This window comes from Eleutherodactylus coqui, chromosome 1 (assembly GCF_035609145.1).
Source record: "Eleutherodactylus coqui strain aEleCoq1 chromosome 1, aEleCoq1.hap1, whole genome shotgun sequence".
Taxonomy (NCBI): Eukaryota; Metazoa; Chordata; class Amphibia; order Anura; family Eleutherodactylidae; genus Eleutherodactylus; species Eleutherodactylus coqui.
In genome coordinates this window covers 453,360,257-453,431,647 of record NC_089837.1, presented here as the reverse complement: position 1 = coordinate 453,431,647, position 71,391 = coordinate 453,360,257, and the positions used below count along the sequence as shown (strand labels likewise).

Genomic DNA, 71,391 nt, shown 5'->3' with positions numbered 1-71,391 from the left:
ACGCGTCTGTTTGGACAATAAATTCTCTTTTGAAATTGGGTGTGACTAACACTGGACGTCTACAGAGGGCCCGTTTTAACTCTTGGAACGCCTTTTCTGCGTCAGGGTTCCACTTGACCATGACTGACTTACTGTTCTTGGTCAAGTCTGTTAGGGGCGCTGCTATGCTAGCAAAGTTTTTCACGAACCGCCTATAGTACCCTACAATGCCTAAAAAGGCTCTCACCTGCTTTTTAGTTGTGGGTTGTGGCCAGTCCTGAACGGCTTCAACTTTATTGACCTGGGGTTTTATAATACCCCTACCTATTATATACCCCATGTATCGTGCTTCTTCAAGACCCAGGGCGCACTTCTTTGGGTTTGCTGTGAGCCCTGCTTTTCTAAGGGAGTTCAGTACTGCCTGTACCTTGGGTAGATGGCTGTCTCAGTCTTCGCTAAAGATGATGATATCATCTAAATATGCTGACGCATATTGACGATGGGGTTTGAGTATGATATCCATCAATCTTTGGAAGGTTGCTGGGGCTCCATGCAAACCGAAGGGTAGGCAGATGTACTGAAACAACCCTTCTGGTGTGGCAAACGCGGTCTTTTCCTTCGCGCTCTCTGTAAGGGGGACCTGCCAGTAGCCTTTAGTAAGGTCGAGAGTGGAAAAGTACCTGGCATGACCCAGTCTCTCAATTAACTCGTCCACTCTCGGCATTGGGTATGCGTCGAATTTTGACACGTCATTTAGCTTCCGGAAGTCGTTACAGAAGCGCAGAGAGCCATCAGGTTTTGGTATCAGCACGATAGGGGTGGACCATTCGCTTTTCGACTCCTCAATTACTCCGAGGTCTAGCATTTTCTTGACCTCCTCTGAGATGGCTCGTCTGCGGGCTTCTGGAACCCTGTACGGTTTCAGCTGAACCTTTACCCCTGGTTCAGTTATAATGTCGTGTTTTATGACACCAGTACGCCCTGGTATATCAGAGAACACATCTGAATTACGTTGTATAAATTCCCTCGACTCTTGTTGTTGGGATTTGGACAGGGACCCTGATACACACACCTCTGGGACCCCACCATGGGGGGTGCTCACTGCAGTCAGGGCTTCTCTGTCCTTCCATGGCTTAATTAGGTTTACATGGTACAACTGTTCTGGTTTCCGCCTACCTGGCTGGTATACCTTATAATTTACCTCTCCGACTTTCTCAATTATTTCATAGGGCCCTTGCCATTTTGCTAGGAATTTACTTTCTAGGGTGGGCACCAACACTAGTACCCGATCCCCAGGGTTGAAGGTTCTCACCTTGGCGGACCGGTTATATACCCGGCTCTCCGGCTGCAGCCACTTTCTCACCAGGTGGAACAGGTCGTACATCTGGGAGCGAGCTGGAAGGTGGTCAGCAAAAGTCCAGGCATGTACGCGTCGGGCCCGCACATGGGTGTCCACGCCCAAGCGTGCCAGGATCTCACCTTTCAACTTATTATAGTCCTTGGCATCCTGCTCACCGAGGTCAAAGTAGGCCTTTTGGGGTTCTCCCGTCAGGAAAGGCGCTACTACCTCAGCCCACTGAGGCGCCGGTAACTTCTCCCTCTCGGCCACTCACTCAAAGACCGCGAGATAGGCCTCGATGTCATCGGTGGGTGTCATCTTTTGTAAGGCCGCCTGTACCGCGGTACGGGTGGTGGGGAGCGAACCAGACGACCTCTGCACACTTTGCGCCAGGAGAGCATTAGTCTCGGCCTGAGCTCTCATGGCCTCCTCATGGATCTTTTGCTGGGTCGCCAACGCTTGTTGCTGCTGCACGTTCATTTGTTGCTGCTGAGCAAACGTTTGTTGTTGCTGCATGTTCATTTGTTGCTGCTAAGCCAACATTTGTTGCTGCTGCACGTTCATTTGCACCAGCTGCTTTATCAGTTCTTCCATCTTGGCAGTGTCTGATTCCTGCGCCATTGCAGCTTTCACCCAGGACATGGTGGTCACAGCACTCTCCCGTCAATCTCTGTTGGGCGGTTGCCCTTAGCAACGGTTCTCCAGCTGCTACAGCGAAATGTCCGTTAATTGGTGTATGTCTCTTTAAGACCGCTGCCCGCATCCTCCACCATATGTGAGGGATTAGCGGTTAGGATCGGTAGCAACCTGGGCATAAGCAGTCAGAGACAGTGACACTTGCGATAAAGTCTTTAGTCCAGGCTTTGCCTGGGTTTATTTCCAAGCAAACAAAAGCAAAATACAGGCCTTAACATCAGGCAAACATAACGTAAATCCTGCTCGTCTGAGCACTTACTATACATGGAGCGTCCCTGTCTACACACTGGTAACAAATGGCTCCGGCACACCACCAGCCAGGACTCTCAGACCTGCAAAGGTCTCAGCTCTCTTCCTAGGCCCTGTAGGTCCAGGCTTTATATGGCCTGGTACCAGCCCCACCTGGTACGTGGGAGTGACCATTCCACCCTTCACTTTGGTCACTCCAGGAAAAGCCGGCCCGGATTATGTGGCTTGGAGCCACTTACATACTACAACGTGTTAGTAGCTTAATGCTACTAACACTATACTGCCAGCTTCCTCCACCGAGCCCAGGCTGCTCGGTGGCACGTATCTGCCCAAGCGCTCCCCAAAGCAGCATAGGAGAGCATCCTAGGCGAAATATACATGCCCTCCAGCACCTTGCCGGTCACCGTCTCACAGTGTATATATATTTATATACGCCTTCGGATTGATTCCTTTCAGCCTGAGGAATAGTAAAGATGGGATAGCACCATAGAGGAAAATGCTTCCAGATGTCAAAGCATGCAAATAAGAAGGACTTACCTGGTGTGGACACCCGGAACCCAAATGGTAGGGACCAGGCCTCCACACCTGCAGTCCTGGCTTAGCAGATAACCAGTCATAGAATCATCGAATGGTAGAGTTGGAAGGGACCTCTATTACTCTGCACTGTGACAGCCCTTCAAATATTTGTAGACAGCTATTAAGTCTCCTCTCAGTCTTCTTTTTTGCAAGCCAAACATTCCCAGATCCTGTAACCGTTCCTTATAGGACATTATTTGCAAACCGCTCACCATCTTGGTAACTCCTCTCTGAACTTGATTCAGTTTGTCTATGTCCATTTTAAAGTGGGGTGCCCAGAGCTGAACACAGTATTCCAGATGAGGTCTAACTAAGTAAGAGTAGAGGGGGATAATGACCTCACGTGATCTAGACTCTATGCTTCTCTTAATACATTGCAGAATTGTGTTTGCCTTTTTGGCTTCTGCATCACATTGTTGACTCATGTTCAGTCTATGATCTATTAGTATACCCAAGTCTTTTTCATATGTGCTGTTGCTTAGCCCAATTCTTCCCATTCTGTATGTGCTTTTTTCATTTTTCTTGCCCAGATGTAGGACTTTGCATTTCTCCTTGTTAAATACCATTCTGTTAGTGACCGTCCACTGTTCAAGCTTTTCTAGATCTTTTTGAATACTCTCTCTCTTCCCTAGTGTTAGCTATCCCTCCTAGCTTTGTGCTGTCGGGCAATTTGATCAGTTTCCCATAAATTCCCGCCTCCAGATCATTTATAAAAGTGTTAAACAACACTGGGCCTAGGACAGAGCCTTGTGGTACCCCACTTGATACATTCTTCCACTTGGATGTGCAGCCATTTATGATCACTCTTTGAGTACGATCACTCAGCCAGTTCTGAATCCACCTAACAGTTGCCTTGTCAATCCCATATTTGGTCATTTTTTCAATAAGTATGGTATGAGATACTTTGTCAAATGCTTTACCAAAGTCGAGATATACTATCCACTGCATTTCCATGATCAACCCAGTCGGTAATTCTGTCTTAGAAGGAAATTAGATTTGTCTGGCATCACTTGTTTGTTACAAACCTTTGCTGGCTCTGGTTAATTACTTGCATACATTACTGGTTAAGTACTTGCATACATGCTGTTTAATAATTTGTTCAAAGATCTTTTCCGGTATAGAAGTCAGGCTTACAGGCTTGTAGTTTCCTAGGTCCTTCTTCTTCCCCTTTTTGAAGATGGGGACAACATTTTCCCTTTTCCAATCTTCTGAGACTTATCCTGTTCTCCAGGAATTTTCAGAGATTATGTATGACGAGGGGTTCAGCAATTACCTCTGCTGCTTCCGTTAGTATCCTAGGATGTAATTCATCTGGACCTCGAGATTGGAATTCATTTAAAGGGGTTGTCTCGCGCCGAAACGTTTTTTGTTTTTTTTTGCATAGGCCCCCCGTTCGGCGCAGGACAAACCCAAGGGATGCGTTAAAATAAAATAAAAAAAATTACTTACCTGAATCCCCGCTCTGCGACTTCTTCCTTCTTCCTACTTCTTCCTTCTCCAAGATGGCCGCCGGGATCTTCACCCACGATGCACCGCGGGTCTTCTCCCATGGTGCACCGTGGGCTCTGTGCGGTCCATTGCCGATTCCAGCCTCCTGATTGGCTGGAATCGGCACACGTGATGGGGCGGAGCTACGCGATAATGCGTAGAAGGGGCGGAGTCAGAACGCCGCTCGTGCCTGGACCGACCAGAAGGAGAAGACCCTTCTGCGCAAGCGCATCTACAAAAGCAAGAAGACCCCGAAATTAGACGGAGCCATGGAGACGGGGACGCCAGCAACGGAGCAGGTAAGTGAATAACTTCTGTATGGCTCATATTTAATGCACGATGTATATTACAAAGTGCATCAATATGGCCATATAGAAGTGCTGAACCCCACTTGCTTTCGCGAGACAACCCCTTTAAGTTAGCTATGTGTTCCCTCACCATCTCTCTGCTTTTAGATGGCCTGCATTCTTTTATTCCCCCCAAAAGCACAGGGAAGATCAGTTGATGTTACATTTACTTTCTGAGAGAAAACAGATACAAAATAGGAATTTAAAAGTTCAGCCTTCTTAACATAATTCTTAACCAATTCACTATTTTCATCTTGTAAGCATCTAATAGCATCTTTGACTTTTCTTTTGCTGACATACCCCCAAAAATACTTTTTTATTGCTTTTGGCCTTTGTTGCAAGCCTCAATTCATTATTAGCTTTTCTGACACTTGCCCTACAGTTTCTGCAGACCGCATTATATTCTTCTTTAGATATTTCCCCCCTCTTTCCATTTGATAAACATCTTTTTCTTCGTTTTTAACATGTGTGCAAGTTCTGTGTTCATCCATCCTGGTCTCTTCAAATGCTTCCCATTCTTCCTTCTTTTGGGGATTGTTAACGATTGTGCTTTAAGAATCTCATTTTGCAATATTTCACAACCTTCTTGGACATTTCTATCCTTAAGAACATCCAGCCATTGGATTCTTCCTACCTTCTTTCTGAGTTCATTAAAACCTGCCTTTCTGAAATCCAACCTTGAGGTCGGAGCCTTCTCAGGTGTTCCTCCTCTTTTTATCCAAAATTTAAGGCTAGCATGATCACTGCCTCCTAAGGTCCCAGCCACCCTTACTTCCTCAACCATTCCCTCTCTGTTGGTAAGAATTAGGTCCAAGATAGCAGATCCCCTCGTTTTCTCTTTTACCTTTTGGAAGATAAAGTTGTCAGCAAGAGTGGATAAGAATTTGTTGGATCCATTACTTTTACCTGAGAGAGATTTCCAACAAATATCTGGATAGTTAAAATCTCCCATGATCACTATGTCGGGCTTTTTTGAAAACTTGGCCATCTGATCTAGAAAGAGTTCATCAATATCTTCTACTTGTCCAGGTGGCGATATTCCGCCGCCCCAGAGCAGGGGAAAGAACTGACAGTTCTCTGTGATGAGCCTGACAGATAGGCTCACCACGGAGAATTGCGGCAAATCACGGCATGCTGCGATTTGCCGCCCGCGAGCGGAGAAACGATATGATTCTTTGCTCGTGTACAGGGGGGCTGTACTTTCCATAGCAACGCTATGGAAAGCGTTCACTGCTACCCCGCGGCCGGATTATCGCCGCGGGGGAACACAGTGCACAATCGCCTGTGGACAGGAGCTTTAAATGCCTACAATGGTGTCCTTGCTGTTGTTCTCTCCTTGTATTCTTACCCAAACTGTTTCTACAGAACTCCCATGCTCTGAAGTTTGAATCTCGGTGGAGATGAATGTTTTCCTAACATACAACGTAACACCTCCTCCCTTTCTTTTAGGTCTGTTCTTTATAAATAAGTTATATCCTTCAAGCCTTGTATTCCAATCATGTATATCATCCCACCAAGTTTCCGTGATGCCTATGACATCATATTTCTCTTCCTGTGTTAGGAGCTCCAATTCTCCTTATTTGTTTCCCATGCTCTGGACATTTGTGTAGAAACATTTTAGTTTGTGATCAGTGTCTCTTGCTCCCCTACTTTCCTTCTGAATGTTTTCTTTTTGTTCTTTCTTTCCACTTCTAATAGCAAAGTTCTCAAATGAATTAATTAGCTGTATAGTTTTACCTGGCCTTTCACTTCTCTTCCCATATTGTTCTAGTTTAAAGCCCTCCTAATAAGTGAAGCAAGGCACCCACCAAATATATGCTTACCTGTTTTTGTAAGGTGCAACCCGTCTCTAGCAAGCAGTCCATCATATAGGTAATTCACTCCATGAAATCCATATCTAATCGCACCATCGACTAAAGGCCCATTTACATTGGGCGAGTGTCAGGCAAATGATGCCCGACACTCGTCCCTGTATCCCCGCGCTCCCGTGCTTCTGCACGGGAGCTAGCGCAGCTGGCTCGCACACGGAGCGGCCAGCAGGGGGGCGGGGCAGTGCAGGAGATTTCTCTTCTCTCGCTTCCTCGTGCCCTCTCCATTCACATAACACAGGCGCCGTTCGCTATTGAATGGCAGCTGTTTAAGCTGCACGATGAGAGATGATCTTCATCGCTCATCTTTTAGCAGCACAAAAGACCGGCAATGAAGATCATCGCTCATCGTGCAGTTTAAACAGCTGCCATTCAATAGCGAAAGGCGCCTGTGTTATGTGAATGGAGAGGGGCGGGGGAGCCAGAGGAGAGAAATCTCCTGCACTGCCCCGCCCCCCTGCTGGCCAATCCGTGTGCGAACCAGCTGTGCTAGCTCCACGGGAGCGCAGGGATATAGGGACGAGTGTCGGGCATCATTTGCCCGACACTCGTCCAGTGTAAATGGGCCTATAGCCAGTTGTTCACCTCTAGAATCCTGTTCCATCTTCTGGGAGGATGGATGAGAAGACCGCCTCTGCTCCTAGTTCCTTCACCTTCTTTCAAAGTCTCTGCAGATAGTTGCAAGGTCTTTTTTTGCAGCGTCATTTGTCCCTACATGTATTAGTAGGAATGGGTGGTGTTCTGTAGGACTAAAGAGTCTTGACAGCCTATCAGACACATCTTTGATTTGTGCACGTGGAGGACAGTATACCTTTCATGAGATGTCAGGTCCTCCTATGCCAACAGAGCTTCCAACCAAGAGAGATGCAGAGGGGTCCAAAAAAATTGCTCAAGGAGTTTTGGAACATAGAAAAGAAAATGTATATTGTAAAAAGCTCCGCGCTCATAGGTGGCAGTGGTACTTTTATAATATAATCAATTGACAAAGGCACAAAAAAAATCAATGTTACCACTTACTTTGAAGGAGGGGGTGTGTTACATAGAAGCCCCACTAGTGGTAGTAACCTAGGTAGGCTTGAAAAAGGTGCATTATTGCACAGAAATGTGTTGTCTGTAATTCCTGTTATCGTTGGTTTGCTTCTAAATAAATTACGTGGACCTGATGCCGAGTTTCTAACGTTTGTGGTTACTACCACTAGGAGGGGGCTTCTGTGTAACACACACACCTCCTTCAAAGTACGTGGTAACATATGTTATTTTTTTGCCTTTGTCAATTGACTATATTCTAAAAGGACCAGTGTCAACTATGAGCGCGGAGCTTTTTACAATATACATTTTCTTTATTAAGCCTGAGGAAGAACCCTTTGTAGGTTCGAAAACTGGCTATACCATCATATCTGGTTAGCCATTAAAAAATATCATCTATACAAGATTACTTGGTTTCTCTTAGTGAGTACAATCACATTTTGCTATACCGTACCAAACTAGTTTCTTTTTACCTAGTAGCAGCATAACTTCCATAGAAACTCGGATCTTTCGAAGATGCACCTTATACTTGGGTCACTGCTGGTAACTCAATCTGTAACGCCCTGTAGGGACCATGTCTTTAGACCAGGACACACAATGTCGTAAATATCCATACTATGGATCTCTTTTCTCTCTTTGCGTGTGGCGTCTTGCTACATCTTTACATATGTAATACATCATACTAATACTTCACACTGTTTCTTATTTTAAAAAATACCCTTCCGCTGCTTGCGGACTCTGGAACCTGGTTTGTATAAACTCTACCACCACAGTCCGTAAATATCGAGGCTCATTTCCGATTAATGTCCCAATGTACTACTAATAGTTCGAATGATTACTGTTTATATCTTCGCTACCTTCACAACTGTCCACTGCGCTATTTGTTCAGTTTAAGAAATGGAAACCAGACGGAACCGAAGCGAACCGAAAGCTTTCAGTTTGTTCAAAAACTATTGAAATTAGTTGTGAAAAAAACGGATCCATTTCCTTTTACTTTAGAGAAACGGAAAGCCATAACGGAGCCTAAACTCAGATGTGAATGGGGCCTTAAGGCTTATTTACATGAACATATTTGCGCAGCATATTACGCATGTGATAATAATAAATAATAATAATAATAATCTTTATTTGTATAGCGCCAACTTATTCCGCAGCGCTTTCAGGCATGGATAAATGCAAAACAATACAACAATTACAATATAAAGTACATTGGGTTAGACACAAATGGGTTGAGGGTGGTACAGGAGGTGCAGGGGGTGGGGAACACAGGCAATAGGAAATATTATGTACAGATCATTTATCAGAAGGCAAACAGGGTGGAGCACCATAGTGAGGGGCAGGGGACTAGGTCAGGAGATTTGGTATGCTTCCCTGAAGAGGTGCGTTTTTAAGGCACGTCTGAAATTTCGTGCATCGGGAATTGTCCGGATGCCTTGGGGTAGAGCGTTCCAGAGGATGGGTGCTGCTCTGGTGAAGTCCTGTAGGCGAGCATGTGAGGTTCGTATTACAGGGGTGTTTACTCTGAGTGTGTTGGCCGATCGGAGTGAGCGTGCTGGGTGGTATACCGACAGTAGGGAGGCGATGTATGGTGGCGCAGCGCCATGCAGAGCTTTGTGAGTGAGGTAGAGGAGTTTAAATTTAGTTCTGCAGTGGATGGGCAGCCAATGCAGCGACTGGCATAATGCAGAGGCGTCTGAATAACGACTGGATAGGAAAATGAGTCTAGCTGCTGCATTTAGTATGGATTGGAGCGGAGCGAGTCTAGTGCGGGGGAGGCCAATGAGTAGCGAGTTGCAGTAGTCAAGCCGGGAGTGGATGAGCGCAACCACGAGCGTCTTTAGCGTGTCCGTGGTTAGGAACGGACGTATTTTAGCAATATTTCTGAGGTGCATGTGGCATGTTTGGGCCAGAGATTGGATATGGGGGGCAAAGGAGAGGTCAGAGTCCAGTGTGACGCCAAGGCATCGGGCATGCCGTCGGGGGGTTATGATGGTGCCAGACACTGGAATGGAGATGTTGAGGGGAGGTCGGTTAGAAGGTGGAAAGACAAGGAGGTCAGTTTTAGAGAGGTTTAGTTTGAGAAAAAGGGAGGACATAGTGTTAGAGACAGCAGACAGACAGTCGGTGATATTTTGGAGGAATGGTCCAGAGATTTCACGAGAGGAGGTGTATAGTTGGGTGTCGTCAGCATAGAGATGGTATTGGAGGCCGAATCTGTGGATGGTTTGTCCAATTGGGGCAGTATAGATAGAGAAAAGAAGGGGACCAAGGACCGAGCCCTGGGGTACCCCGACAGCGAGAGGAAGTGGAGCAGAGATAGAACCAGCAAAGGAAACACTGAAAGAGCGGTCAGAGAGGTAGGAGGAGAACCAGGAGAGAGCAGTATCCTTTAGACCAATAGAGTGGAGCATAGTGAGAAGGAGATTATGGTCGACCGTGTCAAATGCAGCAGACAGGTCAAGGAGGATTAGTAGAGAGTAATATCCTCTCGACTTTGCAGTCATCAGGTCATTTGTTACTTTTGTAAGGGCAGTTTCGGTCGAGTGTAGAGAGCGGAAACCAGACTGGAGGGGGTCGAGGAGTGAGTTGTCAGAGAGAAAGCGAGTAAGCCGGGAGTAGACCAGGCGTTCCAGTAGTTTGGAGATAAAGGGGAGGTTTGAGACGGGTCGGTAGTTAGCAGCATTAGTCGGGTCCAGGGTTGGTTTTTTAAGCAGAGGGGATATAATGGAGTGTTTGAATGAGGAGGGAAAAGTGCCAGAGGTTAGGGAGAGGTTGCAGATTGTGGTAAGGTGAGTAATGAGAGCTGGGGAAAGGGAGCGGAGGAGGTGAGAGGGGAGAGGGTCGCTGGCGCAGGTGGTAGGGCGGGCAGTGGAAAGGAGCCTGGAGACTTCTTCCTCTGTCGTTGGTTCTAACGTAGATAGTGAGTAGGTGCTGGGTGCAGTGCTGATGAAGCTGGGATGAGGGCTAACCACGCAGCTTTCAGAGATTTCTTTTCGAATGTGGTCAATTTTTTCTTTGAAATAGGCAGCTAGCTCTCCAGCAGTCAGGTCTGTCGCAGGGGCCTGTTCCTTGGGGCTGAGGAGGGAGTGAAAGGTCTCAAAGAGTTGTTTGGGGTTGTGGGATAGTGAGGAGACAAGGGAGGTGAAATAAACTTGTTTGGCATGGTGAAGGGCTAGGTTATACATTTTAAGCATGAATTTGAAGTGGAGGAAGTCTGCTGGCAGCTTTGACTTTCTCCACAGCCGCTCGGCGCACCTAGAGCACCGCCGGATGAAGCGTGTTTGGGACGTGAGCCAGGGTTGCCGTGGTCTGCGTTTGACAGCTCGCGTCACGGGCGGTGCCACTTCATCCAAGGCACGGCTGAGGGTGGTGTGGTAGTATTCGGCTGCCAGGTTAGGGCAGGGGAGGCGAGAGATGGGCGATAGGGAGGACTGAATAGCTTCGGCAAACTGTTTAGTGCGGACAGACTGGAGGTTCCTAGAGGTGCGATAGATAGGAGGGTCAGGAGAGATGCTAGGGTGCCTGATGGAGAAAGAGAGAAGGTTGTGATCCGAGAGTGGAAGTGGGGAGTTAGTAAAGTGAGAAGCAGAGCAGAGACGGAGGAAAACTAAATCGAGAGTGTTACCATCTCTATGAGTGGGGGAGTCAGAGATTAGCGATAGGCCAAGGAAGGAGGTAAGTGTTAAGAGCCGGGAGGCAGATGAGGAGCTAGAGTCGTTAGTAGGAATGTTGAAATCACCAAGGATGAGGGTTGGCATTTCACAGGATAGGAAGTGGGGGAGCCAGGCAGCAAAGTGGTCTAGAAACAGGCGGGTAGGACCTGGGGGGCGGTAAATAACTGCGACACGCAGAGGCAGTGGGCGGAAGAGTCGCAGGGTGTGGACTTCGAAGGAGTGAAAAGTAAGCGAGGGAGCTGAAGGAATGACCTGGAAGGTACAGTTTGGGGAGAGGATGATGCCTACTCCTCCACCGCGTCTGTCATCCGATCTGGGGGTGTGGGAGAACTGCAGGCCATCATAGGACAATGCAGCGGGGGAGGTAGAATCGGACTGCTGTATCCAGGTTTCCGTGAGGGCGAGCAAGTTCAAGTGTTTACTGGTGAAAAGGTCATGGATAGTTGGGAGTTTGTTACACGCAGATTGGGAGTTCCATAGGGCGCATTTGAATGGGGCAGGGGGGGCATTTTGGTAGAGAACAGTACGGGGTGGGCCTGGGTTGGGGGAGATGTCCCCTGCAGCTAGAAGTAGCAGAGTAGCAAGGGTGAGCACATGGCTAGGGGATTTGTGTGGGTGGCTGAGGTGTTTCTTTGCAGTATTAGGGGGTTGAAGGCGTCTTAGGAAGTTGAACAGTGCATGGGAGCCATACATAGGTGAGGAGAGGAGGGAAGGGCTGATGTGGATGGAGTGTGTTGGGGCTGGACGTTGAAGGAAAGTGTGAAGGCTTGAAAAGAGGATAGTGAAGGAGATTAGTGCAAAGAGGAGAGTATTTCCCTCCAGGCTTTGGGCAGTTGTGCATGTTACCTGTCTCCTGCACTGTCCAACTGCGCTGTATAACTGCATCATTCAACAGCATCAACACTTGTTGCTGGACACTTAGTGCTGGACACATCAGGGGAGGCTGCCTCAGGGGAGGCATGTGATACACAGTGAATAGAATCCATGTGAATTTGAATAGAAATGCAAACCAGAAATCAGCTCCTCTGCAGTCGCTCCCACACAAAGACTGGCTGGAAACCACACATTCCGTTGCGCAAAATATTATACAGCTGTTACGGTATACTACCCTGGATCTTACCCGCAACCCCTGTCCCTGCCTACTTGCCTCCACTGGTGGCTATCCCCAGGTGGGGCAACTGGACGGTGGTCCCTACTCTATCTAGGGACCGAGGAAGGGATGCTGGCGTACCTGGGTGAAATGGGTAGAATACCAACACGAAACAACACTGATAATACTGAGGCAGATGGAAAAACCTGGCAGATAGAAACAAGAAGCAGACAAGCTGACAGAGTCAGGAGACCTACAGATGCAGACTAGCTAATTCTCTGAAGGAAACCAATACCTGGCAGTGATTGCAGTCCCTGCCAGACTTTTAAACCAAAGCCTCCGCCCAGAGGCAGAGAGAGGGAGGCAGCCAACTCCCCATAGTACATCAAAAGGGAGCTAGTGCACGGCAGCTGCACTCACCAATGTGTGTGCGCGCATGGTGCCGCGAGCCACCAGCGGCCAGGCACCCGTGCCCCTGGCAGCCGGACCACAAGCCGGGGGCACACGCCCCGACCGCTGGACACAGCACCCTGCCGCCCCGGGAGGAGCCGCATGCTAACAACAGCATGTGCAAGAAAAAGCATATTAAACTAATTACCCATTGCAACCAATGGGAACATGGTTGCATGCTTTTTTGTGTGCGCAAATATGCTCAACTTACGTGCTCTAAAATACAATAAAACATACTGAGGCACGCAAAAATGCAACGCCCATTGCACAAATACATGGCATAAATGCACTTATGCCTGTGTGCAGCTAGCCTTAGCGTAGGGGCTGTTGGAGTATGCCTTTAAATGTAGAATCGGCAATAAGGCTACCGGGGTCTGAGTTCTCTCATGTGTCCAAATAATTACCGATAGTCATCGGAGAAAGAACAAGAGGCATCAACTGTTGGAAGGTTATATCAAACTTGCCTGCAAGGCAACAGTTGCCCAAAGCATCTCATGGAGTTCTGATTTAGATTGACTGTTCATACACCATGGGTACCTCCCATGTCTGATTAATTATTGTGAATGACCGACTCGTGAGCATATAGGCCCTTTCCCCTGAAAATGCCATGTTTGTGGTGAAACATGTCAGGTGGGCTGTGTTGATATTTTAACTGCAGGAATTGCTAAGATTTGCATTATATACTATTTAGATCATCGTTCCCCAACTCCAGTCCTCAGGGACCTCCAACAGGTCAGGTTTTCTGGATTTCCTCAGTATTGCACAGGTTATATAATTATTGCCGGTGCCTCAGACATTGCCACAGGTGTTCTTACAATAGGATATACTGAAAACATGACCTGTTAGTGGTCCCTGAGGACTGGAGTTGGGGACCCCTGATTTAGATGACTCTTTTGCTGCAGACTACAGCCATGCTCTTATAACTTCGTTTGGGATACTAGTATCATACTGACCATACGTATTAAAACACTACAGAATCTAACCTTTCTATATGGAACTTGTTGGACACTTGAACTTCCAGCATCCTTGGCATTTTAAACCATATGTATGCCTGTTAGTTCCTTTTATAGTGCTTACAATAAAGATTTCATAGAATGGTAGGGTTGGAAGGGACCTCCAGGGTCATCTAGTCCAACTCCTTGCTCAGTGCAGGATTCACTCAGTCATTCTAGACAGATGTTTGTCCAGCCTCTGTTTGAAGACTTCCATTGAAGAACAACTCACCACCTGGGGCAACCTGTTCCACTTAATAATCACCCTCAGGGCTCATTCACATGGATGATTTTACGCAGCTAAGTCACACGTGCAAAAATAATTGCGACTAAAAGAACCAATGGTTTTCTTTGGAAACGTTCAGATAAACTATTTTAAGCTATGCAAAAAAAAAATGCGCAAGATAGCACATCAGCAACTGAACTCAGTGACTGAAATTCTTGACCTATCTTTTGATTGAAAAATGCAGTTAGCTGACAAAAAGTGCTAAAGAAGTGTATGTTAGCGGGGTGTGTGTGTGTGTGTGTGTGTGGGGGGGGGGCTGAGATTAACTAACACTGCTAGGCAATGGGAGGTGGAGGGAGTTTATGAAACAATGCCAGAGGTAGGGGGGAGTGAGATTAGCAGCAGGTAGTGCTGATAAAAAATGTCAGATGGGTGTATGTAGTGAGTTGAAGGTCTTGTATTGCCTGTACGACATAAAAATCTCCCTCAGCAGCGCATTTTCTTGGCAACATGCAGCTCCCCATCTTGTGAATGGGCGATTTTAATGCTAATAAGTCTAAGGACTTGATCATGGAAAATCATCCATACACACAATTTTTTTGTCAATTTTGCCACAATTGTTTTGCGCGGCTAACTTCTGTGCGATTTTGACGCCCATGTGAACGAGCCCTCACTGTCAGAAAGTTTTTTTCTGATATCAAATGTGTCTCCTCCCTTTCAGTTTCATCCCTGATGTCTCTGCACTGTGACTATGCTAGGGTAGGGTAGACATATCTTTGGGCATTTGTTGCCTTGCAGGCAAGTTTGATATAACTTTTTGGAGCCCTGTCTATCAATCAGTACTCTTTCTTTTTAATTGTGTGATCTATTGTGTGAAGTCACCTCTGTGCTTTTTCTAAGGCTTCTTTCCCACTAGCATATATCAGCCGTCCATTTTCCCAATGCATAAGATCACATGGCCGTATTCCCGAGACGTAAAAGTGCCCGGCCGAGCAATGTAGCACCGAACGTTTTTACGTCTGGCCCAAAAGATAGTCCTGGAACTATCTTTTGGGCCGGAGGTGGGAGGGAGTTTAGCACATGGCTGCTAAACACCCTCCCTCTACTCTCCTTCCCGCTGGCTCTCTGCAATGGGAGGGGGTGGGACAGGGGTGGAGCTAAGCACCGGACCGTCCTGCCTCCTCCAATTGCTGGCTTGGACAAGGGGTGGGAAGTGGGTGGAGCTAAGCTCGCACCCCTTGTCCATAGCCATCAATGGGAGGAGATGGGACAGGTCGGCGCTTAGCACAGCCCCCTCCCATTGCAAAGAACTAGCGGGGAGGAGAAGAGCGGTGAGCCTGCGATAGGGAGGAAGGGAAAAAGGGCGACGGCATGGTAGTCTCAGTGCATATGTGGCGTGACCCATTCTGTCTGAACGGGCGCACAAACGTTCGATTTGTGCACCAGTTCACCAATTTTTTCTCTCCCAACACAGCGTACATCGGCTGGCTGTGAAAACGGCCGGCTGATATACACTCATGGGAAAGAAGCCTAACAAGCATAGCCCATTGAGCTTTATTTATCATGCAAAGCAGGAGGAAAAAAAAAAAGAATAGTGTCCAGTCATGGTTGACCAATACCCTAAGTTATACCTTATTGCAATAAAAAATAACAAATCCTACAAAAGTCTAAGGCCTAGTGCCCACGGCCGTGACGGGCTCCGCAAGCGGAATTCCGCAGCAGAGTCCGTCACGGCGCCCCCCTCCAGAGACCCCATACTCACCTTGGGATCCGCTGCCCCGCATCCGGAGCTGATGCGCCGGTAGTGTCATATGACACGCCCACAGCGTCACATGACGCAGGCGTTGGTGAGCGGGGAAGCGTTTTCACACCATCTACCGCTGTGCTACAGTGGAAGATAGCGTGACGGACAGCTTCCATTGACTGCAATGGAAGCCGTCCGCGCTTACACCTGCGACAAATAGAGCATTGCGCTATTAGGTTCAATAGAGCCTAATAGCTGCGGGGCAACGCTGCGGAAATCCGCCCGTGGGAATTAGGCCTAAAGGTGCACTTAGATGGAATGATTATTGTTCAAATGAACGAAAGTGAACAATAATAGTCTAAACCTGGGCCAATGAGAAACGAGAATCGCTCAGTTTCTGCAGGGTTAAAAATCATCGTTGGCTCGTTCACTTGCAATTCCTTTTAAACACGTCTCGTTCAGTATTTCATATAATGTGACCACTGTATGATTCTTGTATAAAGAGCCTGTCTAAACAGGCTGCACGGGCGTGAACGAGTTGTTGATGACCTCACCAGCTCGTTTGGCTTGTGCAAACGAGAATCTGGCACTGCATAACATTTAATTTATTCAATCATATGTGACCTGTTGCTTCCATCACTGATAAGAGTACAGGAATGCTGCTTCTACTACCTTCAAACTAAGCTATATTAACCCTTTCCAATCCAATGTTGGACCTCGTCCGATATTAAGATTTCCCTGCACAGCTCCGATTCCAGGCAAGGCCCAATACATTTCTGATAGTATGCAGGACAGCGCTTCAATGTCCGAGGCTGTTCTGCATATGTATATTACAATAGACAGTATAGAGTGCCGTCCTGTATACTGTAGCATACATTTGCAGAATAGCCTCCGACCTCAGAGTGCTGTCCTGCAGAGTGTTAGAAACACATATTGTACACACTGTATTTAGTTATAGGATGTCTCTGTACTACAGGGATATCTATCATTAGAGAAATTAGAAAAGAATAGTCTTATTATATAAATATGTTATAGAAACCTACATCTATTTACAGGATTCTTACAAATCAATGATCTTCCTGATGTGAAACCCTCATGTTTAATGCTCAGAACATTGCTAATAAAAATCATCAGAACAGGTCATTTTTGTGTGTTTATTAATACTGCGGTATGAATAATTCCAAGAAATCCAAAACACGTTTTCCCACCTAAAACAAATAAGAGCGGGGGAGTATGTGGATGGCAGGGAAATTAGATTGGAAAGGGTTAACCCTTAAACAAGTGTAACTCAGAATACTTAATACTTTCACAGGGCAATGTGATAAACATTTAACTGAAATGCATCACAGTCTCATTAATATGCAACAAAAGCAGTTTGCAGTGATACAGATTGGGGGAAAGAGAGGAGAAACCATGGCTGAAAATCAAATTTTGAGTAGTCTTCTCTTTTAGTGTCCCAGTGCAATCTTGAAGCTAGACTGTTAATTTAGAGCAGGGGTGTCAAACTCATTTTCACGGAGGGCCACATCAGTCTGATGGTTGTCTTCAAAGGGCCGAATGTAATTGTAAGGCTGCCTGTCCACAGGCAATTGTTCATTGCGTTACCCGCGGCAATAATCCGACCGCGGGTAATGCAGTGAACGCTTTCCATAGCGTTGCTATGGAAACCGCAGCCATGGATTTCACCAACAGAGAATCATAGTGATTCAAAACAATGAACACAAAACAAAATGCAAACACAACCATTCAAATGTATTCAAATTGAGGTTTTAAAAAATGCTTACCTATTTTGTTTTTTGCCTCGATGTCTGACACCGTTTTCCCATGGTCAGTGTGTCTATGTCTGGTTTTAGGTCTTGTGCTGCAGCAATCCGTAAAACAGCATGGAGGTTGTCATCGGTGATGCGTGATCTGTGCTTGGTCTTGTTTAGATTCATTATTGAAAACATGTGTTCACATAGATAGGTGCTCCCAAACATGGAAAGAACACGGGTAGCATGAAGTCGGAGCTGTGGCATCAAAGCAGGGGGCAGTAGTCGGTAAAAGTCCTCGATTTTAGCATCCTTGAACTTTGCTTTCAGGCCACTATCACTTTGAATATCAATCAACTCCATCTGAAGGTGATGGGGTGCGCTGTTGACGTCAGCGGTGAAAGGATTGTCAAAGATGGCAAAGCTTGAGTGCTGGGTTCTAAAGTCAGAGAAGCGCCGATCAAACTCATCAATTAAGCGACTCACTTTGGTAGCCAATCGAATGCTTGAAAAAGCTCCAGGAACTGAGGCTGAGATGCTCTGACAAACAGGAAAGTGAGCAAGATTGTCCTGGTCCAGTTGGCATTTCCATAGGTGAAGTTTACGCAGGAAAGCTGTGATCATGTCAGACATCTGTGTGATTACTTGTTTGCGCCCCTGCAGCTTCTGATTGAGTTGAGCGAGATGTTCGGTTATGTCACACAACATAGCAAAATCACATAGCCAGTGTGGATCTGACAGCTCAGCCAAGGGTTTTCCTTTACTTTGCATGAAAAGTGCAATTTCTTCTCGAAGCTCAAAAAACCGTTTAAGGACTGCGCTCCTGCTCAGCCACCTTACTTCTGTATGGTACGGCACGTCTCCATGCTCAGAGTCCATCTCTTGTAAAAACAGCTGGAACTGGCGATGATTCAAGCTACGTGCCCGAATGAAGTTTACTGTTTTCATGACCGTGGCCATGATATTATCCAGTTCCAGAACCTTTCCACACAGAGCTTCTTGATGGATAATGCAATGATACGTTATCAGAGGTGTGTGGCAGTTACTTTTTTTCATTTTCTCCTTCATAAGTCCAACTAAGCCTGTTTTTTCTCCACACATTGCAGGCGCGCCGTCAGTAGTTAGCCCCACCAACTTTTCCCAGGGTAATTTATGTTTACTAATGGACTTCTCCACCGCATCAAAAATGTCCTTCCCTGTTGTTGTCCCATGCATGGCAATTACATCCAAGAGCTCCTCCGTGACAAAGAGGTCCGCCTTCACACCTCTTATAAAAATAGATAGATGCGCTGTATCCGTGTTGTCTGTGCTTTCATCAACGGCTAACGAAAAAGCCAGATAACTGCATGCCTCCTCAACCAGCTGTGTTGTCAGATTTTCTGCTAGTTCATTAATTCTGTTTGCAATGGTGTTTCTTGACAAACTGACATTTTTAAAACTCTGCATCTGATCGGGGCACACCTGCTCACACACTTTTAGCATGCACTGCTTCAAAAATGCACCCTCCGAAAAACACTTCGAAGCTCGTGCAATCTCTTCAGCCACAATAAAGCTAGCTTTCACCGCTGAATCATTTTGGGCTGTAGCTTTTGTAAACATATTCTGCTGCGATTGCAGTCTACCTTTTAATTCTTCGACAATTTTTTGTCTGTCTTGCAAACTATATTTACCATATTTAGTGCCATGTTTGGTCTCAAAATGTCGTCGTATATTATACTCTTTCAACACGGACACTGCCTCATGACACAAAAGACATAGCGGTTTTTCTCCCTGAAGCACGAACAGGTATTCGCTCTCCCATTTTTCGTTAAACTGCCTTCCTTCTGCATCTATTTTTCTCTTGCTGGACATTTTCGAATTGGTGTACCAGCAATGTTACGGTGTGCCACCTAAGTAAAAGACCATTATGTCTTTTAGGAGCAGGTTAGATAATTGCCAACCCCTTCCACCTCTTTAGCACCTGTGTCCCAAATAATGCCTCCCTTGGTGTCCTGCATAGTAATAGCAGTAGTAATAGTGACCCCCACAACGGTCTCAGCAGAAACAGTGACCCCTACAGCAGCCATCACAGTAATAGTGCCCACTACAGAGGTCTCCGCAGTAATAGTGACCCCTACAGAGGTCTCCGCAGTAATAGTGACCCCTACAGAGGTCTCTTCAGTAATAGTGACCCCCACAGAGGTCTCCACAGTTATAGTGACCACTACAGCAGGGCACCGCAGTAATAGTGACCCCTACAGCAGCCATCACAGTAATAGTGACCCCCTACAGAGGCATCAGCAGTAATAGTGACCCCCTACAGATGCATCAGCAGTAATAGTGACCCCCTACAGAGGCATCAGCAGTAATAGTGACCCCTACAGGGGTCTCCGCAGTAATAGTGACCCCTACAGCAGCATCAGCAGTAATAGTGACCCCCTACAGAGGCATCAGCAGTAATAGTGACCCCCTACAGAGGCATCAGCAGTAATAGTGACCCCCTACAGAGGCATCAGCAGTAATAGTGACCCCCTACAGAGGCATCAGCAGTAATAGTGACCCCCTACAGAGGCATCAGCAGTAATAGTGACCCCCTACAGAGGCATCAGCAGTAATAGTGACCCTTAGAGCGGCCACCACAGTATTAGTGAACCCTACAGCGGCCAGCGCAGTAATAGTGACCCCTACAGCGGCCACCGCAGTAATAGTGACCCCTATAGTGGCCACCACAGTAATAGTCACCCCCTACAGAGGCATCAGCAGTAATAATGACCCCTACAGCGGCCACCGCAGTAAGAGTGACCCCTATAGCGGCCACCACAGTAATAGTGACCCCCTACAGAGGCATCAGCAGTAATAGTGACCCCCTACAGAGGCATCAGCAGTAATAGTGACCCTTACAGCGGCCACCGCAGTAATAGTGACCCCTACAGCGGCCACCGCAGTAATAGTGACCCCTACAGCGGCCACCGCAGTAATAGTGACCCCTACAGCGGCCAGCGCAGTAATAGTGACCCCTACAGTGGCCACCGCAGTAATAGTGACCCCTATAGTGGCCACCGCAGTAATAGTCACCCCCTACAGAGGCATCAGCAGTAATAATGACCCCCTACAGCGGCCACCGCAGTAATAGTGGCCCCTACAGCGGCCACCGCAGTAATGCTATTACTACTGGAGCCAATATAGGGGACACTATTACTAATAGTATTCCCTATATCAGCCCCAGAAGTAATAGCGCCCCCTGTGTTCCTATGCCACTGAAACCCCTCCCTTTCCTTCCCTTCTCTCTCCTCTGGTTTGCAGAGATTTCTAGTGTTCAATCTGTTCCCCTCTGTCCTCACCCCCCCCCCCAATTTGTTCCTAATTTTATATTTACTCCCTATTCCCCACTCTGCCTATATCTATATCTGCTCCCACCCTCCTCTCCTTACGTCCTCCTTGTAGAAGTCCCGCTGCTCCGCTGCTCACTGTCGCGCTCCTTGATTGAAGCTGCACACTGTGACGTCAATGTGCACGTCCGACGCCTCCTCCCTGCTGCTCTCGCGGAACCAGGGGAGGGGGAGGATGTTACACTGTGCGCCGCTGACTGAATACCAGCGGGGGAGCCGCGGCCCCCACCTTCCCGCTGGTATTCACTGCTGTGGTGAGCGGCCGTCGGCATGCGATGCCGGCCATGCTCGCGGGCCACATTGAACAAGGCAGCGGGCCGGATTCGGCCCGCGGGCCTTGTGTTTGACACATGTGATTTAGAGTAACAGAATACTAACGGCCTGGCCATGGCCTAACCTGAATTAAGGGGGGGATAGGGAAGACTTGGGAAAAGATAGGGAAGGGGAGTTTTTCCCATGGGGTGGATGCTACAGAAGACGGTCTCTGGTTGTAGGATGGTAATTTAGTAGGCATGTAGTATTCTTTTTACAGGGAGGTTAGGGATCTATTATTTTGCGAGGGGAAGGAGTAATCTAGCCATGGAGTCCATATTTAAAAAAGTTTTTCATGTCTACCGGCTAGAATAGAGGTCAGTTTTTCATTTATTGGGTACCAGTCTACCCTGGTAGACTTAACCTTGGTAAAGTCCAAGGAATCTTTGCGCCATGAACGGGCCAGGACTTGTTTTGTGGCCAGAAAAAGAAAGGAGATTAGCTTCCTAGAGTCGGGGAGATATTACTTATGCGTTTATTTAACAGCGCCTCCCAAGGGTTTTTACGTATGTTGTGACCTGTGACTGAATATATTAGGGAGTAAACTCAAATCCATAGCTTCCTAATCCGAGGACAGGACCACCAGATGTGGAACATATCTCCCGAAACTAAACATCGACGGAAACAGTTGGGAGAGCGTCCGGGTATTGCATGGGCTACTCGATCTGGGGTTAAGTACCAGAGAAACAACATTTTAAATGACGTTTCTAGGATTAATATATTTCTGGCGCTACTGTTAGTAGACTCCCATATCTGACTCCAATCTTCCTCAGAGAGTGTTTCGCCGAGGTCTTTTTCCCACCATGTTATGTATGACAGATTTTCAATTTAATACATTTTTTTCTGTAACAGAAGGAGTTAACAGACGAACAAAACTCAATATTATCCTGAATAGAAATACCCCACATGTGGACCTAGTGTGCAACATGACTCAAACACAGGTCTCAGACATGAAGGAGCACTGTGGATATTGGGGCCTACGTGTTATTAGGACACTTTCCAGGCGTCATTTCCGGTTTGTAGAGACCATGATGTACCAAGACATAAGAAACACCCGTTAAAAGACCACATTTTGGAAAGCACAACTCAAGAAATTCATATAGGGGAATAATGGGTTTTCGTCCTACTGAAATTTTGAAATTGGGCTTTGAAAATGAATTACAATTTTTTCAGAGCCATGTAGGTTTGACCCAAATTTTTCACAAGAGGCAAGAATGGAAAAATATCCCACAACTCGTTACCAAATTTCTCCCGATTATGAAAATGCCCCATTTGTGGATGTAAACGGCTGATTTGGCACATGGGAGGGCTCAGACGGGAGTGCCATTTGGATGTTGGAGCACAGATTGTACTGGAATAAATTTCTGGATGCCATGTTGCATTTGCAAGTCCCTGCAGTATTCAAAACAGTGGACCACCATAAAAAGGGCCCACTCACACAGGTGTGTGTCCTGCATGTTATGCTGGTAAAATATGCAGTACACAGTAAATACTATTATGTATGCATATTTGCTGGGAATTTAAATGCCTATATTGGTGCGTAATATGCATGTGGGGGGGAGGCAGGCGTGATTGGTCCAATAGAAATCAATGGGCTTTTAGCACCATGTATTACACGCATGAAAAATACATGCATAGTATGTGGACGATGTATGCCTCTGTAAGTGAACCCAAAGGACTTGAGTCATTCCATGTCAAGTGGTTTAATGCTCTCTACCTTCAGATCTCAGATTTTGTTTAAAATTAGTGTATTACATGCCCGTAGTATCAAAAGAAATCTCTCAAATCTAAGATATGAAGGTGAGGACTGTTTTAGACCACTTGACATGGAATGACTTTTGAGTCAGAGCAGCATGTAGTTTCTTAAGGCTATTGATGCATAATATACACAGTATGCATCAGGTAGTCAGCGGCAAGGCCATCTTTGTCTAGGACCAGCTGGTTGCACAGTCTTTTATGGAACACCACCAGTGGCCTTAAAAAGCAAAAAAAAAATAATGAAAATAAAAATTATATATATATATATATATATATATATATATATATATATATATATATATACACACACACATACTGCATTCAGACGTTTGCTGCATGTTACCAGCAAAATATGAAAGCTCCTTTTTTCCCCTCACTGTAGGTCCATGGGTTTGCAGATTGAAACATGCTTTGGTTCTGGCAATTTTTTTTTTCTGGCCTTTTCCCACATGCATCTTTGTATGACCAAAAAAAAAAAAAAAAAAGTATAATTAAAAAATGCCACTTATGGGGCACGAACCTCCACCCGATTACGGGGCCCTTTAAATGTGCCAATGAACAAGCAAATGCTTGTTTGTCAGCTAAAACTTTTTTTCTGCAGCATAAGACCATTATTGGCGGTACATCTCTCCAGGTGAACAGTGGATGTGCTGCCAACAATGATACTGGATTGGAGATGAATAATCAGTAGTCCCCAATACAGCCTATATTTGCCTGTGTAAAGGCCATTTAAATGAGCATCAATCTCGATCGGTGTGCATTTAAACGGCTGCTCTCAGTGTATGTAAAAGGGCCCATAGAATGGAATTTTTACTTTTACATAAATGAAGTCTCTCACTTTCTGTGTAAAGGGCTTTTTGCATCTCCCGATTACACTGCTCAACAGCATTTTTCCATCTGGTGTGCGATATCAATTCTTATGGATTTTTGGGTGCAGAATCCAAAATTACCTTCAGAAATGATGTATCACGTAAGGTTTTTATGTAACTTAGATTTTCAATTTTTAAAAAAAGATGTGTTTGCGCTTATTTTCTGGTGAATTATTTATATAAAATTAAATCAATGACCAAGCTAAACTCTTCATTTGAATGAAATACACAGTGGATGAAGTTCTAAAACTGGTCACTAGATGGCAGAACAGCGTAGTTGAGCAGGAAGGTTACCGACAGGAGCCTATCTGTACTGCTGTTTAGTGTTTGTTGTTATCTGCATGAAGCACTTCTTTTCATTCCTAACTCAGCATATTGGTATTTTTTGAGTTTCATTCACAAATACATCACCAGAAAAACAGTACTGAGTTTTTTTTTGTATTTAAAAACCAGACAGTATTTTTCAATACTGTATTATTGTCTATGTAGTAGTGCTATGTATCTCAGGAATGTAACGTGATAGAATCTGATTCTTCCACTGAATTCAGCACCCCAAAATTAGTTAAATCAACCTGTTTCCGAACCAGATACTGATTTTTTCCCCCCTATTTGCTGACCAGTGTTATCAGGCATGAATGTTTGTCCCATCATTGGGCGGTGTAAAAGGGCCAAAGGTCAGGAGACTAATGAGCAAACAAAACTGCTTGCTTGTTATGTGAAATAAGTTCATTTGTCCCAATACAGCCAACATTACAATTGTGCTTCCTCAGACAGTTTTTCGTAAATCCAGCTCTTTGTGTACATGTTCACACCAGGTCACTATTCGCGATGAATAACCAGACACTTATCTGCTGAAAGTTTATTTAAACAATTTTACAAATACAGATTTCAGACAACACAGAATCAATGGAAACCAGTTGTGTGACAGAGATGAACACGAGTAAACGTAAAAGCTAGCAGTACTGCTTCCAGTTTGCTTCGGCTACATGTGCAGAGGATGCAGCGACGCTGTACGTTAACCTGCAGGAATGACTCATACAGAAGGCTAGGGGTTTCCAGAAATTGCTTATTACAAAACTTTAGTAAAAACAAGCAGATTGGTGACAAACTTAAAAAGGGCACGTGCACTTTTACATCCAAGTTTCTTTAATTAATCAAGTAAACACGGGAAAATAAAAATGGAAACCTAACGAAAAGGAAGCAAAAACGGAAGAATTTTTGTTTTTTTACAACCCCACTAAAGTCAACAGGGGGGGAAAAAAACAAAACAAACATCTCTTTTTCAGTTTTATTTCAGTTTCCAAAAATTGAGCAAAGACACAGAAACCCTAAACTGAGCCCTAATGCAGGTATGATAGCAGCCTAAGTGTTGTGGGCTGATTTATCATGATAGGCATAACTGAACATAATTGAAGTCTATTTACCGTGTAAAATGCAACAAATATATCAAACTGTCGCACAATGTACGCCAAATTTCTTGCATCTTGCACAGAGAAGCTCATGGCAGAAAAAAATTGACTTCAAATATTTGCTTATGATAAATCAGCCCCATTGTGTGCATAGGAGCTGCACATAGAACCCCCCCCCCCCCCAAAAAAAAAACCAACCTGTACAGTATTTTTGATAAGAACTAAACAGAGTTGCAATATATTCTGCCTTTAGATGCATTGGTGTAATTAAAAATAAAATTGTTGCATTGCTGGAAAAAGCCACTAAAGGACTGTTATGCTCGCTCTTTAGGCCTTTCTGTACTTTTAGTCCCCCTTACTCTAAACTGGAAAAAGATTCCAGCAGAAAGAAGTTGAAAACAACCGCCCCCTTCCCTGCCCAATTGTGAGGATCAAAAATAATAAAAAAAAGCAGGTAAAATAGGATAAAAAGCTCTTAAAGTAATAATGAACTGTATACCATATGAATACAGAAAGAGCAAGAAAACTAAGAATTGGTTAAAACATATTTTATCTGATTTAACCCTCATGTGGTATCATGGGGTCCATTTGATCTAAGCCTTATTCATACCATGCTTCCCCAAAAATAAGACTTACCCCAATAAGCCCAACTCCGATTTTTTACACCTGCCTCCAGCAAGAGATTGCTGGGATTGGTTCAGGAACGCCGCCTCAGCCAATCACAGCCATTCATTGAATGATAATTGAATGGCTGCGATTTCTAGAAAGAGAATGCTCTCTCAGCGCAGAGTACTACACGGAAGACTGCCGAAGCGCTGCAGCCCAGTGAGAGGGACCCAAATGGTGCCTGCTAGGTGAGTATTAAGTCACCCCCCCCCTGAAAATAAGACACCGTGCCTTTTTTTGGGCAAAAATTAATAAGAGTATCTTATTTTCAGGGAAACACGGTAACAGTTCTACACGAGGTTTAAATCAAGGGCAAAGCTAAAGGCTCATGGCCCGGGTGCAAAAGTTTATCTTACGTCTCCCCCAACTTCTCTGAACCCCTTAATGCAAAGGCGAAACTTGAAGCTCCTGAGCCGCAATACAAAACCTGTAACAGGGCCTCCAACTAAAATGCTTTATTTATAGTACTGGGCTCCCTATATGAAGAGGAGAGGCCTTATGGGCCCCCTAAACTCCTGGGCGCAACCGCATCCCCTCTAGTTATGCCAGTGATTTAAAGAGGTTATCACGGCAGCCAATACCCGAAAGGCAGCCCTGGCTGCGCCCCAAAGTTCACGACATATACGGCAGTCGAAAGTGCACATGCACACCTCCAATTCCATTCACACCAGCTATCTCCAGAAGTCCCCTCAGCTGTCCCTCTGGAAGTGTGAAAGGTCCTTTTCAGGTATGGGCTGCAGTCAAACAAACCTCCTTTAATTTCCTATATAGGGCCTTATTTATGACCATTAGTGAAGACAAAAAGCGGAAGCGGTGCCCATAAATGTCTGTTAACTGTCTTACCTATTCTACAAAATATTGCAGCTGTATTCGGATTGGTCACTATGGGTTATACCTTTCTATAAATGAGAACTGTTCACTCATCCACAAAAGATAGGAGGTAGAGCCAATATAGCCAACCACATTATATCCCACTCTTTTCTGCCCTCATTTTCCTCTTTGGGCAAGTATTCTGAATAAAAATTTGCTAGTCTATTTTCTCACAATTCTATAAAGAGCTCGATAGTCTACTGACTCTTTGGTCATTCTTAAAATAAACTAAGAAATACATATTCACAAATATACAGTATCTAGAATATATTCACAGTGCATTTAGTCACAACATCAAAAAGGTGCAAGCGAACCTTACAAAAAAATAAATATATTCAATTACACTTTCATTGCAATCATTTTCTTAATATTAAGAATTTTCACCCAATTTTAGCAATAATGGACACAAATTTGGGGGTGATACTCCAAAACGTAATGTGCATATTTTTACTGCAAGATGTACTAATGTGCTTTAAGGGGTTGTTTCATTTCTCCATGTTTTGCAGCAGGAAGTGGACAGCTCTGTACGTTGTGTAGTGGGATGGGTTGGTACTGCAGGCTGAGTCCCTTCACTTCAACAGGACTCAGCCTGCAGTACCGATCTGGATCCCTACACAATGTATGGCACTGTCTGTTTACTGCAGCAAAACAGCTCAAAGTGGGACAACCCCTTCAACACTATTAATTTTATTACATTTTTAATAAATGCACAAAAACGCACTACAGTTTAGCGTATAGACCTAGGTGTCTCCATGGTTACAGAGTACAAACAAGCCCTTTCTATAGTCCGATTCTGCAGCCATATATCCTTCTCTTCGTAGTAATCTATAGATGGTAAGTAAAAGGGCAGAAAGTTGAACATCATGACTGCATAATCTGACTAAAGAATGGGTTTGTAGTCTAACTGTGGCTATAGGTTGGCATAAAAACGAGAGGATTTGAAGGATTATTTGCAAAGCTGTTCCATTTAAAGAGAAAAAAATATATAGTCATACTGCAGCAATAAACAAAAACTGGTTGAAAAAGTGGAGGGGTTATAGGGGGCTAGAAAAATAGGGCCTTCTTCCAGAAATTGCATCAGTCTTGTCCATGGGTTGCAAGTAGTTTTCCAGCTCTACCCTACCCACTTGAATACTGCAAAACACATACAGCCCATAGACAAGGGGGCGCCATTTCTGGAGAAAAGCAAATGTGTTTTCCGAATTTCATACCACCCCTTTAAAGGGTAATTAAAGTTTTTAAAAACTTCTGATATGTCAGTCACATTAGAAATTTAGAATCGACGGTGGTCTAGGTGTTGAGACCCACAAAGATCACTAAAGCAAATAGAAGAACTCACCTGAGCACTGTGCCCGTTCGGCTGCTATCAACTAGCTGGCTACGGACGCCATAGATTTTCTATGGAGTCCATACACTGTTCTGAGCAAAGCTGGATAGAGCCCAAACAGGCAGTTCTCACATGAGCACTTCTGCCCATTTGTGATTGTTTCAGCAACTGGACCCCCATTGATGAAAATGTCTGACATGTCAGAGGTTTTTAAAAGTTTTGTTACACTTATTGCATTTACTGACAAATGTAAGTTACTGATAATGGGTGATTGTAATCTGCAGCTAAGAAATAAGTATCTTCTGGAGGGAGGCGGCAAATCTCAAGTGAGCCTGACCTTTCGAATTAAAGGGGTTGTCCAGAATTTGAAAACATGGCTGTTATATACCAAAAAACAGAGCCACACGTGTCCAGGTTGTTTCTGATATTACTGCTCAGCAACTTTAAAAGGAGTATGACCTGAGCTGCAATACCACATACAGCCTACGCACAGGTTTGGTACTATTTTTGGAGTACAGCAGGCATGTTTTTTAACCCATTTGAATGGACATTTAGTTCAACCTGAATCTATTTCTTGACAGACTCTTGCAGGAATTTTTAGGAGAACGAAAATCCGACAAGTTTCCCAATTCTTGGAATATAAATCACTCTGAGTCTAGTATAACAGGTAACTGCTGTCGGATATTGTGGTGCATGGCTGAATTTAAAGGGATTGTATCAAAACCTAATGCTATCCCCTATCCTGTGGGCAGGCATTAACTTTAAATTTTGGTACAACCTTTTAAAACTGTAACATATCTGCCCAGTAACGGCTCATATAGGCTGGATTAACACAAAAAGTGCTATAAAAACAGCAAGTTTTTTGCAAAGCCCAAAACAGTTGAGAAGTATTGGTCTTTCACGTATACCCTTCCTGCCTTTTGAATCCATTCCTGGTTTAGGTTAAAAAACAAGCACCCCCACATGTGTTCCTCTCATGGCGGCTTCCAAGAAACATTTTCCAGCAGGATAATGCTCGGCCGCACACACAAGGGGGTCACAGGAATGTCTCCAAAACATTGCCACACTTCTGTTGCTGGACCTTCACCAGATATATCACGATTGGAACATGTTTTGGACCATCTGGGACACCAACCTCGACAGCCTATGAGTTTTCACGATCCAGAGGCTTAGTTACAGCAAATGCAGACAATATACTGCAGGATACCATATATAGCCTGTATACCTCCATGCCCACCCGTATCACGTGTATCCAAGCTATAGGCGGTACAACAGGGTGCTAGAGCCTCCCTGCTCAGCTGTATCACATTTGTATCCAAGCTAGAGGCAGCCTAACAGGGTACTAGAGCCCCCATGCCCGCCCATGGCACATCTTGTATCCAAGCTAGAGGTGGTACAACAGGGTACTAGAGCCTCCATGCCCGCCCGTAGAACATCTTGTATCCAAGCTAGAAGCAGTACAGCAGAGTACTAGAGCCTCCATGCCTGCTAATATCACATCTTGTATCCAAGCTAGAGGCGGTACAACAGGGTACTAGAGCCTCCATGCCTGCCAGTATCACTTCTTGTATCCAAGCTAGAGGCGGTACAACAGGCTAATAGAGCCCCCATATCACATCTTGTATCCAAGCTAGAAGTGGTACAACAGGCTACTAGAGCCTCCATGCCCGCCTGTATCACAATCTGTATCCAAGCTATAAGCGGTCCAACAGGGTACTAGAGCCTCCATGTCTGCCCGTATCACATCTTGTATCCAAGCTATAAGCGGTACAACAGGGTACTAGAGCCTCCATGCCCGCCTGTATCACAATCTGTATCCAAGCTATAAGCGGTACAACAGGGTACTAGAGCCTCCATGCCCGCCCGTATTGCATCTTGTATCCAAGCTATAAGCGGTACAACAGGGCACTAGAGCCTCTCTTCAATGGGTCAGTTTTCTGAAATAAAGTCTCCCTTTGCTCTCATATTGTAATCATTACAATTACTTATATCAACATTACAATCATACAGAGAAAGTTTTCTTAGATTCCGACAACGCCTTCTAGTGCTTATTTATTTATTTTTTTAGACAATGTGTATATTTTTTTTTAAGTTCCTGAAGTCTGAGCTCATAGAAGAACACCATGATGTAGCTAAATTGTAAGAACAGCTCCAAGTTAACCCTCAACCTCAATACTCCGTCTTTTAGGCCCCCTGTCCACAGCAGTTTATTCGCCGGCGGTAAACAGCCGGCAAATCACGCCGGCCGACGCTTCCCATAGCATTGCTATGAAAAGCGGCGGCATCTCTCCACAAGCGGAGAATCACTGAGATTCTCTGCTCGCGGTGGGCAAGTCGCAGCATGCTGTGAATTGCCCCAATTCTCCGCGGTCAGCCTATGTATTAGATAGGGCTGACTGTCGGAGATTCGGCGCGGGATACCGCATCGCCCGTGGACAGCCGGCCTTAATTTCTTTGTTAATGCATCAAAATCAGAACAAGGCTTATATTAGTGTTCACTAGTTAAAAGAAACAAACAAACAAAATCTGAGAACTGTGTCAATCCCAGGGTGCCTCATGCAATAACCCTGTTGCCAATATCAGAGCAGAACAGGACAGACAAATCACTAACTGGCCAAGTGTGCGTGAGAAATACCTCTGTGTTGGAGTTTCCATGCAGGCAAGTAGGATGTGATGGGTTAGATACTTCATGCAATGAGAAAGCAGCACAAAGTCATAAGGCACTCTGGGACTGAAGATTCAGAAAGCAGCAAAGTCAGCCACAGTTACATTAGAGCTGCCACAGTGACAACTAAAACCTGTTTAATCAGTCTGAGAACAGTGTATACAGCATACCACGGAAAATGCCCACTGGTATTGGACAACATGGGTGTATGTGTGGAGGAGAGGAGAGGCGACCTTACATAATACTGGACCAGTGTAAAGAGATCCACTAAGTTACTGGCTAATAGGTGATATGTACAATGACAAACTTCTTTATTCACCACAAAAATATCAGGTCGGGATGTATACACTGAGGTCCTCGCAGGTGGGAAGTGACACGGTAGAAAATACTTACACAAACAAGACCCAAAAGGTCTGCACCCAGTGATAGAAATACAAAGCACATTTTCGGTATGCATCGTGCAGCTTTGAATAGGAGACAAATACTTTGGAAAAGCTGGAAGTATTCAGTCTTTAGAAAATTTGCTGCTCAAATAAGATCTTCTCAAAGCCAGCAGGAGGAGTGTGGTAGAACTCGCTGAACTGACAATCCAGGATTGCACTGTCATCCACTAGAGGAGAAAGCAGGAACAGTGTCAGCAAAACCCACTAACATTTGTGGAATGTCACCGCATCTTCTATTGTTCCCATATTACGGACAGACACCGTTATGGGAGGTTGTGCCATTAAAGAGCCGTACATTTACTGTAAATCACAATATGAATTGTATCCTTAGGAGCTACTACAATACAAGAACATGGTTAGAGAAGACCTGGCACCTCTCCCCTGGCTTGTCTGTATTAACCATGAAACCATTCTGCAGATTTTTTTTTTCTTAGAATCGTCCCATTCCTCCTTGAAATGTACAAATAAACCAACAACTGGGTATTGATGTTCTGCCCATCAGGGTTTGTGTCGTACACACAAACTAGCCAATCAGTGCAAAATGGTGTTGGGGACACATCACATTTAGGCTGGGTTCACACGGGGCGGATTTGCCGCGGTTTTGCCGTGCGGAATTTCGCCGCGGCAAATCCGCCCGCGGCCGCTAATCTCGGGATTAGCCAGCCATGTGGACGAGATTTCTGAGAAATCTCGTCCACACAGGACGGCCAATCCGCTGCGGTAAGTCCGGCTGAAATCGGCCGCAGCCGCGGTTTCAAAAGATGCAGCATGTCTATTATTTACTTTCGTAGCGGCCGCGCTCTCCTCTATGGGAGCCCTGGTCGTAGCGGAAAAGCGAGCGGCCGGGCCGCTTCAAAGCCGCCGCGGCTTTTTCCGCGGTGGTTCTCCCGGTTTTTGCTGCGGCCAAACCGCGGGATTTCCGGCGGGAATACGCCCCGTGTGAACCCAGCCTAAGGCTGCCTTTCCACGAGCAAGTTTTCATTGCGAGATCGGCTGTGATAAATCGCCCATGGACCTTGAATGACACGCTTTTCAAAACGCAGCACGACGTCCACGAGCGGAGAATCATAGCGATTCTCTAATCATGGGAAAAAAAGACGGTTAAGGAGCGACCAAATTACTGTGCATGAATACATTAGTGGACAATACAACAATCTCTTCCATGATCGGTTTATACCCAGGACTGCAACGGTAACAAGAGGGCATCCGCTACGTCTAGAGGAACAAACGTTTTATCACCAACACAGAAGAGGGTTCTTTACTGTAAGAGCAGTGAGACTGTGGAACTCTCTGCCGGAGGACGTGGTGATGGCAAAAATCAATGGAAGCACTTGGCTATTTCTGTGGATTCCATTGAAATAAACACAGTGACAGTGGCATGCTTGGCCACCACTCCACTCAAGCCGCTGTCCTGTGGATACAGGATAATCTTTAGTCGTAGCACAACCCCTTTGGTCTTCCAGATTTTTAACATATATTAAAATTGTTGAGTTTTCAGCCGCTATCCTTCCATATGCACAACATCGATATCCTAATTCTTTACTAGCTTGATCCACATTTATTGAACTGATAACTGTATTAAAAACCTTCTAATCGTAGCCCAAATACCTTATTCTGAAAAGCAGAAAGCAAGCAGCCAAATCTTGATTTTAAAAAATCCCAAATGTCAGCATTTACTGTAGAATGTTAGTGATCTACCTCCCCTTTTCCACATAAACCGCTAATGTTCTTCAGCATCCTTATCACTTCCTCAGCTTTTGGTTCTCCCAAAGTGGATGTCACAGCTGACCTGTTGCAATAGTACATTTGCCATCAATGAACTCGTCTCCTACGATGGCTCCCGTCAGCAGGTGTGCCTGGCTGCAAGCGCTTCTATATAGAGACACACTGCCCTGCATTCACTGCAGGTCGCATTCACAGTGGGGTCTATTTTATACAGCCTTTAGACCTGGACCCCACGGTTCAACCAAATTTAGAGTTTATCAGCCGAAATAGGAATGCTAAAATGTAGCCATAATGTTGCGGTCTTAATAACATCTAAACTTGTAAACCACAACAGTTTGAAGGACATGATTCAGATTGAGAACACGTTGTGTCAATGTAGTTTACTACTGCTTTATAATGTGCCGAGGGCTTTAATAGAGGTTCTGTATTTCCTCCCCACTATGTGGATCCAAAATCTGAATTTCATCCACACCTTATATACTTTATGAGGCTGCATTTACAGTCAACTTTAACGGACACAAGTTCTGTCCGACTACAAAACAGACAGAACTCACATGAAAAACACTACAAAAGAATAATTACAGCAAGTCCTATTTTTGGACGATTGTTGTTCAATCACTCGTATCCTATTGCAGCAAAAAAAGAAAAAACACAAGTTGTATTGCACTTGCATGCGAGTGCGATGTGCTTTTTATCATTTTAACTATTGGAACCACATGCAATGCAAATTGCGTGTTTTTAATGCCGAAATGCATCGCACATACATGGAAAAAAATAAATAATCACAGAAAAACGGAGTGAAACGCAGGTCAGATTTTCACCCGTGTAAGTAGGGCTTAAGAGATGCTGGACAGCTAACATGACTTACCATACACAACAGGATACACGGTGCCTCTGATACCAGATGCAGGACAATGCATATTCTTTCCATTCAAGTAAACATTTAATTCTACGTGATCATAGGTGATGCCCTAAAGAAGGGAAGCAGAAGAATTCTTAAGTTCCAACTGACAAATTCCATAAACAAACATTTACCAAATTTCTGAGAATTCTAACAAATTTCTGATGTGATGCAGTTTATCGATATAGAAGTCCCCGACAACTCTAAGAATTCCACCATGGCAAGAACACCAGGGGGCAAAAAAAAAAAGGGGTTCTTTTTTTTTTCTAGAAGGCTCAGTTTGAGAAACCATATTATTAAATTCTGAGTTAACAGCGGGATTCCCCATTAAGGATATTAATCCACTTTCAAGAGCAGAGAATAACCACAATTCTTTCACATATCTATTTGCTCACTGTGTGGCCAATCCATTAATTTCAAGAATGCTGTAATGTTCCATTTCTCCTACAGTGGTGCTGCAGGGAACTGTAATTTGTTAGTAGGTTACCCTACTAATTATAACGAATTGATGGATTCACACCATCACACTCACCTTATGATTAGATGACCCCTCTAACAAGGAAATACCAATGGTGGAGAATCGCTTCATCCAGTGTTTGACCATAGTGTACACTTTAAATTTTTTGGAAAATTTTAGGATAGCACGGGAGCAAAAGAATCTAATTGGTTTTATAAGTGCACATATACTTCTAATATAAAGCTATACAGAGATACCTCAGGATGCAAGCTCCTTAGCTTGCGAGTTTTTTGACTTGCGAGCACCCTCTCCCGAATTTTTGCTCTGATTTACGAGCAACTCAGGTTACAAGCCTGCTTGCAAGTAAAAAAAAACTCGCAAGCTGAGGCTCAGGGGGTGGGGGTGAGGGCAGTCTAATACTCACCCATCGCCAGCGTTTCGTCCTCGCAATGGTCTGTGGCGCTGCTGCAGGCTTTTGCATCCTCCACGTCGAAAGAGCATTGCTTTCTGGATGCGGGGCTTGAATGCCCTACCTCCAGCAAGATAATACTCCGATTGGTTAACTCAGCACTGCGTCAGCCAATGAAAGCCGGCGCTGGGTTAACCAATCACAGCCATTCAAATCTCCTCCAGCCGCCTCAGGCCCCTGCTGGCCGCTCTGTGAGCAAGCCAGCGATACTCGCTCCTGTGTAACAGCACAGGAGCCAGTATTGTGGGGACAAGTGTCGGGGCATTCGTCCAGTGTAAATGAGCCTTTACTCTAAGGCGTTGTTTGTGTACAGGGAATAATACTGTCAATCATACTGAGCCGGGGATGGGCAGCTATGGCAGAATAACCATCCAGCAAGTCAGCCAGGCATGTAATAGAGGCAGCAAGCCAGCGTTAAACCAATTGTTCTCTATAAAATACAGTTCAAGAGATTGCATGACATTAAAAACAGAGTGCTCACCACTACATCCCCCTCCTGTGGAAGGCTATTTGCTGGCAGCCTGTTCTTCTCCTCGTTGTTGTAATAAATGGCGCCATCATTTCTTATCACAAGGCTGTGCACGTCTCGACCTAAAGGAATCTGATTTAAGTTTGCTTTTTGAGTTGCAACTCCGATTCCCCACACACCTGTAACAGCAAGAAGACAGCAAGTTGTAATATAGTCTCTCAAGTTCACGGCTTACCTAAATATTGTACAGCGACAACTATACGAGATGTGGAAACTGTACGAAATGTTAAAAAGCTCAAAAAGAAAAAAAAAAAAAAACACTAAAAAGAGCAAAACAAAAACTTACTTCATATAGTTACACAATAGCAGCACACAGTTTTCCCATAACAACTCTGCAACTTTTGCATGTCCCAACCCCAGTCCTGAAGGCCACCGTACAGGTCATGATTTGAGGATATCCTATAGGGAGAACACCTATGGCAATGTCTGAGGCGCTGACAATTATATCACCTGTGCCATACTGAGGAAATCCTGACCTGTTGAGGGGTCTTGAGGACTAGAGTTGGGAAACACTGGTGTAGACCAAGCCCCAGCTTATGTTGTGGAAGGTCCTTTCCATTTCTGTGATATAGGTACAACTATAAGGGGTTAAAACTACTTCACAATTCTGCTTGGTTAGCTCTGTATCTTATCAAGGTTTTTCCTTTTTTGCCCTATAATCTCTCTATAGAGTATATGCAAAGTACAAGAACAGTTACAAAAATAAAAGGACAAAATAGATATCCAGTACTTAGTGATACATGTTATGTCCTTTGTCTGCTCCCACGTATGCATTGTCTGGATGGACAGTTATTTCTATATAGCCTACTCTGGGGTGGGTTGAGGGGTAGTCACTTCCTCCCTACGCCTGCCCAAGTATAGGGCAATTTATTATCTATGCACAGAGCTGACTGATCTTTTCAACCTGCACTAATAACATAGTGTAATTTTATACTCCGTATGAAACCAGCTACCACACTTGTCATCGTTTATCAGACCTTAATATGCGATCCTCAAGAGGTGCCCATTTAATCATCACATGCAAACCACTATTTGAGATGGACTTCAAACTACTTCAAAAACAGTTAAATCGTATGCAATGACTTTATTAAGAGGAACAACTTACAAAATGTGGCATACACCCCGGGTTCTAAGGGAATTAAGTAATGTGACAGACCGTTATTTTCTATAAATTAAGGACTCTATAGTGATAGAGTCTGTCCCACTAGATTGGCGCATAGCCAATGTGGTGCCAATATTCAAAAAAATTGCCGAAATTGGGCACGGAAACTACAGGCTAGTAAGTCTTACTTACATTGTAGGCAAAAGGTTTGAAGGGTTTCAAGAGATACTATACTGGAGTACATCAAGGGAAATGGCTGTATAATTCCACATGTGTATGGGATTTATGAGGGGTCACTCCTGTTAAACCAACCTGATCAGCTTCTACAAGGAGGTAAGTTGTAGACTGGACCAGGGAGTCATTAGATCTTGTGTATCTGGACTTTTCCAAAGTGTTTGATACTGTGCCACATAAGAGGTTGGTATATAAAATGAGAATTCTTGGTCTGGACGAGAATGTGTGTAAGGGGGTAACTGGCTCAGCGGCAAAAAGTGGAGGGTGGATAGTAAATGATACACACTGATTCGGTCACTGTTACTAGTGGGAAACCACAGGTGTCAGTATTGGGCCTTATTTTTAACATATTGATAAAGTTATGGAAGTATTATATAGTAAGAAAAAAAAGTCAAAACTTGATGCTGCGTTTTTGGCAGCGTTAACCGCACATCCATTTTTGGGGGGAAGGCTTGCAATATAAGCCCTACCCTGAAAATCAGTCCTATCTACACTAGATAAAAAAAAAAAAAAAAAAAGGCAATATTCACCTAACCGATGCCGTCCGGGTTGTGGCCACTGGTCTCTGCCGCTGCTTCGGGCTTCCTCTGCACTGGCAAATCTATTGCCGTAGGCCAGGTTTGAGAACCCCGCCTCCAGCAATAGATTGCTGTGATTGGATCTTGGCGCTGGCTCGATGCCCAATCACAGCCCTTAATTGACTGTCTCAGCCAATCAGAGCCGGCAAGCTCTGATTGGCTGAGGAAGTCAATAAAGGGCTGTGATGATGCAGGCTCAATGCCCAGAGAACCAATCACAGCAATCTATTGCTGGAGGCGGTGTTCTAATACCTAGCCTATGGCAAAAGATTTGTCAGTGCAGAGGAAGCCAAGAGCAGCGGCTGCGACCCGGACGGCAGCGGCTAGGTGAGTATTGATTTTTTTTTCTTTCAGCATCCTTGGCTGTGCTGAAAACGCAGTAAAACGCTAGCATAAAGAATGCCAGCACTGCTGAAATCGGGCTGAATCTGCAAAAAACGCAGCATTTCTGCAAACGCCTGTGTGAGGGAGGCCTAATTTGTGTCTCCTCCCTTTGTTTCATCCCATTGCTTCTAGTCTTTCCTTGTGCAAATGAGAATAGGGCTGATCCCTCTGCACTGTGACAGCCCTTCAGATATTTGTAGACAGCTATTAAGTCTCCTCTCAACCTTTTTTGCAAGCTAAACATTCCTAGATCCTTTAACCGTTCTTCATAGGACATGATTTGCAGACTGCTCACCATCTGCTTAGACAAACTGAAGGAAGTTCAGAAAAGGGCTATGTCTTTTTTAAATTGGGATGCTCAGAACTGGACACAGTATTCCAGATGAGGTCTGACTAAGGACGAGTAGAGGAATAATTGCCTCATGATCTAGAATCCATGCTTCTACATCCCAGAACTGTGTGCCTTTTTTGCTGCTGCATCATATTGTTGACTCACGTTCAGTCTATGATCTATTAGTATACCCAAGTCTTTCTCACATTTGTGCTGCTGCTTAGCTCAATTCCTCCCATTCTGTATGTGATTTTTCTTGCACAGAAGTAGTACTTTGCATTTCCCCTTGTTAAATACCATCCTGTTAGTCGCCCTTCAAGCTTGTCCAAATTTTTTTTTAAAAACCTGCTTTATTCTCAAGTGTTAGCTATCCCTCCTAGCTTTAGGTCATCGGTAAACTTGATCAGTTTTCCTTCAATTCCTTTTTCTAGATCATTTATAAAAATGTTGAACACGACTTTTCTTTTGCTATACTACCAAAGTCCATTTTTTATTGCTTTTGTTCTCTGTTGCAAGCCTCAATTCATTAATAGCTTGACACTTGCCCTACATTTCTGCAGACCCCATTATATTCTTCTTTAGATATTCCCCCCCCCCCTCGCTTTCCATTTGAAAACATATTTCCCTTCCTTTTTTACATGTATGGAAGTTCAGTGTTCATCCATCCTGGTCTCTTTAAATGCTTCCGATTCTTCCTTCTATTAGGGATTGTTAACCATTGTGCTTTGAGAATCTCATTTCACAATATTTCCGAACGTTCTTGGACATTCCTGGTCTTAGGTAATCAATAGTATTTCAGACCGGAAATTCCCTTTAAGAACATCCAGCCACTGGATCCTTCCTACCCTCTTTGAATCCATTAAAATCAGCCTTTCTGACATCCAACCTTGAAGTTGGAGCCCTTTGAGGTCTTCCTCCCCTTGTTACCAAAATTTCAATGATAACATGATCACTGTCTCCTAAGGTCCCGGCCACCTGTAATTCAACCATTTTCTCCTTGTTGATAAGAATTGGCTCCAAAACAGCAGTTGATTTTTTTTTGTCTACATTTTAGAAGATAAAGTGGTCAGTGAGAGCGGATCAGAACTAATTGGGCTTTTGCCTGAGAAAGTTTCCCAAAAAGTGTCTTGATAGTTAACATCTCCCATGATCACTGTGCCAGACTTTGAGAGCTTGGCCATCTGATGCATAAAGAGGTCATCAATATTTTCTGCTTGTCCAGGTGGCCTATAGTAAATGCCTACAGTGGTATCCTTTCTGTTCTCACCTTGTATTCTTACCCAGTTTTTGCAGAACTCCCATGCTCTGAATCTTGAATCTCGGTGGAGATGAATGGTTTCCCAACATACAACGCAACATCTCCTTCCCTTTTTTTTTTAGGTCTGTTTCTTATAAATAAGTTGAATCCTTCAAGCCTTGTATTCCAGTCATGTGTATCATTCCACCATGTTTCCGTGATGCCCATGACATCATATTTCTCTTTTTGTGTTAGGAGCTCCAATTCTCCTTGTTTGTTTCCCATGCTCTGGGCATTTGTGTAGAGACATTTTAGTTTGTGATCGGTGTCTCTTGCTTCTCTACTTCCCTTCTAAAGTTTTGTCATGGTTCTTTCTTTTCACTTCTTATTATAAAAGGGTTACAACCCAGACAGATTTGAGACTTGGATCTTAGTATCTCCATATGAAAAGTATTGAATAATTTAAAACTGGATGAAGTATGTGTATTCATACGCAAATTATGGGGACTTCGTTGTGCAAAATGCTACACTGTTTTAGTTGTTAGTGAAGGTAGTCCTTCAGTTGTCAGTGATCAGCTATACTAAAAAAAAAAATCGTCGAGTTCTAACGCTGTACACCCAAATGTCTGAATTTCAGAGAGGTTGGATAATTGGGGTGTTCGAAATAAGGGCATCATGACTAACCTGCTGTACTGCTAAACTCAACTGGACACATGAATGGGGAACAGTTGTGTTTAGTAACAAATCCAAATTCTGTCTGGGGCAAAGCGATGATAGTCAACATATCCATCGTCGTTTTGGAGAAAAGGTTCACCTTGCTAGGATTTCACAGCGCCACACAGGTGCAACCCCAAGAGTCATGGTTTGGGGGGCATCTACTTATGACAGATGGTTGATGGCACAATGATTGACCACCAGTATGTTGACAGAGTAGTACACCCTGTTATACTCTTCATGAGCATCATCGAAAACAGTATCTTCCAACAGGATACTGCCCATCCACATACTGCAGCCATCAAAAGACATGCCTTGCAAGGTGCCATGACCATGGATTGGCCTGCCGAGCCCCAGATTTATCCCTGATATAACATGTATCGGACGTCATAGGTAGATGCATTATGTCAAGCCCTGCCCCATGTGAGAATGTCCAATGAGTCTGATATAAAGCATCCCTCTGTATGCTGCCATAAAGCTTATTTCTGCAGGAAAACAATATGGCCGCCCCCATAATCAGGTACAGACAATAATTAAAAAAAAAACAAAAAAAAAAAAACACAACACCACAAAACAATTAGAAAAATGGAAAGTGTTTTACTATCTACTTTGAGCTAGTAAAAGAAATATAGGCAAGTCGCCGTGTGAGATAATAAAGTAGGCAAGGGGTATGCAGTGCCTTTAGTCACAACACAGGTCATAGTATTGCTCTCTAACCTTGCACACTAATGGAAGGGAGTGCAGTCACACTGCAGCTTGCAAGTTGCTGAAACTCGACGACTACAAGGAATCTATCAAGTTTGAATTTTTTGCAATTGCTGTGTCGCAGCAACTTGTAAGCCACATCATAACCACATTCTCTTTCACTAGTGGACTAGGTCACAGGGCTACACAGCGATCTTTGGACATGTAATCACTGTGCAGCCCTAGACGTACTGTGACAGACTTGTACCACTTAAAGAAGTTGGCCAAACACCTATACTTTTTTTTTCTTCCCACAAACAGCTTTAAGACGGGTCGATTAACTTTAAAAAAAAAAAATCATTCAAACGAGATAAAATGAATGATAATCGTTCAGTCTAAAAGTACGCCAAACAGACAAACAATAATGGCTCACTTTTCGCTTGTCCATTTTACACAGGCATTAAAAAAAGAAATAAAAAAAAAATAAATCATTGGCTCGTTCATTTATCGTTCGGTTTAAACAGCGCTGGTTAGGTCCTTCAATCAAGGGAATGTGATGATTGAACGATTCCTCGTTTGAACGAACCAACAACGTATCTGCCGGTATAAACAAGCTGCGTGAGTGAACGGACCTACTTTGACGTTAGTCGTTCAAACGATCGGCTCATCTAAAACAGCATTTCCCCAACTCCATTCCTCATGGGCCCCAGACAGGTCAGGATTTCCTGAGTACTGCACAGGTGATGTAATTATGGTCGGTACCTCAGGCATTGCCACGGGTGTTCCTTTTAAAGGATATCCTGAAAACGTGACCTGTTGGGGGGTCCCTGAGGACTGGAGTTTGGGCAACACTAGTCTAAAAGCACCCCTAGACTGTCAGGAGATAAATGTAATAACACCCGCCTTATTGATTCCCTGTCACTTCCAGGGTTCTCAACGGTTCTGCTCTTCCTGCTCAGATGAGACAAACTCACATAACCATTGCACCGGTGAACTCAGTTGTGATTGGCTGCAGAGGTCACATGACATTCACATGTCATAACTGGAGCTGGATCAAAAGAGACCTGTGAAAGGCCAGCTTAGATTGGTAAGGTAAACATTATTTCTTTTGTTATTGCATGGCGTTTTTTTTACTCACCTGGTTCCTGCTCTGCACGGAAATCTTACTTTTTTTAGCTTGCCGTGTGTGTGGTCTCTCAAACTTTACGGGAGAAGGCGTGCATGGCAATCTTAATAGAGTCAGATTTCCGTGCGGCACAAGACCTTTGGTGGGGGATTATAAGAAAATACATCACCCAGCTCCTTGTCACCTCCCATAACACCACCAGAACTTAGTTTATGGTGCTTTAAGGAGGAGACGGGTGTTTAAAAAAAAAAAAAAAAATGCTAGGCTATACAGCCTCTTTACAAAGTTTATTCTCAGGATTGGTGGGGGTTGTGGCAGTCGGTCACAGCCAATCAGAAGCGCTAGCCGATCTTACAGATATGCCATCAATTGTGATCATGGGTATACCTCTTCAACCTGTATAAAGACGAGTAGTTTCCCTTCCACCTCACAATATCTAATAATGACAGTATACTATTCCCAGCTGTGGTTAGTAGCACCGAGTGAAGAAGAAGCAGTGATATTACAACGTGCGGCCATACCTACCTGTAGATTGAACTTTGAACTCAAAGTAGCTCTTGTTCTGATGCAGCGGTGCATTGGCAAGACACGCTCCAGTGCCACAGATTCTTCTGCCATTCTTCACAATTACTACATCAGTGCCTGCAATTAGATGAACCAATAAATTAGCAAAGCCATAACTAGTAGCCACGAGCCCCATTACACAACTGGGGCTCCTCTCCACGTTCAGTAGCAAGAACAGAGCCACTCTTGTCTACAGGCTGTGTCTGATATTGCAGCTTAGCTTCCCTGACATTCAGTGCGCTACAATACCAGACATAACGCAAAAAAAAAAAAAAATTAAAATTATTTAGGAAAAGGCCAGCAGAAGCAATGATAGCCCCGAGTATTTAGCTGTAGGCAGCAAGTGTGTCAGAGGCAGGGCAATAAGAACGCCTGCTAGATGCAATGCCAATCCAACACGTGAGACAACTGGTGTCGTGACACAATGGCAGGGCTGGTCACAAATGGCAACAAGATTAAAAATTCTTGATCACATTGGCAACCATTCTGGTCACCATCGTGAGACCTACCAGACAGTCCGTGCCAAGAGTGGTTGGCACTGATTTTTTGGAAGAGAGCAGCCATATTTTTTCAAACCTTGGTTACCCTGGAAGTCAGAACCCCGGGCCAGCACAATGACATTTACTTACGGACATCGACAATCTCTGCCATTATCCAGAAAGCAGAACAGAAGTGATCCATTGTGAGGTAGAAGAGATCACATGTCAATTTGCAGATCGAGTTTACATCATGGAATGCGAAGTATTGAAAAATTGCGAAAAATTGGCTACTTTCACATCTGTTTTCCTGTTGCGTTTGAGTGCGCAGGAAAGGGGAATCCCTGCAGCACCTTTTCTTCCGGTATTTTCAGCCAGATCTGCGAAGGAACCCCCGGCCGGAGGATCAGACACAGATGTGAAGCCGACCTTACCAAGTGCTGGTATAATTCAGTAGTATCGCGCGGTCCCCGAGACAAACCCTTATAAGACCAGTTATAAAGGATAAAAGACAGATCTTACTGAGGTCTACTCATTGTACCAAGGTCAGGGTCCACACAGGGCGGAATTCGCTGTGGGCTGTCCGCAGCAGATCCACAGGGGAAAATAAATACATTAAAAAAGTTAAAATCGGCATTGCAAAAATGTAGCGGATTTTGACACAGAATATTGTGTGGAATGCACCCCTTCATTTGAAAAACTAGAACCTGAGCAGAAATTCCAGTGTTTTAATTGACATGCTGCAAATTTAGACTCTTAGCCCCAACCCTGATCACATGATGGTGACGTCATCACGGGTCCTTTATCCTCCTTGTGCAGTGAATGAGGGATTATGGGCAGACTACATCTCCCACAAACCCCTGTGGCCTCAGTTTCTATGGATACAGCAACACTCAGTCTAAAAGTTTGTACCTGGTTGTTGCACACCTGTGGGGAGACTCCAATAAATGACACCTCACAAATTTACACATACACAGCTCGTGTGCTGACAGGACCTGTGGTGATATCACTGTCGTGTGATCAGTCACAGGGTCTCTGAGCTGAATGAGGGATTATCGGCGGACTACATTCCCCACAAACCCCTGCGGCCTCAGTTGCTATGGATACAGCAGTACTCAGTCTGGCAGTTTGTAGTCCCTGTGTGGAGACTCCAATAAATGACACCTCACAAATGTCCACATGCATAGCTGGCGGTGCATATTGACCAACAACATTGAAGCATAGTCTCCACCACTATCTTCACATCTCCTGAGCATGATATCATGTCATCTCAAGCGCTAATGCCACCAACACCAGTCCAGCCTTCATCCGATCGTCAACCATTGTCCAGTGTTGTAGCAAACCGTCGCTGTTGTGCAGACATGTCACCACAGAGGGTTCAATGCCACCGTGAAGGTAACGCAGCTAACGTGACACAGTGACAAGCCACCATGTCACCTCAGCCACTAGTTAAAGTTTGTAAATCTCGTGAAGCCGAGTGTCTGACGTGCAGAGCTGTGTGTGTGACGTGCATGTAGCAGAGCTGTGTGGCGCATTGCGTTACCAGAAACGCTGGTACTATAATTTTCCAATAATTACTAGTCTTCTAATAAAGAGCAGCAGTGGTGTACAAAAATAGATCTTCAGCATACAAGTTTTCAACTATGATGACAGAGGAGCTGTGCACTGATTGCTGCTTGAGGTCGTAACGCCCTTCTGCACAGGTACACAGCTATTCCTCCATGGAGGATGTCAAAGATGCCCAGGTGTAACCACAGTCTAACAGGCACTCAAGTACTTATGTCATCAATTGCTAAGTGTAAAAGCACTCTTCCCCTTAACTACCAGCAGTTTTGGTAACAGTATTTGGAATCACAATTGCAATATGGAGCGTCTCGTCCTGCGACAGAACTCGATAAAATGGTCCCAAAATATGAAGCACTATTTAATATGAAGTCTGTTAAAAAATGGTACAATGCAATACCAAAGTACTGCATTATGAGCAATCAACTGATCACAAGTTTAAGTCCTCTATAAGAACTAATAAAAAAAATAAAAATTAGTTTGTCATTGAGGCGGACACAGGTCTGGTCACTAAGGGGTTAATCTACTTCTAAAGTGTCAGGCAGTGGTTTATTTATTGGAGTAGTTTTAGGCCTCCGACACTTCCTGCGGTCCAGGACCATCCATACCTGTCCGGGTCTTTTTTTCCCTATAGTGCAGATGCGCCGATGCACATGTAGTCGAGTTGGAGTTTTTTTTTAAACAACTGCTTTCCTGCGGAACCTACAATGTCAATCGTGGACGGGCCACGGATCGGCCGGCCCCCATTGACTTCAATGGAAGCCGTCCATGCAAAAACTGCACTGAAATGGAGCATACTGCGATTTGATTTCGCATCCAAAGATCTGCTTGCTTTAATTCAGGTGCGGACGCCATGAACTGCGGATTGTCTGCGCGGGTGCCCCGTGCGGATTCCGAAAATTCAAGTTCGCCTGCGGACATTGGGCCTAGAGCTGCTAAAGTGTCAGGCATTTTACACAGGCCGAATTCTTGGTCTGATACAACGGGCGCCGATCAACATGCTTGTTTTATTTTCTTTGACATGGGCCAAGAATCGGCTTATGGGGATGAACATTCGCTAATACAATGGGTTATCCCCGTAGGCCGGCGGTATATCTCTGTGTTCACACGGGGAGACGTACCGGTTTATTCACATGTGCGACTTCAGACTGTAAAAACCAGGACCAATTTCAATGTATAGGACATCCGTATACAGAGAAGAGGGAGGGTGCATTTTTTATGTCTTCGTATGAATCGTGTGATATCCCCCCCCCCCCATCTACGCACAAAATAATTTGAAGGAGGTCCAATTTTTTTTCTACAACTACTTAGCAATGATTAGCAGAAAACAATCTCTGCTTGCAGAGACTTAGAGGGCTGATTGTGAACCACAATAGGACGGCCGTAAATGTTTGTTTTTTCCCATTTGATCCAAGAAAAAACGAAAACAAAACAAAACACAAGGACCTGATAAGAGCCTAATTGACTTCAATGGGTCTTTGTGCTGTCCGCTACAGACATGGAGGCTGGGAAACGCTGGTGTGCATTGCCCTTCATTGCCTCCATTCACTGCATATCACGCGCTGCAGTAATGTCCATGACATACGCCCCAAGAAGTTATCCCCTATTTACAGAACAGGGGGCAACGTCACCATCTTTGGGGACCCCCAGCGCTCCTGAGAACGGGGGTCCCGTATCTGCCTCTTCGCAGAGTTGCTTCTCCCACCAGTAGTGGCATCACACTGAACGGAGCGGCCGTGTATGAGCGGACGCCGATTCATTTGTTTCAATGGGACTGACGGAAATCGCCGAGCGCTCCTACTATCAGCTGAGGCAGTCCTACTGAAAGTCAACGGAGCGTCATGTGCGACCGCCACTCCATGAGATCGCCTCACTGGGGGTGGGGTGTAGTGTGCCCGGAGTGAGGAAGAGGAGGGACCCCGTTTCTCAGGGCTGTTGTGACGAGACCCCCCCCATCATAACGTATTCCCAAACCTGGGGGTAGGGGGTAATTAACATTTTGAAAAACTTCTTTAACTGCCATGTATTTATCAACTCATTGTAACCGCTGCCCTTTAGTGTCCCCAAACCAATATACATACACACACACACACACATATATATATATATATATATATATATATATATATATACACACATATACACACACACACACACACGTACACACACACACACACACACACTGACAATGCCCCATTGAGGCTGCACCCCGCACCCCCTGCAGGCCGGCCATGGACAGCACACACATATAGGCTACTATAGGAAGCGCTGGAGGACCGGACGCGCACTAACCGCTTGCCCCACGACTCACCCATGTGCTGAGTGTCCAGCTGCACGGCCGGCATCTCCTTCAGCGGGATGTGCCCGGAGCCGCCATCCCCACAGCACCTGAAACAACAGCAGAGAAACGACATAGCGACTACGCAGAGCTACAGCCAGCAGCGAGCTGCCGGCCAGGAGATGTGCTGCCTCTAGCTGTGTACAGAACGGCTCTGGAGGACGGTGGGAACCGTCACAGCGACACCTGCCGGACTGGAGATGTGCGGCAGCTTCCAGCTGTGTACAGAACGGCTCTGGGGGACGGTGGGAACTGTCACAGCGACACCTGCCGGACTGGACATGTGCTGCCGCCTCTAACTGTGTACAGAACGGCTCTGGGGGACGATGGGAACCGTCACAGCGACACCTGCCGGACTGGATGTGTGCTGCCGCCTCTAGCTGTGTACAGAACGGCTCTGGGGGACGATGGGAACCGTCACAGCGACACCTGCCGGACTGGATGTGTGCTGCCGCCTCTAGCTGTGTACAGAACGGCGCTGGGGGACGGTTGGAACCGCTACAGCGACACCTGCTGGACTAGGGAAGCACATTATGAAACTGCCTAAAAGAAAAGCTGTTTTTTTTTGTATTTTTTTTTACACCTAGTAACCAATCACAGCGCTGCTGAATAACGAAAGCTGGTCTGTAATTGGTTGCTATGGGTAGCAAAAACAGTTTTTCTTGGAAATCCGACATGATAATAAGGCGTATTGGAAAATCAAAGTAATCCCGGGAAAAAATGTAACCTATATTTTGGCCTTAAGGACGCAATGATTTTTTTTTTGGGGGGGTTTACCTTTTTCATTTTTCCATGCATGGACCTCTGTGAGGGCTTGTTTTTTGCATTATAAGCTGTAGTTTTTATTTGTGCTATTTTGGGGTACATGTGGCTTTTTTGATCGCTTATATTGCGCTTTTTGTTTTTTTACACTCTTTATGTCCCTGAAGGGGACCTGATCCATGGAAGCTATGACCGCTATGGTAAGGCATTGCAGGACTTCTGTAATAGCGATCATAGGCAATGGGAAAGCAGGATACCTGTATCTAGCGTTCTGTTGCCATGGCAAGCTGTCGGCTCTCAGTGATTATATTGCGGGGGTCCGATGATGTCAGAGGTAGCGCGCTTCCTAAGCGAACACTTTACAGTTGGGGGTTAACAGCAGGGCTACTCATGCGCCCACGCTGTTGCAGTGGGAGGCTGGCTATCTGTAACAGCCATCTGCCGGATGGCGTGGGCTCCCTTCTGTTCTTGCTACATCCTCATGACTGCATGCCTCACACTTATATCTCGCAGCCTTAATGCTGTGAGTGCAGCGACTGAGAACCGGGCCTTCAGCCAGGGAGACAGCGGGGTACAAGATGGCAGAGGTTCACGGTGTCTCTAGCTTCTCCTTTCTGAAAGGCTGAAGTATAGCCCAACTCAGAAACTAGCAAGGAGATAAGATTTTACCAGACTTGATTACCACCGATCAGTTCTAGATTATTGTCGTGACGCCAGTGTCCCCACACAAGTGACAAGTCATTCGTGATGAATAAATGAATCCGCAAACACAATAAATTTCAAAACCGGGGACACACAGTTTCCTTTTACTCATGATCCAACTTTGATTTTCCAATACAGGCAAATTACTTGTACTTCTTAACATGACAATAAATGCTTCTGAAGAGATTTGAGCTCTACCTTTCCGGACACACTTGACAACAGAAAGTTCTTTTTTTCTAAGGCACACATATCCTCAGTTGCTGTTATCTGATGGACACTGTCTGGGACAGCCACTCCTGTGCTACACGGTCTTTCAAACACTCTTAATTTCACTGCTAGTTATAGTGGGTTTTTGCACTTCCACTCTGGATGCGGTTCAGCGGGGGAGCATGCGGTACTTGCACTCCCACACCAACTCCTAGGCGTCATCTCCTGCAACTCCATGTCCCTGAAGGGGACAAGCCTTCTAACAGAAGAGATATGACGGCAGCTTAGCCCCAGCAGGAGTGTAAGCACATCTATCCTGCGTGCACATCCCTTTCCAACCACACACTACTCTCTTCTTCTCCATCTCATCCTCTCTTGACTTCTCCCCCAATTCCCAAACTACCAATCACATCACACTAATAGAGTAGGCAGACAAATAGATTTACACAAGATTGATATCACTCACTGCAAATGATGGAGGAACCCTAACTCTGGGCCACTACATGAGATATGCTCGTGTGAGCCCTGGCTTTAGACGCACTTGGAATAATTCCTTACTATACTGAGTAAACCAAAGAACACATTGTGACGTCCCTGGTGGGTCTAAATAAATGAGAGAGAGAGAGAGAGAGAGAGAGAGAGTAAGTGCCACTTTTGATGTCCCATTCACAGTGCCCCCACTTTATAATAATGCTTCCCTTTTGCCCCCATTTACTAATAATGCTCCCAATAGGCCCCCACTTAGTAATAATGCTACATGTAGGCTCCCACTTAGTAATAATGCTCCACATAGGCCCCCCACTCAGTAATCATGCCCCATATAGGCCCTCACTCAGTAATAATTCTTCTCAAAGTCTTCACTCAGTAATAATGCTCTACAGAACCCCACTCAGTAATATTACCCCTCATAGGCCCCTGCTCAGTGATAATGCTACATCTAGACCCCACTCAGTAATGCCCCTTACAGGCTCCACTCAGTAATTATGCCCCATTTATATCCCCACTCGGTAATAATGCTCTATATAGGCCTCAAAGCCAGTAATGATGCCTCATATAGGACCTCAATTAGTAATAATGCTCCATATAGGCCCTGACTCAATAATAATGCCTCATATAGGCTCTCACTAAGTAAAGATGCCCGATATATGCTCCAACTCAGTAATAATGCCCCTCACAAGCTCCACTCAGTAATAATGCCCCATAAAGGCAACCGGAGGGATTAACAGTTTCAAAAGGGGTTTATGAAACACCCTATGCACCCTCCAAGAATTCGGTAAATCCAACTCATAAGCTAGAGGATTAATGACTCGCGTCATGGCAAAGGGACCGATAAAACGCGGCACAAGCTTTACTGAGAAGAGCTTCAATTTTTAAATTCTACGTGGACAGATAGACCTTCTGACCAACCTCAAATGGCTCCAACACAGTGGACCTTTTACAACTACATAGTTTCATACGACCACTTGCTTCCTCCAGATTCTTGCGCACACCAGATCTCCCCCAACTCACTAGTAACAACCTCAACAGCGGGACAAACTGTAGCTACTGGAATGGAAGTCAGGAACCAGGGGTGCCTACCGAACACACAGAAGAAATGTGACACCCCTGTCGCAGAACTGATACGATTATTTATGGCAAATTCGTCCAAAGGTAAAAACTCTACCCACCAACTGACCCTCTTGCCCACAAAAAGACGCAAGTATTGTACTAGGTCTTGATTTTTACGTTCCGTTTGCCCATTCGTCTGCGGATGAAACGCTGATGAGAAAGAGAGAGATGTTCCCAAGTTTTTACAGAAGGCTCTCCAAAATTGGGCCACGAATTGGACCCCCCGATCCGAAACTATATTGACCGGTATTCTGTGCAATCTTATAATCTCTCTAATGAAAATCTTCACTAATTCAGCGGCAGATGGTAATTTTTCCAAAGCAACAAAATGCGCCATTTTCGAGAACCTGTCAACAACCACCAAAATGGTGGAACAACCTTGTGACAGAGGCAGGTCAGTGACAAAATCTATAGACACGTGCGACCATGGACTACCAGGTATTGACAGCAGCATTAACGGTCCCTCAGGGCTCTTATGGCGACTCTTACCACGTGCACAAGCTGAACACCGATTTACGAACTCCCCGACCTCCTGTGCCATGCCGGGCCAGAAGTAGAATCGGGTACATAGCTCAAGAGTCCCCTGGACCCCTTGATGCCATGCAAAACTGGAGGAATGAGACTCTTCCAGAACCAACAACCGCAGAGACATCGGTACAAATAACTTCCCTGCCGGAACCGCTTACGGGGCTTCTTTTTGATATTCCTGAAGCTGAGCCGGAAGGTTCCGTGTCAGGGCTGCCACCACGACACCGGGCGGGAGGATGCCTTCCGGAGAAGAGTCCTTAACCTCCGGAGTCCCGCAACTGCGGGAGAGGGGTTCAGCTTTCACATTTTTATCTCCCGGCAGGTACGTGACTGTAAAATTGGATCTCGAGAAGAAAAGCACCCACCTGGCTTGCCGCGCTTAAGACGCTTAGCATTCTCAAGATACACTAAGTTCTTGTGATCGGTGAAGACTGTCACCTAGTGTTGAGCCCCCTCCAGAAGATGACGCCATTCCTCAAATGCCCATTTTATTGACAACTGTCCTTTGTTCCCAACATCGTAGTTGCGCTCGGTGCTACTGAATTTACGGGAAAAGAAGGCACACGGACTATACCCTGAACAGCCCCCCTACTCTTGGGAGAGGACTGCCCCCACCCCAACCTCCAAAGCGTCTACCTCCACGAAAAAGGGCTTTTGAGGGTCCGGCTGAGCAAGCACCAGCACAGTGGAAAAAGCCCTCTCAAGTTGCTCAAACGCCTCTGAAGCTTCCGGAGTCCACGACATCACGTCAGCTCCTTTTTTCGTGAGATCAGTCAGCGGTTGTGCAATCACTGAAAAATTTCTGATAAATTTTTTGTAAAAGTTGGCAAACCCAAGAAAGTACTGAAGAGCCTTCAAATTGTCTGGTTTAGCCCATTGTGCAATTGCCGCAACCTTGTCTGACTCCATACACACATCAGTTGGACTAACGATATACCCAAGGAATGACACGTGTTTGACCCCAAATGAGCACTTCTCCAATTTAACAAACAATTGGTACTCCCGTAGTTGCTCTAACACTAAATGGAGATGTCTGACATGCGTGTCCCAATCCGACGAGTACACCAAAATGTCTTCCAAATAGACAACCATAAAAACTCCTAGATAATCGTGGAAGATCGCGTTCATAAACCCCTAAAAAACCACAGGGGTGTTGCATAACCCAAAGGGCATAACCAGACACTTGAAGTACCCCAACGGGGTGTTGAACGTGGTCTTCCACTCATCACTAGACTTAATATGTATAAGATTATAAGCCCCCAGAAGGTCAAGCTTAGAGAACCAGCGTGCTCCCACCACCTGGTTTAACAGATCAGGGATCAGAGGGAGCGAGCACTGATTTTTTATGGTGATCTTGTTTAAAGCCCGATAGTCAACACAAGGCCGCAAAGACTCATCTTTCTTTTCAACAAAAAATAGGCCTGCTCCAGCTGGTGACTTTGATGGCCTGATATGTTCCTTGGATAAGGCCTCTGAAATACAGGATTTAAGAGCCTCATGCTCCCAACCCGACAGATTAAATATGGCCCCCTTAGGGATGGGGCTATCCGGGACCAGATCAATCCTACAATCCCATTCGCGATGTGGGGGCAATACCTCAGAAAGCTTCTTAGAGAGCACATCTTGAAAATCCCGTAAATAGTCCAGAATACTAATAGTATCGGTGGAGCACAATGTAACAGGCACTAGATGATCCTGACAGAACCCTCCCCACCGAACTAGCTCCAGAGTAGTCCAATTGAACTGAGGATTGTGGGTCCTTAGCCACGGTAATCCCAGAATGATATCCGCGGACATCTTCTCTATGACCAGAAATGAAATAACCTCCGAATGTAATGCGCCCACCATGAATCAAAGTTCTGGTGTCCTCCAACGCACTACCCCTGATGATAGAGCGATTGCATCGACACTGGTAAAGTGGATCAGCAAACCTAACGCGGTAAAACGTGATAACAGTGGTCTTACGAACTGCAAATGGATAAGGTTCGCGGCTGACCCAGAATCAATAAATGCCTGGCCCACCCTGTGAAAAGCCTTGTAAGCCAATAATTTAGGGAGTACCTGACCTCCCAGATGACCCTCCCGACAGTCACCTAGGAGCTGAAGCTTTCCTGCTGCTTCCATATCTGCCTTTCCTGGCAGGACGCGATGCGATGACCAGCCTTGCCGCAGTAGAAACAGAGTTGGTTTGAAACCCGGAACCGCCTCTGTTCTTCAGGACTCAACCGGGCCACTTCCATACCATCAGCTCCGGGGGTTGACAATGGGGTACAGGCTGTAGAAGTCGCCAGAGACTTAGCACCACGTTCTTGACGGTACTCTAGTTTAGCTTCCCTTCTAGACCTGAGTCTACGATCAGCTCTGACTGCCAATTCCATAGCCTGATTCAAAGTAGAGGGTGACGGATGGGACAGCAATAGATCTTTTACTGGATCAGACAGGCCTACCAAAAACAAATCTTTGAGCACACAGTCATTCCATGCAGATTCACCTGAATACTGCCTGAAACGTGAGCAATATTTTTCTGCCGACTGGCACCCCTGGCGTAGGGCCAATAACTTACTGACTGCATAACCTGCATGATCGGGTTGATCAAAAATATTCCCGAGTTCAATGAAAAAAAGAGTCTATCGACTGCAGACAAGCTGAATCAGCCGGTAAAGAATAGGTCCATGACTGAGGCCCTTCTCTGAGCAGAGACATAACAATCCCCACCCATTGGGGCTCGGACCCAGAGGAGCAAGGCCGCAAGCGAAAAAACAACTTACAAGCCTCCCAGAAGACAAAGAATTTTTTCCGGTCCCCCAAGAACACCTCGGGTAATGGGCATTTAGGTTCAGGTACTAGATCAGCGGGCACAACCAACCGCTGCTCATGATGGCTGAGACACCCCGACAGGTCCTGAATAGAGATGAGCGAGCACCCAAAAGCTCGGGTCCGCGTTATTCGAGTCGAGCTTTTCGTAAAATTCGAGAACTCTACTTGAGTAACGAACCCTATTGACTACAATAGGAGACTCGAGCATTTTTGTATGTGGGACGCTGGGTCCCGAGCTTTTTTTTCTTTTTTTTTCTAGGTTCGTCTGTCTCTCTCTCTCCCCTGCCTGCCAGACAAAAAAATTTGCCATTGACGCTCGAAGCGTTGTGGCGGGGAGGGGCCAAAACAGGCACGTCACAGTGGGGAGGAGCCAAAAACTGGGGCAGAGTCGAACACGGCTTGATGCTCCTTCGAGTAACGAGCACCATCGAGTACGCTAATACTCGAACAAGCATCAAGCTCGCCAGAGTATGTTCGCTCAACTCTAGTCCTGAACCATCTTGGCCAGGTCACGAATCTGACCGGTAGTCATATTGTAGGACTCCATTCACACCGTGAATCCCACCTCAAAAAAAAACGCAGGAAAATATTTTTTGGGCCAGTTATTATGTTACAGTACTAGTAGTGTGCACAGGTACACACGGCATGGGACTCCCTCACCCACGCCAATGTCCCTTCCTGGATGTAGCCCCAAAGGTGGACAGGTCCAGGCCGCCAACACTGACCCTACACTGCCTAGTGGCAGGACAGGAAGGAACCTTTGTACCTATGCAGATGACAACTTACTAGTACTGACAGGCTAGGCAGATGGAATAAACCAACACGACAGGAAAACCACAGAACACAGGCAGAGCTGGATCGAGAAGAGGTAACTTTTACTGGAGCAGGACTGAAGTCAAAGATTTGGTACCATGTTAGCCAGTAGAGCAAAATGTGATTGTTCCCAGCAAAAGAGAAACCACATAATCTTGTAGATATGATACCTTTTAATGGCTAACAAAAATACATGATGTAATAGCGAGCTTCCGAACCGACGCAGGGTGCTTCTTCAGGCTTAAATGTAAAAGATCTGAAGAGGCATGGATATTTATACACACTTCTAACATACATACTTATGACAAGGCACAGATATGGATGTAATTGGTTTGCACTTAAAAGGAATTCTGCAACAGCAAACAAACTTTTTTGTCTAGGCACTGATAGCGAAGTGAAAGTTTTATGGTCCCTAAATTACTGTTGGGGGGGGGGGGGGGGGTTGTCAGGCTAGAAATGCTACAAGAGGTACACAATGTTTGCACAGTGTTTAATTAAAAATGTTTGTGTACCTCTTGTAGCATTTCGCCCCTTGGGCGGAGACCAATCAAACCGGCTGACTGGAGCTCACACCCAGCCACTATAACTCACAGAGGTAGAGCACGCGCGTGCACCACACGCCGCGCCTGCTCACCGGAGCACGCTGGCGCAACATCATCCCAGAACGCCATGGCGAACTGCGCCACTGCCACCCGTGGTCCCTGACCGGCCTTATGGTAAAAGTATGTTTAGACAGCAAAATCCAATTCGAATTTTTCTATTGGCTCATGCCTTTAACCCCTTGAGTGGCACGCCCGGAAATTTTCCGGGACGAGCTCCACTGCTCATAGTGACATAGCCCGGAAGATTTCTGGGCTATGTATCACTATGGGAGCTGCAGAGCACAATGCCACAAGCTGTGGCAGTGTGCTCTGCCTGCACAGACCCACACAGAGCAGTGCAAGGGCTTTGAAAAACCAGCAGAAGATATTACCGATATGTCGGCAACCTCCTGCTTTGTTTACAGGTTGCCATAGAGACCATCGGCTTGTCAGAAGCAAGCCGATGGTCTCTGTGGCAGGGAGAGCTTGGTGCTTGGCTGTCAGAGGACAGCTAGGTACCTGCTCTTACAGCAGAGATCAGAGAAAACCTCCGATCTCTGCTGTGTTAACCCTTTACATGCTGCAGTCTATGTGACTGCAGCATGTAAAGGGCTGTCACTGCAGCATGTAAAGGGCTGTCACCATCGGACCCCTGGAATGTGATCAGGGGTCCTGATGGGTCCCTGTGGAAGTCCCCTAAAGGGACAAAAAAAAAAAATTAAGGAAAAAAAAAAAAAGGTAAAAAATTATAAAAAAAATAATAAAAACACTTGTCTCCCTTTACTTTGTAAAAAATCAAAAATACAATCACACATGTGGTATCCATGCGTCATAATGACCCAGAGAAGGAAGTTAATACATTATTTAACCCCTTAATGACATGGCCCCTTTTTTTCTTTTTTCCCCATTTCTTTTTTTCCTCCCCCCTGTTTAAAAAAATCACAACTTGTCCCGCAAAAAACAAGCCCTTATATGGCCATGTCAATGGAAAAATGAAAAAGTTATGGCTCTTGAGACACAACTGCAAAATTAGTTGAAATTCAATGATTAGACCATTTTAAAAAACCTGCCCTGGTGGGCACGACAGGGTGGTAGGAAACCCGCCACTCAAGGGGTTAAACTACAGCAGAAATCAGTGGCTAAACTGCAATTTCTGCTACACATTTTGCCATGGATCTGCACATGGATTTAGTCCTTTTGCCTACAGGCGAAATTTCTGGCAAAAAAACAACATTGTGAAGATGGTAATGCAGTGTATTGTCAGTGGATTTTGACATGGATTCAATGTCAAAATCCACACAAAAATGCTGTTGTGCGAATATATCCTAATACCTGGTACTGGTGAAAGGAATAAAACTCAAGTGATTTGCTGGGATTTTATTTTTATTACGATTTTCTTTATGTTTGTTCAATGGCCGAGCTGAGCCCGCCAAAATAGGTCAGACCACGGGGGTTGTAAGATGGCTGTCACGGGCGGCTCTGTAATCCCTCCTGACAGTGGCAATAAGGGTGCTCTACTCAGATGTCACACTATGGCAAGGTTTACATATATAGATACATCTAAAATGAACAGTTGTTTTGTCACGGCTGACGCCAGTACTCCAGTCCTGAACTCGCAAGTCTAGTAATGACGGAACTGAATGGTACTGGACTGACCCCATTGACTATTATAGAGTCTGTCCAGCTTCCATCATGCCCTCCAACTAGAGTTGCCATCTTTTTTACCAAAAATACCGGCCAAAGTTAAAAAAATGGGTGTGGTTGGGGGTGTAGCTAAAAGGGATATCCCTAGATGTTTTAAACTATTATTATTGATGACAGACAATTCAACATTAGATGATCCAAAGGGACCTGCTGCTCAAATCCCCACGATCTGCTGATTCCTGGGGCCACTTGCCACTGTTGTCAGAGTAGGAAACAGACAGCGCTGACCATAGGGCAGTGGCCTGGGTTCGTATTACATTCAAAGGGAACTATACTTGCAGTACCAACCCAGTCTGCTGCGCCATGGTCAGCGATTTCTGCTTCCTGCGTTGACCGTTGCGTTGGGAATCAGCTAAATGGCCAGGATCCGAGTGGTGGATCTCTGATGATCATCAATAAAAGAAATTTAAAAAGTCCTGGAATACCCCTCTCACAAGGTGGGTATTGTCTGAAAATATATGACTAAACTGACAATTGGCTGTTACCATCCCTTTATTATGGCGCTATGCTTTAAGGCTCCTTGTACTAAGGTGCCAGCTGGTGATGGCCTGTAAAAAGGCACCAGCCACAGAAACCCCTCTATATTGGGGCACTAGCACTAGTGTTTTTCCTCAATCACACTTTTTTTAATTATGACACCGTCGCATGAGAAAACATAACAAGTTTGGCGGTTTTCTAAATACTGGTGTATCTAGCATCAATGACCAAGCATCATTGAAAGCCAGTCAGATGGCTTGATTTTCTCATCTAATGTGGATTCACACTGAAACTGATCCACGGAAAATCTGTTCCCTTTATTTTCTGCTGCACTCCGAGGTCATGGGTCCAATGTTCATGAGAAGCTCCAATCATATCTCTAATAAGGTGGCCATTTAGTGTACTAGGTAGTTAAATCGTATGTACTATTTAGTTTTCATTATTACCACTAGGAGGCAGTGTTGGACTATACTATGTAAAGAATCTCAACAGAGCAAATTATGGAATACTGAAGGTGCTTTTCCTTTAATTCACACTACTTCATTAGTAATCAGTCTTTTATAGGATTTCGTGCACTTTCTATTTATTCCTCCTTTTTGTCCCTCTCGTCCAATCTGTTCTTGATGTAGGACCTTTTGATTTTTGGTTTATCCACATGTTGATATCAAACAGCAATAGCAGACACTTTGGGTAACAGAGTATTCCCATTATTTAATGTTATGGAATATTGTGAAACTATGCCATAACATTATGATCTTTGAGAGTCTGATATCTGGGACTTCCACCGATCTGGAGAACACAGCCTCATTGAACTTAACTGGGCATCGTAAAGAAGGCTCAATGCTTTAGAGCTTTAAAGGGGTTGTCTCGCGGCAGCAAGTGGGGTTATACACTTCTGTATGGCCATATTAATGCACTTTGTAATGTACATCGTGCATTAAATATGAGCCATACAGAAGTTATTCACTTACCTGCTCCGTTGCTAGCGTCCCCGTCTCCATGGCTCCGTCTAATTTCGCTGTCTTCTTGCTTTGTTAGACGCACTTGCACTGTGTGGTCTTCTCCCCTTCTGCTCGGTCCAGGCACGAGCGGCGTTCTGGCTCCGCCCCGTCACGTGTGCCGATTCCAGCCAATCAGGAGGCTGGAATCGGCAATGGAACGCACAGAGCCCATGGTGCACCATGGGAGAAGACCTGCGGTGCACCATGGGAGAAAACCGCAGTGCATCCCTGGGAAAGGACCGGCGGCCATCTTAGGGAGAAGATTTTTTAAAGTCCTTATTTCGTCGGATCGGTAAGTAGCAAGTGGTTTAAAAACTTTGCTATTTTATGCCAGGGGGGTGACAGGGGGAAGAGGGTAAGATAAAATTTTGAGGTTTGCCGCGAGACAACCCCTTTAAGGGGTCCTGTCACTAGAAAAAAAATCCTATACTTATCTATTCCTCCCCAGGCAGTCTTCTCCTCACCGATCTTCTCCCCGCCGATCTTCTCCTGTCTCCTGCAGTCCCCCGGGTCACCTCACCTCCAGCCGGCTGATTCTTCTTCTTCCTGTGACGTTACATAGATTCTCGGCAGTCTGCTTCTTGCAGGCCATTGTACTCTACGTCACTAGTGACATAGCGCTCACTGCCTAGCAGGGAATGCCAAATTCTATGCCGAGCTATTGCCGAGACTGCACATGCGCTTTGTCTCACGTGAATAGTATATGAACACTCGCGGCGTAACCTACACTGATCTGCAGGAAGAAGAAAGCCGAGAATGGATGCTTCATCACTGGAAGAAGAATCAGCCGTCTCGAGGTGAGCTTACCCGGGGACTGCAGGAAACAGGAGAAGATCAGTGAAGAGAAGATGCGGTAAGAAGACTGATGGGGGAGGAATAGGTAAGTATTGATTTTTTTTTCTAAGGACAGAACCCTTTTGTTCATGCGTAACTACACTCCATAGCGGAAAGCGCAGTTGCACATACACCCGTGTGAAGAAGCCCTAACTTGTTTCTTTTTTAATTTCTGACTCTGTCGCATAGCGACACTGTGTATAAGTGCCGCACATTATGTACAGCATTTATTACACATCCATAGAGAACAATAGGGCTCTATCGCGCATCAGATGGGTTAAAATGGAACATGCTGCATTCTTTTTTATGTGCGTATTATAAAAATCAATGTACTTTCATTGACTCCATTGACAGCGTTACACTCGTATGAGCCTGCCCTTAGGATCAGTGAGGGGTCACTTTGATAAGTAAGTAATGGCATATTTTAGCAATATTACATTACTTTCTGTAGTGGGAACACCCTGATAGGCAACCATTGAACTAAGTCTAATGGCTAATTTAGAACTAGTATGGGATAGTTTTATACGATTATAACCTCAAGACATCGTGCTTTCATTTGTTTAAAGTGTCATTTCACAGATGAATTTGTTTTTTCATGCACCTCCGCAGTACTAGAGGAGATGAGCAAACAATAAGAAGTGAAGGTAGAAGCTTCAAATCTGTAACAGTTATTTCCTTGGATTATTAGACCTCTAAATGCAAATTCATTGCCATTTTTTCTGTTTGGTTTTATGCTGTGCAATTTCTTTTTATTGCTATTACACTGTGGAAATGATAAGCTGCCGATGACAGATCTGTTACTATTAGCTGTCTTTATTTGATGCTCCTAGTGCATAATGGTGTTCTGCTATGAATGACACGTGGGATTCATCGGGTCACTAAGGGCTCCAGTCCACGGGCGTAGCGATGTCCCGCGGCAGATCTCCGCCACAGGCGTAGCGATGTCCCACCACGGGAGCTGCCGCCGGGGAGCAGAGGAGAGCTGACGGCTCTCCCCACTGAGCCTATCTGACAGATAGGCTCACCGCGGAGAATCGCGGCAATGCTGCGATTTAAATCCCACGAGCGGAGAATCGCTATGATTCTCCGCTCGTCAACAGCGGGCCTACGTTCCCCATGTCTGGATTATCGTCGCGGGGAACGTAGTGAAAATTCGCCCGTGGACAGGAGGCCTAAAACTGGCCATATTACTTTCTGCAGCCATAAATGAAAAAAAAAAACGTCCAGTTCAAGTGTTAGGCTGCCTGCACACAACCGGATTTGCATTGCGGAATCTGGAGCGGGCGTCCACCTCCGGGTTCTGCAGCAAATACCTTCCATAGCATGCTATGGCAAAGTGACTCTTTCTGCACAATTGGTTTCCACGAGCACAGGAAAAATTGCAGCATGTTCTATTTTTAGGTGGATTCTGTGCGGACGGCTTCCATTGAAATCAATGGAAACTGTCCAACCCGTGGCCCTTCCGCAATTGACATTGTGGAAAGGTTGTGGATTCCGCGTGTCACCTAATGACGGTGCGGGGAAAAGAAACTTGAAAATAAACCTCCGTACTGTGCATGTCCGATGGCAGCTCGCTGTGACCATCCAGAGTACAGAAGAAATCGAAAGTAAACAGATACGCAGGTTCGCCTGCTGCTGTCAGGGTTGGATTCCGCTGCAGGCTCCCGCATGTGGAATCTGGCTCTGTCATGTGCAGCTGGCCTTAAAGGGAATCTGTCAGTGATAGTTCAGAGTGCATGCTGGTTGCATTGAGGTATACGAGTCTGCTAAAAGTATGCGGGAGAACCTGTTATGGTCTAATGATGCCAAGATTGGACCTTTTAGCCATAATTCATAATTCATTTGGCAATAAAAAAATATGTTTTGCACAAAGCCAACACTGCACATCACCAAAACACCCCACAATCAGTGAAAATAGTAGGGGCGGCATTATACTTTGGGGCTGTTTTTCTACAATTTCTACAATTTAATTGTTAACATAATAGTCAGATGTACTCCCCTTTTTTTTCTTTCATCCCTCTCTCACATTCTGTTATAGGAGGGCTACAACATGTCATTTAAGAAACTACCATTCAACCCCGCCCCTTTTGTTTCTCCCCACCCCTTTAACTATTGCAATTAATATGCCAGAAAATATATCCAAGCATTTGGAATTGCCAACCCGCCAGACTGTTGAATTCAATTTAATTCAGGCAAATTTCTTATTCCGTAATAAACTCCTAAATATTGTATGGAGTCTAAAGTAATATTGTGATGCAATCCAAACTGAAGGGTTTTGAAGTATATATAGTAGTTGTGACATTAAAACTATTTTCATAAGATTTTCCCTGCCAATTATCAAAAGTTCTGGAGAAACTTGCATTTTATTAGTAGCAGCCAGACACAGAACTAGTCCCCCATATTCATGAGCTACAGCCTAGCCACACCCAGGTGCACTTAAGGTAACACCTGATTTACATATGCATGCTCTTATGAGGGATTCTTCAGAAGTCATCAAAATAGCATTTTGTGTTAAATTTGGAGGAAGCACCAGTCCTCTGGGCAATCCCTGACTCACACAACTTCAGGCGTGCTCTAGAAACGTATCTCTTCAGGGAGGCATACCATATCTCCTAAACCAAACCCCTCTGTATGCCGCATGATAACATGCTCCCTGTCCTACTGACTGCAATTGCTGCTAGCCACAATCAACAGCCCCCTGCAGTCACACCGATTCTGCCGTCACGCGGCTTAATGTCTGACCATTGTCTATGTGTATAGCATCCCACACTCTCCACCTCGCCATACCGTGCACATCTCCAGCCCCTTTACCTTTTGTATCACCCCATTACTTGTAGTATGTAAGCTCGTTGGAGCAGGACCCTCACCCTTACTGTTTCCATCAACTGATTACTATTGTAACGATGGTTCTGAAATTTTTGTACTTTTGTCTTTCTGTATTTCCCCTGTCTTTGTAAACGTTGCAGAGTATGTTGGCTCTATACAAATACAGATTATTATTATTAATAAAAACAATTCCCTCCTGAACCTTATTTATACCTGTAACATATATAAAGGTTTACATCATGTTTCTCTGTGCCAGGATTAGTAAATTTTCCCCAGTATTCCAGATGTGGTCTCACCAAAGCTCTATACAGCAGGATCACAATCTCCCTCTTTCTACTGGTAAACGTCTAGCTATGCAGCTGAGCATCCTACTTGCTTTCTTTATGGCCTGACTGTGCTGTGGACTCATTTGAAGCTGTCAGAAATCAGAACCCCTAAACCCTTCTCTTCTGAAGTCCTGGATAACACAGAACAGCCAATACAATACTCAGTCAGAGGATCCACTTTTGATCCTGTCAAATCCATTGACATAGAAATAAGTGCCATGGTTTTCTGTTGAGGTTCTTTTACTTTTGATAAGAATACTGATCCCAAAAGAAAGCGAATAATGTCAGTACCAGGTTGTCAGGTATCAAAATCTAGGAGATCTCTTCTGCCACAAAACAGTTGCTTCCACTTTTGTGCTTGGGTTCACCTTAAAGGAAAATTAGAAGCAGCATCCATTGTATAAATGGAGAGATAAATATGAAGATAACTGACTTTTTAAGCTGACACTCAGCTGTTTATTTTATTCACCACCCACTCACGTCTTGAAACAATATCTCTTTCAAAATGCCTGCATAAAAGTTCACATCGTCCTCAAATCCAGCTGGAAGCAGCACAAAGAGCAGACAGCAGAATAGTCACACAATCAGCCCTCAGTAGCTTTATTTATCACTTCAAGGAGGATTCTCCCATTTTTTGATTCCTACTTTCAGATCAATGCTTTAATCTGTTGCTGGAATCTGCTGTATGATTCAAGCAACATATTAACCTGTAGTAAAAATGGACGATTGACAAGCATGTGAAACTTGTGGGAAAGTAAGTAACATTCTAATTAAATGTATTTACTTTGGATACAGTGTTGAAATCAGAAGACCTGAAGCTTTTTTGGACCAAATTCAAAATCTGGAAGAGGATCTCAATCAGAGGCGTAAGTTGAGGCTCCCGGGCCCCGATGCAAAACTTGTAACAGGGCCCCCAACTATAATGCTTTACTCATAGTACTGGGTTCCCTATATGGAGAAGAGAGGCCTCATGGGCCTCCTGAGGCTCCTGGACCCGGGTGCAACCGCATCCCCTGCATCCTCTATAGTTACGCCCCTGATCTCAACTACAAAGTGCTATTTATAATAAAAGGTGTCTTTGTATGCTGTGGAGAGGTAAATGGGTGGGTGGTAAGTGCCTGTGTTGCAGATTATGTGATGGCACAGTGATGACAGATGGAGGTGGAGGCGGCACATTCTCATTAAATATAACTTTTACTGAACAATAGCATAGTTTATAATAAGTTGCTCCATAGGAGGGCTTCAATACTTAAATGTTGCGTCAAAACTTTTCAGAACATCTTGGCTCCGTATTTTCCTTTGATTGCATTATGTAACCCACCGATGTGTACATTTCCTTCCACCTTCTTCTAGTTGGCCACAGCAAGGTACGAGTCTCATGGGCCTTCCTTAATAATGCCCGGTTCGTGTCTCACTAATTAAAGCTTCACCTGTCTTGTCCCATGGGAGCTGTGTTCCTTCACACAGAATACTAACATGTCGTAGATGTAATTTCTTCAAAGGTTTCTTTCCCAAATTAATAACTTGCGGATTAACTCCTGCTCTACATACTACCGTATATACCGGCGTATAAGACGACTTTTGAACCCCGAAAAATCTGCTCTGAAGTCGGGGGTCGTCTTATACGCCGGTAATACAAAAAAAAAAAGTGTAAAAAAAAAATCATTACTCACCTCCCCCGGCGTTCTGTCGCGCTCCGGCAGGATGTCGCTCGCTCCTCGTCCCCGGCGCAGCATTGCTTTCTGAATGCGGGGCTTGAAATCCCCGCCTCCAGAAAGCTAATACACACGCTGTCAGCCAGTTACAGCCATTCAATGACAGCATTGAATGGCTGTGATTGGCTGAAGGCGCACGTGTGTTAGCAATCACACCCATTCAATGATGTCATTGAATAGTGTGATTGGCTGAAGCCACGTGTGTTTTAGCCAATCACAGCCATTCAATGATGTCATTGAATGGCTGTAACTGGCTGACGGCGTGTGTATTAGCTTTCTGGAGGCGGGGATTTCAAGCCCCGCATTCAGAAAGCAATGCTGCGCCGGGGACGAGGAGCAAGCGACATCCTGCCGGAGCGTGACAGAACGCCGGGGGAGGTGAGTAATGATTTTTTTTTTCTCCACTGTATTACCGGCGTATAAGGTGAAAGTTGGGGGGTCGTCTTATACGCCCCGTCGCCTTATACACCGGTATATACGGTACATGCTACTCCACATTATCCAGTGCCTTGCTGCGCCATCACATTCTTTATCATAAACATTTCACAAGACATCTTACACCATACATTATAACCACATTACATAATAACTATTCTGCAAGGCCTTACATTTACCCCACTATGGTGCCAGGGATTTAACAAAATGCAGTCCTAGCGGAGTTAGTACACTCATGCAGATGCTGCTCTGAATCCGTGACACTATCATCCAAATCATCTCTCAAGTTATTGTGGGTGGCGAATGGGTAGCGTCATCTTCTTCTGCCCTCCAGGTCATCAGGGCTAACAGGGGGTCTGTTGCTCAAGTCCTTGCTGGTAGCCCCCAAGAGTTGCGTGAACTACCCTCTGCACTTTCCTGGAGTAGGCCATTGCCCATTGCTTGGGCTCTGCTCTTCTGCTCTCTGATGTCCCTCTGGCTGACTGCACAGGAGCTGTGATATAGCTTCTTCCCTTATATAGCAGGCACCTGAGACTCTTCCTGAGGTTTCTGGAAGGTTTGCAGGGCTGAGCCCAGCTCACTATTCCCTATGCTTAGGGTCTACGCTTGATGTGGGGACATCATAGATGGACGGAGCTTCCCCATTTCAGCACTCAGAGCGTGCTTGTTAACCCCTTCCTTATCTGCCATATTGGTGTGTGAGGTATGAGGGCGATGGTGCAATAATTGGAACATTCTTGAGCATCCCTTTTTTTGGAAGTGTAACAAAGACAGATCTTGTCTAGTCTTTGGGCCACGATTTGGAGCTCCAAATTTTTTAACATAGGTCGGTTAGGATCTTGACTGACACTGGTTTGAGCAGTTTGGCTGGTATGTGATAAATGCCTGGAGCTTTCCTGCTTGCTAGCTTTTTCAGGGCCCATGTGACTTCTATCTCCAGAATCCCCAGTTCTTGTTCTACTTGATGTACGTAATCCAATGGGTTGTCTGTTTGATTGCCTGCATACAGCTCTGCTGTATATTCTTGCCACCCACGCTTGATATAATCTTCTTGTAATAATTCGCCATCCCAGTCTTTGATGGATGCTGCCTTGCATAGTGCGAACGGTGCCCAGGTCTGCTTTACATGGGTGATGAGAGCTTGGGTGTGGTCTTGCTGGTTTGCTTCTTCCATTTTCGCACATTTTGTATTTAGCTGTTTGAATTCAATGATGGGGCTGGCAGCTTTAATAATAATAATCTTTATTTGTATACCACAAACGTATTTTGCAGCGCTTTCAAAGCACAAGGGAACACTAAACAAGACAATTACATGTGGTATACAATTATTTGGAAAGAGACGGGGTGCGGGTGATTCAGGAGCCACAGGGGCAGGAAATGAGGCACGGTGGAACCCAAAACAGTACGAAAATTACATATGGTATTTAATTAGAAAACAGAACGGCGCTTGTTGGCGATTCTGATGGATTCAACCGATAGCCATGGCAGTCATTTTGCTGATTTTTTGAAAGGGATGATTTTTTCAGCTATACTCTGCATGATGGATCTGATTTCCTCCCATAGAAATCACAGAAGCAATATAATTCTTTCAAAAAAATTATATCAAATCACCAAAAAAGAATACATGTAAAAACGAACTTTTATTAAATATCTTATAAAACAATGGATAGACCTGACAACATATATACGTAGGGTGAGACTCTGCTGTATGGATATTTACCAATGGGTTTAGCACCCTACAACCTACTCTCACAAAGGTGTAAGGTGCCGCAAGACCTGTACATCAGTATGTGATATCAGGATATAAATAGACAACTACAGGTCCATAGCACTGTACTAAAGCTTGCCAATGAGTAGGAAGGCACTCTCTTTTTGAATTCGGGAACCTTCGGAATTTGGTTTCTCTAAAGACAGACTTATATGGGAATGTCTGTGTTGTCTGTCTAGGCTCCTATAGAGTGCAGCACATAAGTAATGTAGAGCCAGCTATATATATATATATATATATATATATATATATATATAGCTGACCCCAGTGTTGCTGTGTCTCTGTGATAAATTGAAAAAAAGGGAGGGCTTGGCACCGTGTTAGCCAGTAGAGCAATGTGTGATTGTTCTCGGTAATCTTGTAGATATGATACCTTTTAATGGCTAACAAAAATACATGATGTTATAGCGAGCTTTCGGATCCTCCTTCTGTGCTAAATGTACAGCAGCTACAGGATAGCTATTTCCCCGTATCCACTCCCCACAGGTATGAAACCACCTTTACCTGGGTATATACTGTATATAATTATATATGTACAGCTGGTATAAACTATACATCCTGTATATAGTTATATCAATCATGCTGGTATACCTTCTACCAGCATGTTCGATATCACTATATACAGTATTTATAACTTATACCAGCTGTACATATATAATTATATACAGTATATACCCAGCTTATACCAGCATGGTACATATCACTATACACAGGATGTATAAGTTATAATAGTTGAACAAATAATTATATATCGTATACACCCAGGTTAGGCTGTTTTCACATGGCCAAAAAAAAATCGCCTGAGATTTGTGCGTTGCGAGACGCATAAATCTGGCCCAAATGTGAACTCCATTCTTTCGAATGTGGTCATACACATGAGCGATTTTTTTTCTCTCAAAATTGCAGCACGTCCTATCTTTGGATCCGCGGGGAAATCGCCCTCACCAATATGAAGTTAGTCTTATACTAGCATGGTCTATATCAGTGTATACAGTAGATGTTAAACCCACTGTATTTAGTGATATGGAGCATGCTGCTATAACCTGGATATCGCCCATATCTTATATATAAAAAGACTAAATCTGTTTGTGTCGTATACAAATCCACAGTTCTGGTTCGATTTGAGTGAAATTTTGCATGAGCGTCCTTCAGCACCAGGAACTCACTGACTTCCCCTATAATTTTTGTTGCCAGTAGCAACCAATCACAGCTCAGCTTTCATTTCTTATACTGCTGAGTAAAAATGAAAGCTGCGCTGTGATTGGTTTCTATTTTTAATACTGCTGTGGTAAATAGGTCCTAAAAAGGAAAAATAAAGGGGTCGCAATTTGATTCATCAATTTTAAGCACAAAAGTAAGTGACCCCCTATATAATGTAACTAATAACACTCATCTGTACTGCACAAATGTGAAATTTGGCACGACCATGCTTTAGGTTGTATATATGAATAATAAAGGGGTCGCAACTTGATTATTCAATTTTAAGTGTAAAAATAAGTGACCCCCTATGTAATGTCAGTGACTTTGCCAACAGTGTCCACTGGTGGCGCTTATGTAGAAATGAATGACATTAACGGACATTTCAGCTAATAGAAATATTACTGAAGATGGTTGCTCATAAGTTTGATGTGCCAATTGTGCAGAGCCTCATAATCAAATTTTTAACAAACAAAAGATTTGGGACCACTACAAAATGGCGCAGTAACATCACTTATTATGTAGACAAAGGAAATAACTTTGAAAGCCCAACTTTCAATAACCAATCCCTGCGCTTATAGCGCCGAGCAACATATTTGTATATAACCTAGTATAATTATATATGCAACTTATACCAGGCTGGCAGTGCACTGCAGTCTCTTAGTGGAAGGGTGGAGCGCATGCCCGGGGAGTCTGCAGCCCGTGATTTAGCGCTGGTAACCGCCCTCCTCCTTCAGTGCCACCCACAGCCGGCCCACAGGCTGCAGCAGTGAGACTGAATATGACAAGTGGCCCATTTTCTCGTGATCCGCCAGAGCCCAAGAAGTTTTGTGCAGACTAAACCTATCTGCTTTGTGGTGTGCTATGTTCATGTGCAAGTTTTTGCAAGTTTTCTTATCGGCAGCGACACATCCCGCGTACCTGTTGCTTATCCTACATTATGGACTATCACAAGAAAGTGTTTGATAGCTTTTCCATCTTCATACCACAGGGAAAGGGGTTTTAGCGCGGTCGCCAATCTTACGAAAAAAAATTATTGATTGTAAATCACTGGAGGTGGAGATGTGAGACTATAACTCACTAATCTGAAGCCAAATATTGACCACTTGCTATCGGATCATCCGGCTCATCCCTCCCATTAACAGCATTATTTGTGGATTAATTTTATGTAAAAATGTTCCTAGCTTCTGATTAGTTTTGTCCCGAATCCAAATATTTACTTGCATTTTGTGTCTTTTCAATAAAGATTAGAGATGAGCGAGCACCAAAATGCTCGGGTGCTCGTTATTCTGGACGAACTTTTCGCGATGCTCGAGGGTTCGTTTCGAGTAATGAACCCCATTGAAGTCAATGGGCGACCCGAGCATTTTTGTATTTCGCCGATGCTCGCTAAGGTTTCCTTGTGTGAAAATCTGGGCAATTCAAGAAAGTGATGGGAACGACACAGCAACGGATAGGGCAGGCGAGGGGCTACATGTTGGGCTGCATCTCAAGTTCCCAGGTCCCACTATTAAGCCACAATAGCGGCAAGAGTGGGCCCCCCCCCCCTCCCAAAAACTTTTACTTCTGAAAAGCCCTCATTAGCATGGCATACCTTAGCTAAGCACCACACTACCTCCAACAAAGCACAATCACTGCCTGCATGACACTCCACTGCCACTTCTCCTGTGTTACATGCTGCCCAACCGCCCCCCCTCCCCCCCACAGCGCACACCAAAGTGTCCCTGCGCAGCCTTCAGCTGCCCTAATGCCTCACCACCCTCATGTCTATTTAGAAGTGCGTCTGCCATGAGGAGGAACCGCAGGCACACACTGCAGAGGTTGGCACGGCTAGGCAGCGACCCTCTTTAAAAGGGGCAGGGCGATAGCCCACAATGCTGTACAGAAGCAATGAGAAATAGAATCCTGTGCCACCGCCATCAGGAGCTGCACACGTGGGCATAGCAATGGTGAACCTATGTGTCACACACTATTCATTCTGTCAAGGTGTCTCTGCATGCCCCAGTCAGACCGGGCTTTTTAATTCATAGACACAGGCAGGTACAACTCCCTATTGTGAAGTCCCTGTCGACCGACAGCATGGGTGGCTTCCTGGAACCCACCGGCAGTACATAAAAATATCCCATTGCAGTGCCCAACACAGCTGAGGTAGTAATGTCGTGCTTAATGCAGGTGGGCTTCGGCCCACACTGCATGCCCCAGTCTGACTGGGGTTCTTTACAAGTGGAAACAGATGCATTTATAATTCCCTGTGGACCCACAGCAGGGGTGGGTGCCAGGAAGCCACCGGCGGTACATAGAAATATCCCATTGCATTGCCCAACACAGCTGAGGTAGTAATGTCGTGCTTAATGCAGGTGGGCTTCGGCCCACACTGCATGCCCCAGTCAGACTGGGGTTCTTTACAAGTGGACAGATGTAGGTTAAACTCTGTGTGCACCTACAGCATGGGTGGCTCCCTGGAACCCACCGGCGGTACATAAAAATATCCCATTGCAGTGCCCAACACAGCTGAGGTAGTAATGTCGTGCTTAATGCAGGTGGGCTTTGGCCCACACTGCATGCCCCAGTCAGACTGGGGTTCTTTACAAGTGGACACAGATGCATTTATAATTCCCTGTGGATCCACAGCATGGGTGGGTGCCAGGAAGCCACCGGCGGTACATAGAAATATCCCATTGCATTGCCCAACACAGCTGAGGTAGTAATGTCGTGCTTAATGCAGGTGGGCTTCGGCCCACACTGCATGCCCCAGTCAGACTGGGGTTCTTTACAAGTGGACAGATGTAGGTTAAACTCCGTGTGCACCTACAGCATGGGTGGCTCCCTGGAACCCACCGGCGGTACATAAAAATATCCCATTGCAGTGCCCAACACAGCTGAGGTAGTAATGTCGTGCTTAATGCAGGTGGGCTTCGGCCCACACTGCATGCCCCAGTCAGACTGGGGTTCTTTACAAGTGGACACAGATGCATTTATAATTCCCTGTGGACCCACAGCATGGGTGGGTGCCAGGAAGCCACCGGCGGTACATAGAAATATCCAATTGCATTGCCCAACACAGCTGAGGTAGTAATGTCGTGCTTAATGCAGGTGGGCTTCGGCCCACACTGCATGCCCCAGTCAGACTGGGGTTCTTTACAAGTGGACAGATGTAGGTTAAACTCAGTGTGCACCTACAGCATGGGTGGCTCCCTGGAACCCACCGGCGATACACAAAAATATCCCATTGCATTGCCCAACACAGCGGATGTAACGTCAGCTGTAATGCAGGTGGGCTAAAAATTCATTTGATTACACTGTAGGCGAGGGCCCACAAAAATTGCTGTATCAACAGTACTAATGTACATCCAAAAAATTGGCCATGGCCAACCAAGAGGGCAGGTGAAACCCATTAATCGCTTTGGTTAATGTGGCTTAAGTGGTAACTAGGCCTGGAGGCAGCCCAGTTTAACGAAAAATTGGTTCAAGTTAAAGTTTCAACGCTTTTAAGAGCATTGAAACATATAAAAATTGTTTAGAAAAATTATATGAGTGAGCCTTGTGGCCCTAAGAAAAATTGCCCGTTCAGCGTGATTACGTGAGGTTTCAGGAGGAGGAGCAGGAGGAGGAGGAGGAATATTAGACACAGATTGATGAAGCAGAAATGTCCCCGTTTCGGATGGTGAGAGAGAACGTAGCTTCCATCCGCGGGTGCAGCCTACGTATTGCTTACGTATCGCTGCTGTCCTCTGGTGGAGAAGAGAAGTCTGGGGAAATCCAGGCTTTGTTCATCTTGATGAGTGTAAGCCTGTCGGCACTGTCGGTTGACAGGTGGGTACGCTTATCCGTGATGATTCCCCCAGCCACACTAAACACACTCTCTGACAAGACGCTAGCCGCAGGACAAGCAAGCACCTCCAGGGCATACAGCGCGAGTTCAGGCCACGTGTCCAGCTTCGACACCCAGTAGTTGTAGGGGGCAGAGGCGTCACGGAGGACGGTCGTGCGATCGGCTACGTACTCCCTCACCATCCTTTTACAGTGCTCCCGCCGACTCAGCCTTGACTGGGGAGCGGTGACACAGTCTTGCTGGGGAGCCATAAAGCTGGCAGAGGCCTTGGAGAATGTTCCCCTGCCTGCGCTGTACATGCTGCCTGATCTCTGCGCCTCCCCTGCTACCTGGCCCTCGGTACTGCGCCTTCTGCCACTAGCGCTGTCGGATGGGAAGTTTACCATCAGTTTGTCCACCAGCGCCCTGTGGTATAGCATCATTCTCGAACCCCTTTCCTCTTCGGGAATGAGAGTGCAAAGGCTCTCCTTATACCGTGGATCGAGCAGTGTGTACACCCAGTAATCCGTAGTGGCCAGAATGCGTGTAACGCGAGGGTCACGAGAAAGGCATCCTAACATGAAGTCACCATGTGTGCCAGGGTACCTGTACGCAACACATGGCTGTCCTCACTAGGAAGATCACTTTCAGGATCCTCCTCCTCCTCCTCTTCCTCCTCCTCAGG

At 45.1% G+C, this 71,391-nt stretch overlaps 2 protein-coding genes across 2 annotated transcripts; both read right to left on the bottom strand.

The window, feature by feature from the left end:
- Positions 1–17,528: 17,528 nt before the first annotated feature.
- Positions 17,529–19,346, bottom strand: LOC136605830 (general transcription factor II-I repeat domain-containing protein 2-like). Its single transcript, XM_066588985.1, has one exon. It carries the CDS (start codon positions 19,344–19,346, stop codon positions 17,529–17,531), a length of 1,818 nt encoding a protein of 605 aa, XP_066445082.1.
- Positions 19,347–27,200: 7,854 nt separating this feature from the next.
- Positions 27,201–46,758, bottom strand: SPRYD7 (SPRY domain containing 7). Its single transcript, XM_066583774.1, has 5 exons — positions 46,568–46,758; positions 42,179–42,295; positions 35,216–35,382; positions 33,776–33,878; positions 27,201–31,349 (listed from the first exon to the last, which is right to left on the bottom strand). Exons 1-5 carry the CDS (start codon positions 46,668–46,670, stop codon positions 31,252–31,254), a joined length of 588 nt encoding a protein of 195 aa, XP_066439871.1. The 5' UTR covers positions 46,671–46,758; the 3' UTR covers positions 27,201–31,251.
- Positions 46,759–71,391: the final 24,633 nt, after the last annotated feature.

Coding starts and splice junctions, on each gene's coding strand:
- LOC136605830 (XM_066588985.1), bottom strand. CDS start 19,346: ATGTCCAGCAAGAGAAAAATAGATGCAGAAGGAAGGCAGTTTAACGAA.
- SPRYD7 (XM_066583774.1), bottom strand. CDS start 46,670: ATGTCGTTTCTCTGCTGTTGTTTCAGGTGCTGTGGGGATGGCGGCTCC. Junction 33,879..35,215: donor CACAGGAGGGGGATGTAGTG/GTGAGCACTCTG, acceptor TCCCTTCTTTAG/GGCATCACCTATGATCACGT. Junction 31,350..33,775: donor CGTGTATCCTGTTGTGTATG/GTAAGTCATGTT, acceptor TTTCTCCTCTAG/TGGATGACAGTGCAATCCTG.